The 70,903-nt window shown below is 38.7% G+C and overlaps 5 protein-coding genes and 1 long non-coding RNA gene across 12 annotated transcripts in view; 4 read left to right on the forward strand and 2 right to left on the reverse strand.

Moving 5' to 3' along the window:
- LOC130988847 (uncharacterized) overlaps nt 1–2,364 on the reverse strand; it is a 2,414-nt gene extending 50 nt beyond the window's left edge. Inside the window, exons 1-2 of the mRNA XM_057912798.1 lie at nt 2,058–2,364; nt 1–1,625 (exon numbers count right to left, since the gene is read on the reverse strand). The exon at nt 1–1,625 is cut by the window's left edge and continues 50 nt beyond it. Coding sequence (XP_057768781.1) covers nt 53–1,294 — 1,242 coding nt within the window. The 5' untranslated portion in view covers nt 1,295–1,625; nt 2,058–2,364 and the 3' untranslated portion in view covers nt 1–52. The remainder of the gene's footprint in view (nt 1,626–2,057) is intronic.
- Nucleotides 2,365–24,866: 22,502 nt separating this feature from the next.
- LOC130988848 (uncharacterized) lies at nt 24,867–28,448 on the forward strand. The gene is made up of 3 exons (XM_057912799.1): nt 24,867–25,504; nt 25,631–26,333; nt 27,213–28,448. The coding sequence occupies exons 1-3, from the start codon at nt 25,137–25,139 to the stop codon at nt 28,269–28,271; spliced, it is 2,130 nt and encodes a 709-aa protein (XP_057768782.1). The 5' UTR covers nt 24,867–25,136; the 3' UTR covers nt 28,272–28,448.
- Nucleotides 28,449–33,894: 5,446 nt separating this feature from the next.
- LOC130988849 (uncharacterized) lies at nt 33,895–35,816 on the forward strand. Its single transcript, XM_057912800.1, has 2 exons — nt 33,895–34,471; nt 35,324–35,816. The coding sequence occupies exons 1-2, from the start codon at nt 34,120–34,122 to the stop codon at nt 35,650–35,652; spliced, it is 681 nt and encodes a 226-aa protein (XP_057768783.1). The 5' UTR covers nt 33,895–34,119; the 3' UTR covers nt 35,653–35,816.
- Nucleotides 35,817–36,112: 296 nt separating this feature from the next.
- On the reverse strand, nt 36,113–40,365 carry LOC130988850 (protein EMSY-LIKE 1-like). 4 transcript variants are annotated; one of them, XM_057912804.1, is made up of 9 exons: nt 40,095–40,365; nt 39,109–39,311; nt 38,642–38,998; nt 38,370–38,558; nt 37,557–37,625; nt 36,964–37,164; nt 36,819–36,887; nt 36,677–36,734; nt 36,113–36,516 (listed from the first exon to the last, which is right to left on the reverse strand). In XM_057912804.1, exons 1-9 carry the CDS (start codon nt 40,120–40,122, stop codon nt 36,419–36,421), a joined length of 1,272 nt encoding a protein of 423 aa, XP_057768787.1. In that variant the 5' UTR covers nt 40,123–40,365; the 3' UTR covers nt 36,113–36,418. The 4 variants fall into 4 exon arrangements, with proteins under 4 accessions (XP_057768787.1, XP_057768788.1, XP_057768785.1 ...); XM_057912805.1 differs by having other exon boundaries at nt 39,109–39,284; nt 40,095–40,361; XM_057912802.1 differs by having other exon boundaries at nt 36,113–36,734.
- A 5,191-nt stretch (nt 40,366–45,556) lies between these two features.
- LOC130988851 (cytosolic enolase 3-like) lies at nt 45,557–48,172 on the forward strand. 4 transcript variants are annotated; one of them, XM_057912807.1, is made up of 6 exons: nt 45,557–46,037; nt 46,556–46,730; nt 46,934–47,005; nt 47,081–47,197; nt 47,726–47,773; nt 47,925–48,172. In XM_057912807.1, the coding sequence occupies exons 2-6, from the start codon at nt 46,593–46,595 to the stop codon at nt 48,018–48,020; spliced, it is 471 nt and encodes a 156-aa protein (XP_057768790.1). In that variant the 5' UTR covers nt 45,557–46,037; nt 46,556–46,592; the 3' UTR covers nt 48,021–48,172. The 4 variants fall into 4 exon arrangements, with proteins under 4 accessions (XP_057768790.1, XP_057768791.1, XP_057768792.1 ...); XM_057912809.1 differs by having other exon boundaries at nt 45,564–46,037; nt 46,845–47,005; nt 47,693–47,773; XM_057912806.1 differs by having other exon boundaries at nt 45,566–46,037; nt 47,693–47,773.
- Nucleotides 48,173–50,658: 2,486 nt separating this feature from the next.
- On the forward strand, nt 50,659–54,012 carry LOC130988852 (uncharacterized). Its single transcript, XR_009090221.1, has 3 exons — nt 50,659–51,023; nt 53,086–53,150; nt 53,737–54,012. It is a non-coding gene; the product is annotated as an uncharacterized LOC130988852 (long non-coding RNA).
- Nucleotides 54,013–70,903: the final 16,891 nt, after the last annotated feature.

A 70,903-nucleotide genomic window follows, 5' to 3' on the forward strand; every position in this document is an offset into this window, starting at 1 on the left:
TGGGCCCTCAATATATTTTTGCGCGCAAAATATTGAAAATAAAAATATTTCATTACTTATAAAAATGACTTCGTCTAGCGTTTTTACTCGCAAAATCATCTACAACATCGTCCAAATCTATGTTATCTAAAATCTCTTTTTTTATACATAATATTGCCAAGTCATTCAATCTCTCTTGGCACATTGACGATCTCAAATATGTTTTCAACAACTTTAACTTTGAGAAGCTCCTCTCAGCTGACGCAACAGTAACCGGCATTGTCAACATGATTCTATAAGCAATTGCAGCATTTGGATAACAATCTGCACTTTTCACAAATTCAAGAATTTCAATAGCAGATATTGTCTCATTTGGCAAAGTCACTTGTAATATTTTTAATTCCGTAAATAGATCATCTAACTTAACATCAGATAGATTATCATGGGTAAGAGCAGAGTTCAGATTAACACAACAATTTCTCAATTCATCATTATCCAATGACTTTAGAACTTTCGAATCAAATAAAAAACCAAATATATGTTCAAATGATTTCAATTGTTCAAATCTAGATTTTAAAGAACCAATTGCCATGTCCACAATAACTACAAAATATTCAATTCTAAATGACTCCTCCGGTGATAATGAAACCTCAACATTTTCTCCTTCATCAAATTGTTTTTTTCTAGTAATACGACGTTTTGTTGGAAATATTGGCTCTATGTTCATATTAGATGCAATGCTTTTAGCAATATCCAAACTTGAATTAAAACCATCATTTCTATATTTTTCAAAATATGCAATTAAACCTTCTAACTGATTCATGACAGAGTTAATGCACATAGATTTTGATTGCAATTTTTTACTCACCATGTTTACAATAGATAAGATTTCATACCAAATAACCATACCAAGTAGAAATTCAAAATTTTCAATTGATGTAGCTAAACTTTCAGCTTCACTTTTTGACTTTGCATCATCACAAATATCACATAAATTTAATAAAGCATCCCTCAGTTCAACACATTGAAATCTAATTGCTTTAACACTATTAATACGACTTTCCCAACGTGTATTTGACAAAGATTTTACAGTCAACCCTTCAATATTACCGAGTAAAACTTTCCACCTTTTAGTAGAACTTGAAAACAATGTATATATACGTTGTACTATTCCAAAGAAAGAAACTGCTTTCACACAAGAATGTGCCATATCACTTAAAGTTAGATTAAGACTATGGCAAGCACATGGCATGTATAACGCTCTTGGATTAATATCAAGCAACCTTTTTTGAACTCCTTGGTGTTTTCCTTTCATATTAGAACCATTATCATAACCTTGTCCCCTAACATCTTCAATATTAAGATCAAGTGATTTTAGCACATTTTGTAATTCATTAAAAAGTCATAAACCAGATGTATCATCCACCTTAATAAACTCTAAAAAATACTCTTCTATTTTCACTTTGCTATATGACATATCAACACATCGAATTATCAAAGTCATTTGCTCTTGGTGACTAAAATCTGGTGTACAATCAAGAATTACTGAAAAATATTTTGCTTCCTGAATGATAGAATAATAGCACCTGGAGGCTGGAGAAATTGGAGCTTGAGAGTTTGTAATAGGTAGCCCCAAACTTGATAGTCTGCAAATTATAAAAATACAATTAGAAAAAGGCATCCTTATATCTATCGAATCAATACCAAATTAGCATTAAAAAATTAATTTGCAGACTACATCCTATAATCCTAAATTAGTTTAGGAATACATGGTTATTGCTTATGATAGTCTGGCTATTGCGGCTATATCATAAATTCCTCCTAATGCCAATTGCCAAACTAGCATTAAAATAATAGAATAATTTGGCTTGAATTAGATAATGCCAATTAACTAACTTATTCGTCCTAATGCCTCCTAATGCCAGTCTGCCTTTTTTCGTGATGTATCATGTAGTTTGCCAGAATTTTTCCATGATGACTATATCCTAATATTTGCCGAAGCGGCGAAGTCGAAGATATTAAAAAATGAAAATCAACATTAAAAATTTAAAAGGATCAGAACAATCGAACAAACTTACCAATTACCAGAATCCAGATTCCAGAAGACAAATAGACAATGAGGGTACAACAACAATCTTCGCCGCTACGAACCCAAACGAAGACAATCTGTAAATTACAGTGTGAATTTTTTTGCTCAAGAACAAGAAGGACAATAATCAAAGAGTAAATTGGTGAGAAGAATTAATTTACCTCATTCTATTTATACAACTATATATGTGACTGATTCTGATTCAACGGTAAAAATTGAGAAATTGAAGAGATTAATACCTTCCCCATGAAATAAAATCGGCATCTGCAACGGCTTGAAGCAGAAGACGAAGCGTTTTTTTTTTTTTTTTTTTTTTTTTCCGAGAATTACGCTTGGAAGTCGAAGATATCTGACGATTGGTATTTACAGATAACAGATTTTGGGCCTAATTAACAAGCTAAATATTTTTGTTTAATTATGGGCCTATAATAACTAATGAAATATAATAAAAAATTTGGGCCCTCAGATTTTTGGGGCCCTGGGCCGTCGCCCAGGCCCGCCCGCCCCCAGGGCCGGCCCTGGTGGCATGTGGCGATTCCCCCATAAATGGGGTGGTGAGATTTCTGGAATTGAGCGAATCAGAGAGAGATTGAATGAGAGTTGAGAGTGAGAGTGAGAGAGAGAGTGAGAGTGAGAGACAAGTGAGAAAAAATAGCTAATTTTTTAAGTTTTTAATGTTAGGAGTAAATTTGTATTTTTGCACAAAAAATGGCTAAATTTTAAGTTTTTTATATGAATGGATAATTTTTATTTTTAATAAATCAAAATGGCATTTTTATATATTGACTCTTAAATTTATATTAAACTTCATAGTTCAAAATCTAAAAAAGTTGTAATTAGATTTCAATATTTGAAAACATAAATAAAAGTATATAAGTTTTTTGAAATAAATAGGATTTTCGATTGTGAATTTACAACTGAACTGAAACAGTAAATTCACAAATGAACTTAATCAGTAAATTCACAACTGAACTGAACTCAAACCCTAAACCCTAAACTCTAGTTGTGAATTATTACGATTGTGAATTCACAACTGAACTGAACTGAAACACTAAACCCTAGTTGTGAATTATTACAATTGTGAATTCACAACTGAACTGAACTGAAACCCTAAACCTAAACCCTAGTTGTGAATTCACAACTGAACTGAAACAGTAAATTCACAAATGAACTTAATCAGTAAATTCACAAATGAACTTAATCAGTAAATTCACAATTGAACTGAACTAAAACCCTAAACCCTAAATCCTAAACCTAAACCCTAGTTGTGAATTATTATGATTGTGAATTCACAACTGAACTGAAACAGTAAATTCACCACTGAACTGAACTGAAACCGTAAATGACTCAACCTATAACACCTCTAGTTTGACCCAGTGTCATCTCTCAAGGAAAGTCTTAAAGGGCTTCTAATTGTATCGCAGGAAAAACAGTAAAGAAAGCAGTAAAGAGTTTGAATTTTAAAACTGAAACTTAAACTTGAATTTAAACTTAACCTAGGCAAGAATTTAAACAACTCAAATTAAACCTAACTTAAGAAATTAAATACTTGTAATTTAAAAACCAACTAATCTAGGCGTGAAACTAAAGTGCATAATTTAAATTGCATGATTGAAAAGAAAGCATAAACATAAACGCAAAGCATAAACATGATTAAACAAAATAACTTGAATTGAAATACAAAATACCGTAAATGTCTTGAACTTGTAATTGTGTCACTCAATCACAATCCAAGAATAAACTAAAAACTGAATTGAAATCTAACTTAAAACAATGACTTTGAAAACTATGAAAAACTATGAAAGCAAGTAAATCCTAAGCTTCGGCTGCCAAAGGAAGATCTCAAAGGCGTCCAAAAATTAGGGCAAGGGATTGATTTTTACAATGAAAAGTATGGCCCTATTTATAGACTTCAAATATCTCTAGATCACCATGGAAGTTGCCATGCAAAGTAAAACTCTAAAGGCAATAGGATCGTGCAAAATAAGGCAACTCTCCAGCTGTGACGCGCTCTACAAGTCATCTCCACCCTAGCGGAAATCGCGGCTCTCGCCAGCGGAATGGCTTCCGTTCTGGCTATCGCCAGCGGAATGGTGATTTCTCTGCTATCGCCAGAGGAACGGTGATTTCTCTGGCTTCACGATCCCGCTGTAATGGACTTTTGCGATCCCGCTGCTCTGACTTATAACTCCTCTGGTGATGACTTGGCTACACTGGCTTCTTGATTTCGCTGACTCCAGAGAAATGGTGATTTCTCTGGCGTTTGATTCATCTGCACTTATGATTCCAGCAGCGAAGTGATTTCTCTGGCGCTTCCGATTTCTCTGGTGATTCCGTGCTCACTTTGATTCCTCTGGCTTCCCATTTCGCTGCTCTGGCAAGCGAGGCTTTGCTTCTCTTACATGCCAGAGTATGCACAAAAACACGATTCTTAGCCCAAACTCTCCAACATTTGCACTCTTCATCTTGAAAATCTAAATCTCCTGCAAGGCATAAAATACACCATAAAACGCACCAATTTCCAGAAGATTTAACTTAAAATATGCATATGCAAACCCCTAAAATTAGAACAATTAGGCATAAATCAGTAAACCCTAGTTGTGAATTATTACGGTTGTGAATGCACAATTGAATTGAAACAGTAAATTCACAACTGAACTGAACAGAAACCGTAAACTCTAGTTGTGAACCGTAAACCCTAAACCCTAAAATTTAATTCACAATCAGAATTTTTTGGTTGTGAATTAACAACCAGTCGAATTCACAATTAAAATTTAATTCACAACTAGAATTTATTTTGGTTGTGAATTCAAGTAGTTGTGAATTTGAAGTTTTTAAAGTTTGAATTCACGGCTAAAACTGGAATTTATTTTGATTGTGAATTCGAGTTTTAGTTGTGAATTCATAGATTTGATTGTGAATTCAACAATATTAAGTTGTGAATTTATCGAGCTGGTTGTGAATTTAAGAACATTAAGTTGTGAATTCATCGAGCTGGTTGTGAATTCATAGATCTAGTTCTGAATTTAAAAACATAAAGTTGTGAATTTATAAATCTAGCTGTGAAATTTAGAAAATTAAACCTACTAACCTAAAATCTACCACAAATGAATTCTTGATTAAGTGAAACATTAATTAATCAATTAATATGTAGGCTTTTGCATACTAACCAAAAACATCAAACCAACAAAATCTCCAGGCATCAAACCAAGAATATTAATTTGACTAATCTCTTTTCACACGCCAAATCTTCTACAAGTAGCCAACAAAATTCACAAACAAAAGTTCAAGAAGATTTGCAATATTCGCAAACAAAATTGCAGATCTGCTTTTACAAGGAGAGAGAGACCGAGATAAGGAAAGAGATTATAGATCTACAACACAGTACACAGATTCAAGCATCATTGAATTCATCGGGGCTGCAGAACTCGGCATCGGAGGAGAATCGAAGACGCCGCGTCTGGCAGCACAGATTGAGTAGAGGCAGAGAGCAGCGGCGCCGTGTTTGCGCAGCGGGGATGTTGCCCAGATCTCACAGCGATTTTATTCGCGCTGCATTGTTTGGCTGGAATGTGAGCAGAGGCGGCGCCGCTTTAAGGGAATGAAACCCTAGGCGGCGTGACTTTCGTCGGCGGCGGCTTGCCTCTGCGATGGAGATGTCTGCAGAGACGGCGGCGGTGATTCGCCGGAGATGGTGCGGCAAGCGGCTGATTTCCGACGCCGAGAGAGAGAGATGGAGCAGATCTCGACTCGTCGATCCCTGAGCGGAGGAGCTTGTGGTGGTGCGGATTTCCGACGCCGAGAGAGATGGTGGAGGCGGCGGCGGCAGCGGCGACGACGGAGGATGCTACGAGGGAGAGGTGGTGGCGGTAGTGAGATAGAGAGAGACTGACGTGAAGAGAGAGAGGAGAGAGGCAGTGAGATAGAGAGAGAATGACGTGAAGAGAGAGAGGAGAGAGGGATAGAAGTGAGTGGATATTTTTTATTATTTTAAAGTGAGAGTTATTTCTGTCTTTTCAATCAAAAAGTGGATAGTTTTTATTATTTTTATCTTAGTGGACAATTTTTATCTTTACAATATGAAAGTGGATAGTTTTATATATTAACTCTTAAATAAATATGTTATTCAATTTAATTTGGTCATATAAAATAAATTAATTAATACTAAGATACATGAAACAAATAAGTTCTTCAATTTAATTTGGTCATGTAAAATCATTTTAAATAAACCATAATTTCCGCCTTGATCTTGTATTAATCTAAATAAAAGGCTTAATTTTCATTCATACAATAGTTCATCATCATTCCCACATGGATATTTTATTGAACTTAATCCTGGAAAGATTTAGATAAAGAAATACTTATCATATGTATTAGGTATTTTATAATTGCAGTAGTTTTCCATATTAAATTTCATAATTCAAAATGTAAAAAAAAAAAAAAAATTGTTACTATTAAAATTCAGCATTTGCAAACCTAAAATTATAGACATTTTTTTTAAATAAATAGGCTCTTTAATTGAATTTGATCATATAAAAAATGATACTTATATGTATTTGAAATAAATATAGGTTTTTCAATTTAATTGGTCATATAAATCAATTGAAATAAATCGTCAGTTTTTATTATGAGTTTTTATCACAAATTGAAAGATGAATAAATTTATAAAAAATTTAACACTTGGTAATCTAATTTTTTTATAATTGTAGGTAGTCTTAATTAAAGTTAGTTTAGTATTATACTCCCTCCGTCCATGAAAGTCCTAGGAGGGAGTGACACGAGTTTTAAGAAAAAATATTATTGAGTGTATTGAGAGTTGATAAAAGATAGTTGAGTGTATTGGGAGTGGTGAAAAGATGTTATAATTAATATTGGGAGTTGTGAAAAGTGAAAAGTGAAAAGTAAGGGGATTATAAGTGGTGGGATATAGTCCAAAAATAGGTAGGAAGTTCTTTTGTGGACGTCCCAAAAAGGAAAGATAGAAAGTTTTTTCGTGGACGGAGGGAGTATTATATTGTATTATATTATATTATATATGACCTTATAATTGATTAATTGCATTTAAATAGAATGAATCTATAATCATGACAAATATCATATTTAGTTTTGGCCTAAATTAATTGATTATTATATTGTTACAAATTAAAAAATTATCTATATCTACTATATAAATAAAGCTACTATTTTTAAAAAATATTAATGAGAATATGCACTCATATAGTCATATTGGGTAGTGAATCTTAATTTTCGGCCATCTATCTATAAAACACAAATTATGGTCATTTTTTCATAATTTTGATCCAAAATACATTTGTCCGCGCGCGCCCTTTCTCTCCCTTGGTCACTGCCCCACTGCCACTTCGCCCCGCGGCCGCGCCTTCTTTCCCTCGCCCGTTCTCGCTCACGCCGCGTTGCCCCCGCCGTCAGAAAGTCAGTGGCCGCGCACTTTTCTCTTGACACAAATGCGCATAATTGTGTGTACCTAATGAATACTCCCTTCATCCCACTGTATCTGAGACTCTTTCTATTTTGAGTGTCCCACTGTAAGTGAGACTCTTTCCTTTTTGAGTAAAATTTTTTCCTTCAAACACCTTTTTACTTTTTCACCTATACACAAAATACACTTTTCTTAATTTCCGTGCCAAAAAAAAGGTCTCACTTACAGTGGGACGGAGGGAGTAACACAATTGACACATATTTCTCCATTTGTACCAACTGTACCATCATTCAATCTTCAATCACATTTGGCACAAATGAACATAATTGTGCCAAGTGTACTTAATGAATGAAACAATTGGCGCAAACTTACTCATTTGTACCAACTGTACCATCATAACCTGCACGCCCCAACTCGGACTTGAAGCCCGACCCGTGCGCAAATCTGATTCCGGTCCACCCTAATTATGGGCAAAACAATCATAATTATACGTAAAAATGACCAAAATTTGTGTTTTCCAACTTCCTTCAAATTTCACCAAATATTCTAAAATAATAATCTAATACTCCCTCTGTCCCTGAAATAAGTTCCTCTTTTTCCTTTTTGGGACGTCCCCCAAATAAGTTCCTCTTTCTTTCTTTCCATTTTTGGACAACTATCCCACCACTAATAATACTTTATTTATTCATACTTTTCACTTTTTCACCACTTACAATACTAATTATAACACTTTTCACCTTTTCACCACTCCCAATACTAATTATAACATATTTTTATCCACTATCAATACACTTTACCACTTTTTCTTAAAACCTGTGTCGTCATGAAAGATGAACTTATTTTGGGGACGGATGGAGTATTATTTTATAATAAAATCGGGGTGCTACACATATTGAGCAATGAAACTCAATTTTCAGCCACCCATTTGAAAAATACTCCCTCCATCCCGCTTCAAATGACCCAAAAAAATTGGGCACGAAAATTAAGAAATGCGTGATAAAGGTGTGAAGTATGACTATCTCACAAGTTGACTCAATATTAATTGTGATTAATTTATAAATTTTCGTTTGTAGAATATTAAAGCTTTTATTTTGTTAGTGTAGCACTCTAATAAATATTGTATAAAATTAAATATTTTAAAATTAATTATGTGTCATATTTATATAATTTTAATTATAGCTATAACCGTGCATTGCACGGTGCACAAATTTAGTATAACATAAAACACTATTTTAGAGGGATTACAATCTATTCAGATTACAATAACAACTAATAAATCCAAATCAATTAAGACTTCACAAATAAATCCAACGAAAAATTCATGTATTAATTAAGTAAAAGGGTTGATAGACTACCGTAAATGCACGAAATATACAAAAATTCAGTTGTTAATTTATTTTTTATTTATCAAAAATACATACACTTTTAATTTGTAAGAATTTGATTTTAATTAGAATTCCAGCCATCTATACTATATTAAAAAGGGAGTTTTCAATTTAAAATCAATTTCAAATTGATTTAGATGGTGATTTTGTAAATATTTTAAAAAAGAATGGCATTATCCAAATTGTAACCATACTCCTTGCAACATGGAGAGAGAATATCACGTCACTAAGTTTTTTTTTCTTTTCATTCTATCTTAATTATATTTTTCTTCTTTTTTTTCTTTATTTCAAAAAATACACAAATTCACTAATGACCAAAGTTTAATATATCTATCAAATTAAAGATCACGATAATAATTTTAATTTGATAGGTGATATGAAAAAAATAAATATAGTTATCATTTGAAAGATAGAGGTTTGTTATTAAATTGCATTTGAATAATCATTTTTCTAATTTGTGTTAACGATTTATTTGAACTAATTTCTTATTTTATTTTTCTTTACTCAGTAAAAAAATTACTTTTCTTTACTTGGACTCATTTGATCTTTTTCATGTGTATACATATATTAGAGTGACTAAATATAAATATTTTAGTTATTTCTTTCTCAAATTTCCAACAATTCTACTCATTTTATCAAAATATACATGTATTTGTAATATTATATTCATTTTATTCAGAAAAAAAAATCTTATTTAGTGTATTTCTATATTTTCGTGATATGGTTATATGGTTATAAGCTATACAATAAATAGATAAATTTATAATTTTTTAAAATCTATTTAGAAAGAAATCAAATTACAATGAGTAAATTAAGGGTTATAAATTGAACTATTCAAAATTGTTGGGAACCTTGTGGAATATCCTAACCCTTGTTTTGATGATACCAAAATTCATAGGACTTAATTGTAATAGACTAGAATTGCTTTGAACTCAAGTGTTAGAGTTCGGTTCTAGTTTAGCTTGCGGTGTCGAAGACTGAAGAACGAAGGACTGAAGACTGAAGACTGCAGATACCAACTGAAGTATCAGTTGAAGAATCAGTTGAAGACTGATTACTTAATGCGCGCAATGGACTGATACTAAAGTCAAGTATCAGTTGAACATTCCTCCTAGGACTGATCTTCCAACGTTCAGAGGAAGCCACGTACTCACAAAGTACAGCCGCATTAAATGCAGAGATCTCAGGATATCCTTATCTCTGCAGAGGTCATTCCTATCTGGTGGTTACTTTTCAGAGACGTCACATCTCCTGTCCATCAAGAGAGCCGTTTCCACCCAGACAAGGAACCTCGAAGATTGAAGCCTCAGCCCAAATTCGAATTGCTCTCCAACGGAAGAAATCTTGATGACGTTCTACGCCAACGGATCTATTCAAGAGTTCTCCTACAAATAGCGCTCGAGGATCACTTCAACCTTCACCGATTCAACGACATAAGCTAAAGCTCTGCCGAAATTGCTACTCAGCCTAAAGCTTAATCTCCCCAAAGCTTGAATCGAATAAGAGAATTCCAAAGCCTAAAATCGGTCACTGCTGATTACACACATTCTCTTAGACCTTAGGCAAACCTCTGTTTACCCAGAAGCCAAAGGTCAAACTCGCTTCAAAGAACTTGTTCTTTGTAGTGAAGTTGGCACTCGTTCAAACCTCCCCTCCAAAAGAGTGTTTGAGTGATTCGGAGTTCAGGAAGGTACTCTGACTCTGAGTGAGAAGTCTTAGCACGGGTTGTGCTGAGCAGAGAAATCCGACGCGAGTGAAGCGTGGGTCCTGAAGAAGGGTTTTCTTCAGTGGTACGGTTGTGTGCACCCGGCAAGCACACGGTTTGGTTTGCAGTGCACCTGTTAAGCACTTGCGGAGTGGATTGTTGGTCTGATCAACCAACCGTGGATGTAGGAAAGGGTTTTTCCGAACCACGTAAAAGTCTCTGTGTTGTTTACAGCTTTCAGTTTTACATTCTTACTTGTGTTATTTCAATTGATAAACTGAACACTGATTAACTGCAAAGAGTAACCTAATAACCAACAACGTGCTCCACCAAGGCTATTGCGAAACTAAGTTTAATTTCCGCTGCGTATGATATCAATCTGACTGATCTATCTTTTGATAGTCAGGAAGAGTGTTATCATCTCTGTCTTAGCAAACACGACTGAAGCCCTTACGTGCATCAGTTAAGTTCCAACAACTTAACTGATAACTCTTTACTGAAGAGCTTTCAGTATCAGTCGTCAATCCTGTTTGGTCAAAACTGTTTTCAGTAAAACAGGAGTCTGTGTTTGCATGCAAAGTTTCGTTTTGATCTCTGACTGAGATCCCTCTGATTGAGGATTTGAAAAATAGCCCATAGGTATATTCCCCCTCCCATACACCTATTCGAGACCCTCTGGACCTAACAATTGGTATCAGAGCAGGTTGTTCGCAAGAACTATCTGTATCTGATTAGGTTCTAATTGAACTAGATCCTAATGAGGGCATTTTGTTTTTGATCAAAATCTTTTCTCAAGATTCCTCTTGAGATTTCTTGCTCAGTGATTCTTTTCCTGTTTCCTGTGTGTTTCTCCCTGTTTTCTCTTCAATGTACAGGAACAAGAAAGACTCCTCCAGCGACTATGTTCATACATACTTTCGAGGAATCAACGGACTTGAGATCGGGACACTGGATTCTGACAACGAAGATAGACTCATTTTTCCAGAGGAAAATCAGAGTCCAACCTACTCCAGTCGAAAGGAACGAGCAGATATGATCAAATACGATTAGAGTATCAACACCTAAGTACGAGATTTGAAAATCTCCTTAGGGAGCACAAACAGATCATCAGAGAAATTGATCTTGTGCAAGATGCTCGAAGGATCGTCATGCGCCACTTCATTTCAGATGAAGATGAAGCTGATAAAAGAGACATTCAAGAGCGCGGACTGATCAACAGACTGAAACTACTTCAGTCTCAGAAACAAGAACTTCTGCCACGTCTCGAGGAAACAGAGACTGAATTCAAAAGGGCGTCAGAAGTTTTTGAAGGAGTGATTCATGAAGAATCACTTCAGTACATAAGAAAGATGAAACGTGAAAGGAACGTGCAGCAACAGCCGACGGACTCGAAATCAAAGGAGAACCAGTCATAAACTCCAGGGGGAACTTGCACTTCAGACAACGACTAATTTTGTAATAGCCACTGTGTAAGCTTCTCTCAACAATCTTACTTGTATCTAGGGCTGGGAATCGGGTCGGGATCGGGTACCCTACCCGAAAAAATCGGGTACCCGATCCCGAAAATGCCAGAAAAACGCCACCCGACCCCGAACCCGAAAATTAATCGAGTACCCTAATACCCGACTCGGGTACCCGAGTCGGGTATTCGGGTACCCGAAATTACCCGGTCAAAATTAGGTTTTTGAGGTCAAAATGTGAAATCGGGTATTTCGGGTATTAGGGTACCCGAATTACCCGATTTGTGCTTAATCGGGTATTAGGGTACCCGAAAATACCCGTAAAATACCCGATTTTTAAAAAAAAAAACGAAAATATAACCCCTATTTTCATGTTTTGCCCTATATAATCTTGTACATTTTCAATTCCCTGTTTTAACAAATAATATATAACATCAAATCCAAAATCAACAACCACAAATCTCAACTCCGAAGTCTAAAATTTTAAATGGAACGAACGTCTAGTACCCAAGTCTAATACACAAAGTCAAAGTCTAGTACACAAACTCACAAAGTCTCAAACAAATGTCAAAGACAAAGTCTAGTACACAACTAGATCACAAAATGATGCCCACAGCTACGAGCCTACGACTACGATGCACGAGTTCCACTTAGCTCCGTTTGACTCTGTGGCGGCCTCGAATCACCATGAGTATAGCTATGGAGCACTGTAAGAATTAAGAAATTGAAATTGAAGTAAAAATAAACCAAACAAAGTAATGTAATAAATAATAATATGTAGAAGTGGAATAATTAGAATATGTAATTACCCGATCATCATCCATATCATCATTCATATCAATAGCGTCTTCCTCAACACGATTACTATTGCGAGAAGATGCCATAACAATGTAGCAAACTACAAAATAAGTAAACACACTCATTTAGTCATTTAGAAACTGAATTCATAAAGAAAATTGTCATAATAGCTCAAACTAATTTAGAAACAATCAATCAAGCCAACTGAAATCAATCAAACCAATAATAGATATGATGAAATCAATCAAACCAATCAATACCAAATGAAATCTAAAGCCAACTGTACCAAATACCAATCAAACCAAGCAAAACATTCAAATTGAATTCTGAACTGAATCAATCAATGAATCAATATTACAATAAAATACATTTTCTTGATTATCCTCGTGGCTTAAAAATTAGTTTTGGAACTCAAAATCAGTTCTCATTTCTCACTCAAATCAATATTATATGCGCAAACAATTGATTAACCAACATATCCATTTCTCATTTCTCACTCAAATCAGTTCTCATTTCTCATAACCAACCAAGATCCAACATATCCATTTCCACCACTTACACACACTTTCCCTTTCTCTATATTTTTGTTTTCCATCTCACCACAACATAGATATGGATTAATTTCTTAATTATAATTAACAAATTACTTGTCAATTTATAGTTTGCAATGGGCATAAGTATTTCAATTCTGCTGGCAATAAATTGATGCATAACAGATGTGATTTAGCTAATTTATATCAAACATTCAAACTCAACTGAATCAAACATTCTGAACTCAACTGAAATCTAAAGCCAACTGAATTCATAACACATTGAGTCATTTAAAAAAAAAGGAAGAATAAGAAGATTCAGAAGAAGAAGAAGAAGAATCGTACCTGCGGAGTGGGGACGGCTGGCGGCGTCTGCTGGGAGCTCGGACCTGCTCGGAGGCGGCGCGGTTGCTGGGATGATGGCGGCAGCTGCGACCTGCGTCCTGCGCGGCTGGCGGCGTCTGCTCGGACCTGGCTGGGGACGGCTCGCGACCTGGCTGGGGGCGACGGAGGCCGGCGCCGGCGCGCCGCGTGAGGAGGCTGGGGGAGGCGGGCAGAGGGAGGGCAAGGAAAGTTTGGAACTTGGAGGTTTCAAGTTTGGAACAGAGGGAGGCGGGCAGCAAGAAGGAAGAAGGAACGAAGTGACCTAGGGCTGGGTGGGAAAGTGTTTTGAAATTAATTTAATTAATTAAATAATTTAATATATAATTATTAATTAATTAAAAAAATCGGGTATTTTCGGGTATACTCGATACCCGATCGGGTATACCCGATACCCGATATTTTAGTACCCAAAATACCCGATACCGACCCCGAACCCAAAATTTTCGGGTATAGGGTACCCGATACCCGATTTTTTCGGGTCGGGTAATCGGGTACCCTATACCCGAACCCTATCTTCCCACCCCTACTTGTATCTATGACTGCTTCTCTTTATCCTTTTCGGTTGTAATGTGATAAGTCCGACGTGTCATTTTTTTCTTTCTCAATTCTTTTTAATTGACACGTATAAACTTTGTTCAAAACGGATGACACACGATCACACGATCCCGCCATTTTTACTATCAAGCGGAGTGATCCACGTGCCACGTTTCCATTTGCACGGATTTCAAAAGTTTATTGAAACCGCCTCGTGCATGATCTTTCACATTCTCTTCAAAAACGTTTCATCTTCGACTAAAGATTTACTCAATCTCAGAGAAATCTTTTGAGCAAAATTCTTTGAGTGTGTTTTCCCTGCAAGACTAACAGTGAAAATCCACAGTTCAACCTCTGTGAGAACCAATTTACAGATTTTTGCAGAAATCTTCAACACTCAAAATTCCACATGGGAAAATCAGCATCTCAACAAGTTGTGTGTTACGAATCTTTTGTAACAATGGAGGCACTCCAGAATCATGCTGATTTCAACAAGATCAATAAAATCTTGGAACGACATGGATGGATGAAGTTCATTCAATGCTCACCGGAGTTTATTCTCGACGAGTCGATCATCAGAGAATTCTACGACAACATCAAGACTGATGAGTCGACTGGTGATCTCAAAACTGAAATCTCTGTGTTCACAAATGGAGATTTCTCAGACTCCACAAAGATACTCATCAACATCTCCCAAGTTGCAAGAGAAATGTTCAAACTCCCAACTGACGGACCAGCCTCATTCTTTGCCGATGATGAAGCCACAAATCTCATGAGAGAAGCGCTGATGAGTGATGCACCTGCCGACCACAACATCATAAATGTTCTGAGCTTATCAAGACTACATCCTCATCTCAGACCCATCGCCAAAATGATCAAGAAATGCTGGTTTGGCACTCTTGGATCCCCTGGTCATCTCTCAAGACCACACAAATTGGTGCTGATCGCCCTGCTTCAGAGAGGCCCATTCAACTGGGAGAAGGGCTATCTTCAGATCCTTGCTGAAGAAAAGAAGGAATCTCATTCCACCAAGCATCTACGTCAACGAACCAGAGTTTCGGCACTTATTCTCTACAGTGCAAAGGAGACTCAATGCTTCTGGAAGAACACCACTCGAGTGTCTTCCACCATCTATCTGTTCGAAGGATAGAAAAGTTCAGCCAAAGGGAATGTCAGTGTGTCAACTGAAATCCCTCTCCTCACTACAGAGCCACGCTACAAGACTCGAGGCTCGATCAAAAGAAAGTTTGACAGCTTGTCATCTCTAGTCAAGATCTCACTTGACACACCTCAAAGGTCACTCAATGAGGATCATGAAGAAGCTGCACAGAAAGATTCAGAAGAAGTGCTAATTCCAAGCACTGAAACGACTCAGCAACAGTCTCCCACTGTTCCTCCACAAGATGAAGGAAATCAACAGCCAGAAGAGACACAAGCAACCGACACCAGAGAAACTGATTCAGAAGAACTTCCTCTCAGAGGATTCTTTCATTTCTGTCTGGAAGGGTTCGACAAGAAGGCCAAGTTTGATGAACCTTCTGACATCAATGCCGCATCCTCATCCTCATCCAATGTCAATCAAAATGTCCTTCTCAAAAACTTTGTGACACAACTGTCTGAACATTGTGTCACAACCCTCTTTCCCTCAATCCTTGCGACCCTGAATCCTGAAGAGTTCCAGGATCTCGTCAGCTACTTCTTCTTCATCTTCGTCAAAACCCTGCCCAAGTCTCAATACAAGGAAATTGATGAAGTTCTCACTGAGGAAGAAATGGAAGTCTTGGAGAACAACATCTTTGAGAAATTCAAAGTCACTAATCTTTGGGATGCTATCCACGACTGGGAACCCAACTTCAAACTGTACCTAATTTCCAGAGATCTTCTCAAAGAAGTTGATGCTGAAGACACTAAAGACCACCATGAGTCTCCACCGCGTCAGACTGCTTCAGTCGACGAAAAGGGTAAAAAAACACCAGCTGAAGAGCAAAAACCTGCAAGACCTCTCACTGATGAAGGATTTCAAATTTTGGACGAGAGGCTGCTCATTCAAGAAGAAGCAACTTATGAGCTGAAAGTCAAAATAGCTATTCTTGAATCAACAGTCACGCATCTTCAACAGCAACTGAAAATACAGAACAAGTACAACGGTGTTCCTGAGTCTGATGACAAAGACAACAAGAAGAAGACAAGAAGGGAAAAGGGAAGATGATTGAAGAACCAAAAGAAAGTCCTCCAAGGAAACCAAGCAAACAGCTCCGCATCAACTAAGGACTAAGGAAGATCAAGGAATGTCATCTAATCAGAAACTCTTTATCTTGTACATGATATTCTTAGATTCTCATAGTTCATTCTTCCTTGTTTTGTTTTTCTGCACACTTTTGGAATATTGTCTTTTACTGATATCTAGCTGATTTACGATTACTCTGTCATTGTTCTCTTTGCCTAATTTGCTTGAGTTAAATTATGGATTATCCAATTTAGGGGGAACTCTGCTTAAGCTTTATCAGTACTTGACTGTTTTCCTGACTGATTGTTGGGAACTTGTTTTTATTCGCTTTTATCTTTGTCTTTTAAAGAAAATAGGGCTTATGTGGCATCATGATTAACTGGCGACTTTGTGCTTAGTATTGAACCTTCAACTTCTGAACACCTCTTTTTGGGCATATCGTTTCAAATCATAGCATGCATTGTACGCCGCCTATTTTCAGCAAGAGATCGTGCCAAATATTCCATATCAGTTTAAATCTCTTTTTTTAAGGTACTTTTCTGACGGGCATTTATTACGGACGTTAAAAATTCATTAAACCTGACTTGGCGCGCAGATTTCAAAACGCCCACGTCTTTTCGATTGCCCTAGGAAACTGTTCATCCTCCACGATCACACTCTCTCTATTACGGCCAGTCCTCCATCTTCCATTACTTCTGCATTCTCTCTAACTTCCAAAATCCACAGCACCCTACTGTGAGATTACTCTTTGCAAATTTTTTCTTCACAGACTTCAGATTCGAAATGGCCAAGACCAACATGAAGAAGAACAACAACAAGAAGGAGGCTCCGATCGAGAAAGAAGTCAGATATGAACAGTCTGTACACAAGGAATCTATCAAGAAGAAGCTTGAATATGCAAAGGTCTCGACAATTCTCCACCGACACGGATGGACCAAATTCGTCACCAGCGAACCTAAATATCTACTCGATGATGCTGTCCGAGAATTCTACAAGAACCTTCGTTTCAACAACTCTGAAGAGCTCATTTCAAAAGTCAGTGTCATCACCTCGACAAATTGTGTTGTAGAGACTCTCAACGTCTCTCAGATTGTCAGAAAATTGTTCGAACTCCCGAACAGTGGAACTTCCTTCTCCAGACTGACTGATGAGAAAGCGAACAAGATTCTCAAGTCTGCTCTAAAGGATGAATCGGAATCGACAGAAAGTCAAGTTACTCTTTCCCATCTTCATCCAGAGTATGCCATGCTGGGCAAGATAATCCAGAAATGCTGGATAGGGGCCACCGGAACTCCGGACAAAGCTTCTCAACCTCAGAAGAATGTTATGGCTGCTCTTCTGAAGAATGAGTCCTACAACTGGGAAGAAGCTTATCTGAAGCTTGTCTACAACGAAGCTCACAACAGGAGGCCGGCGACAATGGTTCGACAAGGGAACAGGGTCTCCCAGATTATCATCGAAGGAACAAAGGAGCACAGATTTGTGCGATGGTCAAAGATGATTGACTTCATAGACAGTCTTCGCCTCTTCAAACCGGCAAGAAGAGAACCCAAACCTCCTCTGAAGACGAAGGTAATTGATATCTCATCTCTACAATCATCTGACTCTGATGCCCCTGATTCACCTCCATCAAATCCTCCTGCTAGCACGAATGTGCCCCGCCGATTCCGTTCCATCCTCCCTCAAAAACCCTCCAAAAGACCAAATGAGATGCCTTGGAAATCTTCTCCAAAATCCAAAGGCAAAGCAGTCTTGGAAGCTGTCCCAGAACCAGCTCTCATCTTTCTTTCAAAAGGGACTCAGGAAGCAGTTGAACTTCAGTCTGAAGCTCAACGAAATGCTACAAGTCACCTCCGTCGTTTACTTGGTGATTTCGATACGTCATTAGAAGTCTACCGGAACCTTCATAGACTTCTCATGTATACCTTCCTGAAGACGGCACCCTGTCCACAAATCAACAGTCTTCACAGCTTTGAAGCCGAAGACTCATTCGAGATGGAAGAGGCATCCCTGATCAGCCTCTTTCAAATTGAAAAATTTTGGGATGTAATTCATGGCTTTGACAGTTTTGCCATGAATTATCTGTGTTCTTCCAAACAGTTCAGACATCTCATCTCACTCAACAACGATGCTGGAACTTCGAAGGCATCTGAAGAGCCTTTCATCTCCGAACAAGTAACTTATGTACTCAGCTCTCCAGTTTGCGACACTGCTCCACCGGCGGAATTTGTTGCTGATCCTGCCGCCTTTGAGCAACCGATGACTAATCCAATCAGTCAGTTGAACTTGCCATCAACAATCTCTGTTGAAGTTGACCAGGCTAGTGTCACTGAAATTAATGCACCATTGCCAGAAGCAGAACAGAAATCAGCTGACAATGCTGATCTCCCAGCCTCTGAAGGACGAGTCGAGGACATCGCCAAGTCTCCTCAGCCTTCATCATTACCCCTCTTGAATACTGATGAGCCTACTCCTCTTGAAGGCGTCACCATTAGTCAATAGCAGTCGATTTCTCAGCCTCCTGCTGAAGAAAGAGCGGAATGCTCTGCTCCACCGAGCACAGCAGAGGCATCCACCTCAAAAGCTCCATCTATCGATCAGGAAATACCAATAGAACAAGTTGAGCTTCCTCGCCCAACGGGACCAGTTCTATTTGATTTAGATGCAGAAACTGACGAGCTTCTTACCATCTGGAAACACAATCGGCCGCACAAGAATCTATTACGGATTTCTGACGATGTAGAAGATCCGACTGCTGTACTGCTTGAGCATATCTCCGATCAACAGCTTGAAATCGACTCACTCCATCATGAGCTCGAACGATAGAATATTTATGGAGAAAAGTTTGTGAAGAAACTCAAAGAAGTCCAGGAACAGGCAACGACAGACATGATTTATCATGCCGAGTTGATCCATAAGCTTCAACAACAGTTGGGGGCAGAAGAAGTTGCTCTTCTCAAATTCAAGACGGAAATGCTTGATCTTGACAAAGGTATTCCCAAAATCAAGAAGGATCACAATAACTTGTGCAATCTTTTTCTTGAATCAGAGATTCAAACGAAGACGCAACTTCTTGAGCTCTCAGAGAAGATCAGGAAAATGCATCTTGAATTCCTGAAGACGTTCATGCCTGAAACTGCAGTCAGACACCTCGTTCCAGAAACAGTGAAACCTATCTTGGAATGACTTGCGAAAATGGAACTGCAAATCCAACAACCTCAAGAGTCCCCTGACTCTGCCCTCCTTCAGAATATGTTTAGTGATCTTCAAGAGCTGAAAAGACGACTTCCTCCCGATTATGCCAAAAAGGGGGAAGAGGAAATGATCCCTTCATACTTTAACAGGGCTGAAGAGATTATCTCAAAGGTTGCTCCTACCATTTCCTCAGTCGAACTCAACAGGAAGAGAGGCAGAGAAAGCTCCTCAAATGAGCCAAAGCTGAAGAAGACGAAACTCGATTTCGTATCAACTCTAAAGGAAGGTCAAAAGCTCGAAAACTACTTCAGTAAAGGACTGATAGTATCATATTTGGAAAAGTTTGAGCAACCAGACAAATGGATATCGTCTGAGTTGAACGACTGGTGGGAGAAAACTAAGGAATGCTACACCAAATGGATGATTTTTGCAAACATCCAAGGTGACAGGGATTACAGGAATGATGCCTCGAAGTATTTCCTGTTGCAGCTGCAAGAACGAGATTTGGTCTTACAAATGCAAGATGCTAAAAGAAAATTCGGAAAAAGCATTCCTAACCCTCAGAAGAAATTGTGACTCCACCAAAGATTAAGAATGGAGTCAACAGAGACAGAATCAAGACAGAATTCAGAGACATATGCAAGATTTGGAATTTGCATCCAGACTCCAGTGAAGCCAGAAAGATCTGGGAAGCAGTCTTCAAGCTATACAATTAGAAACCGTGAGTCTCTTGGTTGTCTTCTGTATTGTTCTTTTCCGATTCCAAATTGTAATTTAGACTGATGGCTTATCAGTCTTTTATTAATGAAAAGAACTTCTTTTTGATCTCAACCTGAAGACAATGACTCTTTGTCCAGGCTCTGATTATGTTTTTCCGTCTTCTCCTTGTTCTATTTTTAGAACTGTTTCGTTCTTAACTCTAAGTACAAGTGTTTAGGTTCTATTGTTAAGAGGGAACTGTTTTCACCCCAGGTTTAGAACTTGTACTGTGAGTTCAGTCTTTATGTTGTCTAGAACTGCTGTGTGGTTTTGGCATCATCAAAAATGGGGAAATTGTTGGGAACCTTGTGGAATATCCTAACCCTTGTTTTGATGATACCAAAATTCATAGGACTTAATTGTAATAGACTAGAATTGCTTTGAACTCAAGTGTTAGAGTTCGGTTCTAGTTTAGCTTGCGGTGTCGAAGACTGAAGATTGAAGACTGAAGAACGAAAGACTGAAGACTGAAGACTGCAGATACCAACTGAAGTATCAGTTGAAGAATCAGTTGAAGACTGATTACTTAATGCGCGCAATGGACTGATACTAAAGTCAAGTATCAGTTGAACATTCCTCCTAGGACTGATCTTCCAACGTTCAGAGGAAGCCACGTACTCACAAAGTACAGCCGCATTAAATGCAGAGATCTCAGGATATCCTTATCTCTGCAGAGGTCATTCCTATCTGGTGGTTACTTTTCAGAGACGTCACATCTCTTGTCCATCAAGAGAGCCGTTTCCACCCAGACAAGGAACCTCGAAGATTGAAGCCTCAGTCCAAATTTGAATTGCTCTCCAATGGAAGAAATCTTGATGACGTTCTACGCCAACGGATCTATTCAAGAGTTCTCCTACAAATAGCGCTCGAGGATCACTTCAACCTTCACCGATTCAACGACATAAGCTAAAGCTCTACCGAAATTGCTACTCAGCCTAAAGCTTAATCTCCCCAAAGCTTGAATCGAAGAAGAGAATTCCAAAGCCTAAAATCAGTCACTGCTGATTACACACATTCTCTTAGACCTTAGGCAAACCTCTGTTTACCCAGAAACCAAAGGTCAAACTCGCTTCAAAGAACTTGTTCTTTGTAGTGAAGTTGACACTCGTTCAAACCTCCCCTCCAAAAGAGTGTTTGAGTGATTCGGAGTTCAGGAAGGTACTCTGACTCTGAGTGAGAAGTCTTAGCACGGGTTGTACTGAGCAGAGAAATCCGACGTGAGTGAAGCGTGGGTCCTGAAGAAGGGTTTTCTTCAGTGGTACGGTTGTGTGCACCCGGCAAGCACACGGTTTGGTTCGCAGTGCACCTGTTAAGCACTTGCGGAGTGGATTGTTGGTCTGATCAACCAACCGTGGATGTAGGAAAGGGTTTTTTCGAACCACGTAAAAGTCTCTGTGTTGTTTACAGCTTTCAGTTTTACATTCTTACTTGTGTTATTTCAATTGATAAACTGAACACTGATTAACTGCAAAGAGTAACCTAATAACCAACAACGTGCTCCACCAAGGCTATTGCGAAACTAAGTTTAATTTCCGCTGCGTATGGTATCATTTTGACTGATCTATCTTTTGATAGTCAGAAAGAGTGTTATCATCTCTGTCTTAGCAAACACGACTGAAGCCCTTACGTGCATCAGTTAAGTTCCAACAACTTAACTGATAACTCTTTACTAAAGAGCTTTCAGTATCAGTCGTCAATCCTGTTTGATCAAAACTGTTTTCAGTAAAATAGGAGTCTGTGTTTGCATGCAAAGCTTCGTTTTGATCTCTGACTGAGATCCCTCTGATTGAGGATTTGAAAAATAGCCCATAGGTGTATTCCCCCCCCCATACACCTATTCGAGACCCTCTGGACCTAACAAAAATAAAATTTAAATATATTTTATGTATTTTAAATATTAAAACCCTAATGAAAACAACATTAAATTAGCTAGGACCAACATTACAACATTAGAATTATCCACCAACCCAATAACACATTGTTCTTTAGGATTATTGCCCCAATTTTCTCACTATAATCCTTAATTTTAAAAAATAATAAAAATAATTATAATTGTATTATAAAAATAATAAAATCATGTTCTTAAAATTTTGTTGGGGAATATACTGATTGAGTTATCTATATATTATATAAAAGAGCAGTTCAACGGCTATTTTTTACTGCCAAAATTTGAAAAAGAAAATCAGTAATTTTTTTTTTAATTCACGTTCCTACATTGTCGGCCAACTCAATGCTACAAAGAAAGAAGCCCCCAAGCATATCTTAATATACCCGTTTTTCATGCTACTCTTTTTTTTATACCTTTTTTCTATTTCTTTTTTGTTATTTTCATTTCTTCTTCTTTTTCTAAAATTTATATATTTTAATTAATAATAAAATCTTCAATATACATATCGAATTAAAGATAATGACAAAAATTTTAATTTAATATATATCTATATAATATACTCCATAAAAGAGGAGTTTTTTTTTCCTCCAATTTCTCCTTCTTCTCTTTTTTCTCTCTCTTCTCCCACTAATCTTTTCACTATTTTTTTTATGTATTTTAATTCTTTTCTAAACATTGTTATATTTAATTCATGAAAAAAAAAATATTCAATATGCATTTTAAATTTAATATAGTATCAAAATCATGAAAAATGAATTTAAAAAAAATAAGATATGAAAAAGATTAAAATGTACTCCCTCCGTCCCGTTATTTATGGCACGTTTCTTTTCGGCACGGAGATTAAGGAGAAGAAAATTAAGGGATTAATTGTGTGTTTAACAATTTGTTCATCACCAATTGTTCGGTAATAGAGATTTGCCCAGTAGCATCTCCAATTCACTGAAATGTCATCTCCAAAACCAGAAACAAAAAATCGAAACACAATAATCTGCCCAGCTATTGAAACAAACTCAACAACAAAAGAGATCTGCCCTGTTATTGAAGACAAGAGAAAAAGAAAAAAAAAATCGAAACCCAGATTATCTACCCTTTGAACAAAGAGATCTACACAAAATAAAACCCAGATATTGAAAATCCTATGAACCTCCCTTCACTGCAACTAATGAAAACAAAGAAAAATCATCAACATCTATAGCAAATCCTATTAATCTCTCAAAATAAAAACCTCAACAATGACGGGTCTGTGGACGGCGGATAGATCTGGCGCCGTATCGGTGGAGGCGGTGGAGGGGAGGCTGATTGACGGTGAAAGAAGGCTAGAGTGGAGGCGGAGAAAGCGGAACGGCGAAACGGCGGAGGTGGTGCTACGGTTGAGGGGGGCACATTGACGGCAGATTCCGCATCGCTGCTACCGCGATTCCGACTTCCCCGCCCTCTTTTCCCGCTGCTCCGACGTCGTTTCCAAGTCGGAGAATCTCCTCGGCGATGTCTCCGCGTTGCTGAGCCTCGTGTGCGATCAGCCGGTGGAGGCGGATGTGGGGAGGATTGTGAGGGAGATTGTGGAGAAGAGGCGAGAGAGATGAATCGGCCGATTTGTTTGAAGGAGTAAAAATGAATTACTTTAGGGCTAGGCCCAAGTTTGAATTAGTTTAGGTAATTAAGAGGGTAATTAACACCTTAATTGACCCCTTATTTTTTCCAAAATAGGAAACGTGCCATCAATAGCGGGACAACCCAAAAAGGAAAACGTGCCATTATTAACGGGACGGAGGGAGTATAATATTTTATTTTCTCTCTCTTTATTAAAATTTTACAACTTTTTATTTATATTTGTGTATGAAAATATTTATTTATTTATTATCACGTGTAATACTCTATAATTATAATAATGCATAATGCTAATTTTTATTATCGATTTTTTTTAAAATTTATTTAATAACTTTAATTTTCATTACGCTTTATACAAAGTTAAAAATTTATATATTCAAATTCAAGATTTCATTGAGTAATTGACATGAATTATTTTATTTTATTTTTAAAATGTATTTTATATTTATTTATATTATAATTTTATTTAATATTTATATTTATTTATTTAAATTATTATTTAATTTTGATGTTCGTCGTGCATCGTACGAATGGCCGTACTAGTTAGGATTATTTATTAGTATTTCTAATATTAGGTCGGGATGGAAGTTATATAATTTATCTTTGAAAAGATTGTACATATAAATTAATTTTAATAAATTTATAATTTATTATAAATTTTAAATGGAAACTATAAGAATATACAATTATAATTATTTTAATATTATTTTAAAAAAGTAATAGGGTGCAAATTGCAATGATAAATTGGGGCTGTGTTTAAAATTATCCATGCACAAAACTGAAGATGGAAAGGCCCAATCAGAAAACCCTAAAGGTAGCTAATTATTAACAAAAACCAAATCCAATCGGAAAAGATTAAATGGAAAAAGAAAAAAGAAAGAAAGAAGGCATTGAGCCGAAAGAAGCAACGGCGCAATAGCGATGAGCCGACATTATAAAACCCAAGAAAGAAGCCCAGGACGAGAAACACTATAAATATTTTAGGAAATGATAGAGAAGAAAAAGTTTGGTGTGTGTGTTTGGAATACAACCCTAGAGCTTTGATGAAATTTGATTTAAAAAATGATGGAATAAATCTAGGCGAAACTATTAAAACCAAATTGAAACTGTACGCACCGCACCGTACCCTACCACACCCACCCAACCCCACCTTCTCTCATGACCAAACCGGACGGCCTCGCGCCGGAGACCAACGACGACTTTTCCCCCACCGCCTGGGGAACTTGGGAGGAGCTCCTCCTCGCCTTCGCCGTCAACCGCCACGGAACCGCCGCCTGGGATTCCATAGCTTCGGAACTTCAGAAGAGGACATCGGACCCTAACCTCTGCCTCACCGCGCATAACTGCAGGTCCAAGTATCTCGACCTCAAGCGCCGCTTCGTCATCAGGAATGGCGATTTGGAAGGGGAGGACGGCCGCGACGAGAAATCCAACGTCGAGGAATCCGCGCCGTTGCTGGAGGAGCTCAGGAAATTGCGCGTGGCGGAGCTCCGGCGAGAAGTGCAACGTTACGATCTCAACATCGAGTACTCCTTTACGATTTCCGTATTAACGATTGAATTGTTGGGAGATCTGAACGTCGCGGAATTTTTGATTCAATGAGGCGAGGCGAGGCTATTTTCCTGTTTCCTGATCTGGTGAGTTTTGTGCAGGTCGCTGGAGTTGAAGATGAAGAGAATGGAAGAGGAACGGGAAAAAAGCCAGAGGAGAGAGGAGAGCGGGGCGGATCTAGAGAATAACGTCGAGGAGAAGAGAGATTGTGAACCAGAGGCCGCGCCGGCTGCCGTAGGAGAAGCAGCCGTCGTCGGAGAATTGGAAAAGGATCAGTTGTCGGTGAACGAATCGAACTCGACAGATCCGGGAGCGGAGAAGTTGAGAGCCAGCGAGGCGGGTTCGGAACCGGCCGGAGCGGGAGGGGAGGAGGTGAGGAACGATCGAACTGGACACACGAGCGATGGACCGGCTGAGTTGAAACCGGAACCGGATCACAAATCGGTGCGGGAGGATTCCTGCAACGGGAGCTCGAACAGTATAGAGAAGCCAGACCGGAAGGCGAAAGCCGAACCGGTGGCCGGGTCGACCGAGTTGGCCGAGTCGGAGGCCGAGTCCGATGGAGGAGGCGCGGAGGCGATGAAGGAGAACTCGGATGTGCAGAGCTCGGCAAGCAGATCGAGGAAGGAGGAGGGAAGTGATAAGGTGCGGCGCGGGAGCACGAGTGGCGATGAGCGTGAACACGAGGATCAATCTCGTGCCGTGAAAGAATTGTCCGCCGAATCGCAGCCGTTGGTTGACTTTCTACAGGCTATTCGCGCGCCGAAGATCGGCTCCATCTTCGAGCGGCGGCTCCGGAGCCAGGTGAATACTAATTTTTTCATTATTCATTTTTAATTTCCCTCCTTGGATTTATTAGTCGCTTAGGTTTTTTCGATGATTTTAAGAATTGGGTAAGAACTACAATTTGACGGTTTTTTTTAAAAAAATATTGTTAATTTTCTTTTTCATGAAGAGATTACAAGAATATATTCTAAAATATACAATCATATTCATTTGAATTTATTCAAATATAAACAAATAAATCGAGACATTCGTATTTGAATAGAATTAGATCCTCGGTTTTCTATTATCTTCTTTTTAAGGCTTGATTTAGTAACTTCTCTGATTGACCAGTCAATTCTCCTAGCCGTCATTTATTATTATTATTATTATTATTATTATTATTATTATTATTATTATTATCATCATCGTTGTTGTTGTTGCCTAATCGGTCATTAATTTATTTATCTCGATTCCATAATTTTATTTTTCGTTTCATCAAAAATAAATAAAGAATGGTAAAAAAGGAATCCCACTCACCACAACCCCTAAAAATACGGCGGGGACGGAAAATACTTTTTTTTTTTTTTTCACAATTATTTGTCATAAGTGGAATGATGACGATATTTTTGAAATTTTAAATTTTTGTTAAAAAGATATGAAGTTTGATAATAATCTATACTGTCTGGTTGTGTTTTGCTGTCGGACAGCTTAATAACGTGCAAAATTTTGACTGCCTAATTTTGTTTTGTTGAGAAAATACATGTATTAATTAAATACACACCCTAGATGAACTATGGATACTGTTTAGGATTGGAATATTATTTTTGGGTTATTTTCGATTATGAATAACATCTAGTCTAGATGGAATTGGGGTTGTTGGAATGGGTTGATTAATGAGTTGTTTGGTGGGTTTGACAGGAAACGTCGAAATATCAGAAGCTGATTCTCCAGCACATGGATCTTGAGACGGTGGAAAGCAGATTGAAGGAAGGGTGGTACACAGGGTCCGGCAGCAAGTTCTACCGCGATCTCTTGCTGCTCGTCAACAATGCCCTCGTGTTCTTCAGCAAGAACTCGTCAGAGGCGAGCGCGGCCGTGGAGATCCGGCGTCTCATCTCCAAGGAGATCTCTCATAAGCATGCCAAGTCGGATTCTTCGTCTGGGAAGCAGATCTCCTTGCAGTCTCTCTCAATGCCCAAGAAAGAAGACGCTGAGCCTTCACCTTCACCCTCGTTGATGTTGAAGCCCAGAATATCTGGTTCCTTGATCGTCTGTCGGAAACGCAGCTCCATTGCTAAGGCCACCGCCTCATCTTCAGGGACGGATAAGAAGAAAGAACCCGAGGACAAGGACACCAAACAGCAGCCATCTGGTGATGCCGACGAGCCTAAAATCACCAAGAAACGAACCAGAGATCGATTTCCCGCTGCTTCCTCGGCCAACTCCAAGAAAATCGGCAAGAATCAAGCCACCAAAACTTCCCCAGCTGAATCAGTGAAACAGCAGCAGCAGGGGAAAGGAGGTTCGTCTTCTTCGCAGGCGGAGGCCAAGGGCGACAACAAGAAGAGCCAGTCGGCATCCGACTCCAAGAAACGCGGCGCTGCTAACTTCTTGAGTAGAATGAAGCAAGGATCGTCGTCAAACAACGGCGTGTTGCTTGATGCGTTGAAGAACACGCCGTTGACTAGCGAGAGCACCACCGGAAAGGGAGGACCGGATCAGAAGAAAAGCGAGACTGCAAAGAAGAAAGAGCCGGCAGCCAGTAGAAGAGGTACGGAGACGAGGCAAACAAAGGAGAAAGAGAAGGAGAAGGAGAAGGAGAAGGGCAGCCCGGGAAAGAGGAATGTGGGACGGCCGCCCAAGAGAGGGGTGGCGCCGCCACCCCCGGCGCTCGGGAAACGCGGTAGGGATAGAGATAAAGGTGACATCGAACCGGCAGCTTCCAAACAGCCAAAGAAAAGGTCGAGGAAGTTATAGTAATGGGGGGAGGAAAGGAAGGGATAGGCACATTTGTACGTAGCGTAAGGAATTCTTGTTTTTCCTTTTTACAGATTTGCTCTTATTTTTGGCTTTTCCCCCCCACCCTTTGGCTTTTGCAGCAAGTGTGTTTGTATTTAGTCTAATGGAAAACTAGGGCAAAGTTAGATGGTTTCACTGACTTCTTTCCAAGGCAAACGTGATAGACTAATTCAAATGCGCAATTTACATCACAAACTCAATCACCATATTTCTGGATTTTACTTAGATACTTCCCTATACTAGACATTTGAACCCCAGCACCGTGGGAGCTTCCCGTTTGACTTGCCCCGGCCTGGCTGTACTGACGGCATGAACAACAGCCTGAGCTTCCTGTGTTATTGTAGACAGCTAAGGAATAACCGCACCAGAATGTGCCTTCCACATGTTTCCTGCACAGAGAAGTACTCCCTCCGTCCCAAACGAAATGTCCTGTTTTCCTTTTTGGGCTGTCCCAAACGAAATGTCCTGTTTCCTTTTTTGGCAATACACTCTCTTTCTATACTTAATATTTAAATAATTTCCGTCAACCCACTTTATCTACTTTATACACATTTCTTAATCTCCGTGTCGAAAAGAAATAGGACATTTCGTTTGGGACGGGGGGAGTACTACAATTAAAAGAACAACAACAACAAGGACACAAGCTTGTACCAATGCTGGCTCGCGGATACTTAGAAAATAATTCTGCACCGGCCAGGGTCGAGCTACTTTGGGTCAAAGCAACACAGTCGAATTTACCATCCTTGAAACCATCCAACAATGCACGTTCAAAGGATGTCAAGAGAGTTATGTTGGGTTTGGGGGTATGTTTAGAAGGATTCCAGCGCATCTCAAAATTTCCGGTATAGGTAATCCAATCCCCCCATCCGTTACACGGACAAAGAAATACTTATCAAGGAAATCTTTATCCAAAGAATTCAACTTTTTCAAAAAGTCTATATGGCAATTAGGCTTAGAGGCGAAATGATAATGGATCCCAGTCTTCTTCAAGATTTGAGTTTTATGAAACAACTCCGCACTGGCCTGGAAGTTGTTAGCAGCACAGAGAATGTGGAAAGCCAACGCACGATGCGTGGCTACTGGGGAAATTTGAAAGAAAGGAATGCCGAAGAGGGCACTAACGTTTAAAAGGAAACGAGATGGAGGCAAACACAAGCCGACATCTATATGACCGAGCCATAGGGGAATGGTATTTAATCGTTATCTATCAGGTCTTTCTACTCCTTTCACTTGAAGCATAAATTTTAAACTATCTGCAGGAAACTTAAATATTCGTTTTATTTATGCCAAATCGACGATAGTCAACCGAGAAACAGGTAAATAATCACACGACATAACGTCTTTACAATTAATTTTTATTAAAATTCATATCATCCTTTATTATGACTATTTTTTGTGGACGAATGCACTATTTACCAATCGAAATTTTGTATTAAAGAAAATTCATAACGCCCTCATCAAATATGAGTGAGGCATTTATTTTTTAAGATTAATTTTGACAAATAAAAATATTAAGTTTAATTTTTTTATTTATTTTGATGGATTAGAACTTTAAATATATCAAGATGTTTGATTATTTTACTCATTTAAGTTAATTTTACTTAATTTATACTTTTCGTCCCGTAAGAGAGTATCACATATGAGATGACACGAGTGTCAATAAAAGATTGATAGATAATATATTAAGTGGAAATGAGCGATCATGGTTAAAAGAGAAAATGAGATCATGTTCCAAAATGAAAGTGATACTTTCTTATGAGACGAACGAAAATGAAAATATGATACTTTCTTATGGGATGAAGGGAATATCTATATACTAATAGAAAAAGAGTCTAAGGCATCCTAAGGCACAACTTGTGGATTGTCTATTTTACCCCTATTACATATTTTATTTTAAAGTTATTTTACATATTATATATTTATAAGAATATATTAATTCATTAGATATTACACTTAATCTATGTGATATATATCTATAGTTGTTGATAAGGCTTATAGATAAATATATCTATTCAATAAATTATCTAATAAAAGTAATGAATTAATAGATTTTCTAAAATAATGGATTATCAAATAAAATAACATTAATTACACGTACAACGTACGTTCTTTCTGCTAGTCTCATTGAAAAAGTGAGATTAAAGAAAGCCTAATTTTAAGAATAAAATTAGAAAAAGTTTAATTTTAAAAATAAAATATTTTATCATGCATTTTATCAATGATTAAAAGAGAGAGAGAGAGAGCCCGAAGATTCTCAACAAATGACAATGTTCATTGTGAACAACACGATCTTTAGTTAATCTAGCAAAATTTTTTCTAAGTTTCAAATTAAGCTAATCTAGCAAAGTGATGGACTACTAGACCTCCAAGTCTCCAACATCACATTAACCTCACGTTTAATAAATTAATCTTGAAGTTTAAATTGGCATTCAAATTTGGAATTGTGGGTATCACAAGTAATGTTGGTATCTGACTGGAACACCAACCCCGTCATGAAAATGTGGTTTGGTTTCTCCATACATAATCAACACATCAGCATAGCTAGCGAGTGGTAATATTTTGAATGATGTACTCTGTTCGTTCTATTATTTGTGACTCGTATTTTTTTTCGGACCATCCCACATAACATGACTCATTTTTCTTTTTGGCAAAAATGAAGGACTGAATAACTTCACTAGCTAATTTAACATCTCTCCCGCGTGCCGTCCCTCTCTCATCTCTTTCAAATCCTAGTTCTCCTCTCACTTTCTGCCACTCTGTGAAAATTGAACACCTTGCACTCGTCTCTCTTCTTCGCATCGCCTTCTCGCCATGATGAAGATTTTCATTCTCTTGATTCGCCACCGCCGACAGTGTATTTTCCATTTTCTATGTCCGAGCGAGAAGCGGAGGAGATCGAAGATATCGCTAGAGGCTTCTCCCTGTTGTCCAGACCACCTCAATCTATCGTCGCCGTGATGTAGACCAGGAATCTGCAGTATGTATCCCTTCCTCTTACGCTTATTTCTAACTAAGATTCTTAACTTCCGTGCGAGGAAAACTGGGACGAGATGGATTTGATGGACTGGAATATGATTGCAAGGTGTGGCGCGAGGGATCAGAGAATCTCAGGGAGATGTGGAAGATTTCTTCCTACTTTATAAGTGTTGATTAATTATAATTTAAAATACTTAAATGGCTATATGTTGGAATAAATGGCTTAATTAGTCCATAATTACTTTGTAATTAATGGAATTAAATGGCATATTTGGAATCTACATTTTGAGTAGATTAATTTGGTATATTTACTTGTTCAAATCTATTAAGAATTGAATGAGTAATTAAATGCCAAAAGATAGCCATTGAAAATGGAAATGTGGAGTGTCATCCCACATTGGAAAAATAAAGGAAGTTGAAAGTTATTTATAAAGTGCTCTCCACCATAAAGGAACAATCAAGTGTGCTTCTCTATGGTGGACCTTATGGTGCACCCAAGTGAGTTTTGACTTAGCCTTTTAAGGCTAAAACTCAAATTCCTACGAGACCTTTCGAGGCCGAGCACGTGCACGTCGCACTTGTCGCAATGGGCGCTTTGTAGGCGCACTTCGCTCGTTCGCGTCGTCGCGAGGAGCTTTGAGGAGCCTTTAGTTTTGACAAATGAAACGGTGGCTCGGTGACGTGGCACCACGTGGCGGATAAGGAATCTGGGTGGATGAGGTTGCTGACGTGGCAGCGGTTGGATCAGACTGGTGAGGTGGGGGTGGTTGGCTCGCACCCCTTTGGCAGCGGTTGGATCAGACTGGTGAGGTGAGGGTGGTTGGCTCGCACCCCTTTGACCGAACCAATGCGATGGTCCGGACCATTGCTTGATTCGAACAGACACCCCCTGGCAGACACCTCTTCATAGCACTCTTCCTTCTCCTATAAATACAGCCCTGCAGAATGAGATTAGACACACCAAAAATTAATTCAGATAATTATTTTACTCATTCTCTCTTCTAGTTCATACTCAAGTCCCGAGTATTCAGTAGTTCGCTGGAAGTTCGAGTTCCTAGTACAAGGTCTCGTACTCATTAAAACCGTTGTATCTTGGGGACATTTGCCATCGAACCGTGTGTACTGTGCGGGGCAATTTTGTCTTACGGAGAAAGAGTCCAACTCTTGCCTCGGTTCCTACATTCTCGTCGTTATTCTATCCACATTTCTACATCCGTCAATAACACTCTAAACATGTGGCCCTATCTACCTTTATCCCTAATCTTAATCTCTTAAATATCTGCATCCAAAAATTTCAGACCATAAATAATGGGCACAAAATCTCTTATACACTCGGGTCGTATCTAGGGCTGAGCATAAACCGAACCGGACCGAAAAAACCGACCGAACCGACCATTTTTGGTTCGGTTCGGTTTTGAGATTTCTGGTTCGGTTTTCGGTTCAGTTTTTAGAGTAAAAAACCGATCAGATATCGGTTCGGTTTCGGTTTTGGGATTTTGGTTCGGTTATGAACCGAACCGAACCGATACCTTAGATATATTATTTATTCTATATTTTATATTACAAGTAAACTAAAAACCCTACTCTCAAATCCCAATTTCGAAACTTCCCCCCCCCATTTCGAAAGTACTGCGCCGCACACCTTGACCTTCTTCATTTCGAAACCCTAGCAGTCTCCTCCCTCCCTCCCCAGTCCCAGCCGGCGCCTCTCTGACCGGCGACCACCCCCACCGCCTCCATTCTCCTCCATTCCTAATTTTCGATTTTCGCTGCTTCTCCTCCAAGGCGAGCAGACCAGCACGGCAGCACGAGCAGAGCCGCCAGCCGTCGGCCGCCTCCCGCGTCTGACGTCTCCAGCACGAGCCAGACCCGCCGTGCAGACCGGCTTCTCCTCCGTCGGACTGCCGCTGAAGCCTGACGCAGACCTCCCCTCGCCAAAACCGTGCGCTGCTTCTACTGCTTGTAGTGAATTTGGGCAGATGTTTATATGTTTTTTTCGAATTTTACAGGTTGTTTTTTAAAGAATTTTGGCAGATTTATTGTTTTTTTAAAAAATTATCGGTCGGTTCGGTAACCGACCGAAACCGATCGGTTTCGGCCGGTTCGGTTATGGTCGGTTTTTAGGCTTCAGGCGGTTTGGTTCGGTTCGTCTACTACCAATGTCGGTTCGGTTTCGGTTTCTCCAAAATGGTTCGGTTCGGTTCGGTTTTGAACCGATGCTCAGCCCTAGTCGTATCCAACCTGAATCCTGATCCGGATCTAATTTAATTGGATTATTCTGCCCGAATATCAAATGTTAGTGTCATTTTAATATAATGTTATTACATTTACATGTAGTGTTAGTATCATTTTTGAAATAGTGTCATTTATAAAATAAAATAATGTTAGTGTCATTTCAAAATCGTATTAGTGTTAGTATAATTTAAAAAAAAAAATGAATCAGAATAGTCCAATTAAATCAGAAACTGAATCGAATACACTCAGATGAAGGGTACACTCAATGTAGAAGAGACCACTTCAATAATGGAACGGAGGACGTAAAATCAAAACATGAACATGAAATGTAAATTTAGAATATACTCCAAGACTTGCATTCATTCATGTCGACTAATATTACCTACATATTTCTTCCTCAAGAAGTTGAATAATTTGAGTGAAAATAATAAAACAATTCCCAACTACCTCCATCTTCAACAATCAAAGCTTCACTTTCTCCTTGATCTCAAAAAAGAAAAAGAGAAAAAGCTTCACTTTCTCTCTCCCTCTCTCTCTCATACACACATACACTCTCACTCATAATTTCAACTAATCAACTGAGCAAACAAGAAAGATGAGCAGCAGAGAAAGTCGCACAATCGAGTCAGCCGGCGGCGTGAGCCTAGATGCCCGCGTCTACCCGGCGGCGGATTCGGATTCGGAGCATCGAAACGACGGATTGGTTGCGGTTTTGGTGCACCCCTACTCGGTGCTGGGCGGATTCCAGGGGCTGATGAAGGGCATGGCCGCCGGGCTAGCCAATAGGGGCGTCACAGCTGTCACCTTCAACATGCGCGGCGTCGGCAACTCCACCGGCCGCGCCTCCCTCACGGGCTTCGCCGAGGTCGACGACGTCGTCTCCGTCTGCCAGTGGGCCTCCCACAATCTCTCTGCCCGCCGCATTCTCCTCGTCGGATCTTCAGCTGGTATGCCTCTTTTCTCCATTTCGCGAGTCTAGGGTTTTGGAAGAGGCGTCAATGACTGTTAATTTAGCTTACTTACTGATTCCCTTTCAAAATTAATTCCGTTATTTGATCAAATCTGGTATGAACGCCTCTTGATTGGCTTGATTTCTGTCTATGTTTAATCATTTTGATAACTTTGATGAAATACACGAATACTGTGTGTGTGAGTGTGAAAAACACAGAACCAGCTGTTTATACTAAACTGAGGCAGTGTTTTGAAATTTGACGCACATTGATCACATCTCCACACACTTGCACATAGTTTGATTGGAATTCATTGCAACAAATGACTGTTCACTTTTGGTAAATTCTTTGTTACTTTACCAGTCCATTTTGGATAAAGTTGGAGGTTGATGAAATCTTGGCATAGTATCAGCGTTGGTTTTCAGATGGTCAATCAAGTGTGCCATTTTGTGGGTGAATAACACAAATAAAAATCCTAAGCTATGCTAGTCATTCTCGAAATTCCTAATTGATTTTTGGATTTTGAATCTTCTGGAGTTTGTTGACTGTTTCGATTGAGCATGCAATTCTTGAACTGAACTTGGAATGGTATTGCAAGAAAGAGATGCATCTTATCACCAGCCTTGATTTGCTTAGTGTTGCACAATGGATATATATTCATTTTTTTCTCTCATCTTTTGATTTCTTATAGATGGCATGCACATTTTTGAACAAGCAATGCACGTAGACACAGCATAAATCACACCAATCCCTGTTGAACTTAGGATAGCAAAGAAGTTCCAAATCTGAAGTGACAGTGCTTTGGATTATAACTTGTTGTTTTCATGCGCCACTGTCTGTTTCCTGCAGGTGCTCCGATTGCTGGTTCTGCTGTTGACAAGGTTGAGGAGGTTATCGGCTACGTGAGCTTGGGCTACCCGTTCGGATGGACTGCTTCTATTCTTTTTGGGAGGCATCATAAAGCTATATTACAATCTCCAAAACCCAAACTCTTTGTAATGGGCACCAAGGATGGTTTCACGAGCGTTAAGCAGCTCGAGAACAAGCTGAAGAATGCAGCCGGCAGTAATCAAACGCATTTGATTGAGGGAGTCAGCCATTTTCAAATGGAAGGGCCAGCTTATGATGAGCAGATGGTGAATCTCATCTTACAATTCATTTCATCATTGCCGGAGTGAAGCCATTTTGCAATGTATTCATTCATTCTTAGTTTCAGCATATGTGTGATCTCTAATTTCGTCTGCGGATTGTATGCGTTTTGCTAGTTGTAATGTTATGCGTTAACATTGTATCTAGGGATGCTTGTCGTGTGTCCAGAAAAATGAGAAATTTATTAGATTTATATTTGTAGTTTTAATTATTTTTTATACTAGTAAAAAGATATGTACAAGCACATAGAATAATAAATTTAGATAATATTTATAAATTTTATAACAATTTTAAAGAATTTTACAAATAAAATGACTCTTTATCGATTATCAAATAAAAATAAAATAAAACCTAGATACACATTAAATTACTAAATTAAGGTAAAAGACAAATAGGTAACAAATTTTTTAAGAATACAAACATGAAACTTCTATTCTTGTGATACCTAATCATCAAAACGAACAATGAAATAGAACTGGTTGCACAAAATGAACCATGAAGCAAAACATAAATTAATTGCAACAGACATTTCTGAATCACAATTTCTTGATGTACAGGAAATAATCTATCTTACTACACATCCAAATCAAAGAAAGGTATAGAAATTGATCTGTTTACATGAAAACTAAAACAATTGCTAACATACCCTAAAATTTTCTTTCCCCCATGAGGCAAACTAATCACAGCACCCAGTTACATTAATCACATGAATCTAAAGAGGCTAACAACACAAGGCAGTTTAGGGTTAAACTATGGACATCCATTAGAATCTTTTGTAGGAATTCTGCATCACTTTCAACCTCTAGCCAATTCATAACTCCCAGCCCTTCCAGCAATCTCGAGCTCGTTGCCGCGGCCACGATAATCAGTAGTCTGCTGTTGCTGCTCGTCGTCTGATGCCAAAATGGAAATGCAATGAAGAATTTATATGGGTAAGAATGAATGTAAACAAGGCTCTTATTTTCATTTTCTCCTCAGAGGTTATATTGTAGTCTGACAAAAAGCAAAAACGCATAGTAATGGAACAAAAAACGACAATTAAAATGATCTTACCACTATCACAGGCATCCACAAGTTTTTGAATTACTTGAACCAACGTTTGTTCATGCTCCTGCATCACCAATTTCATAACAGGAGCGTTAGTGCGAAAGAAAATTGACACAGTAAATATTTCTTCAATCAAATAAACATTAACCTTGAGCATTTTCTTAGCCTTGTCAATCTCTGATGCATCAGGATGACTTGCTTCAAGCACCTTCTCCACCTGCCATAACAACGGCAAACAGTTCTGTAAACTTGCAAAGGCCGACAAGATTCCAAAAAGGTAATCATATCAATACCTTCTTAATTAATGTATCAGTATGCAATATCTCGATTTCCTCAGAATCCTCCTTCACAGCCCCATTTCGTGAAGGCCGCATTTCATTGGCATACTGGTTCATTAAGGTTGTTCTCCCTCTGCCAGGGTTGGGCCCACCTGTGTCTCCTAGTCGAGATACTACAGGATCCTCGCCCACCCACCGAATATCCTCAGGGGGAACCTGTATTAAGGTTGATTTAACGAGGTAGGTCCAAATCAGTAAAAATAGAACAGTTAAGGTTTCAGAGGTGCTTTTACGTCCTAAGTTTGGCCTTCAACAACCTAATCTTATCCGACCTTAAAGTTTGTGTTTCCAGAAATCCAGGAAAAAAGACGGGGATTCCGGCTAAGTTGAATATCGGTCGGCATTTAAAATATAACAAAAAAGTACCTCAAGCAAAATGAGAATTTTTTATTTTCCCACTCTATGATCCAAATAACATGCTATAAAGCACACGTGGAAAGATTTCAGAAGTAAAAGCAAAGAAAAGATATTGTCTTGACATCACTATCATCACATTTATGTGTACTGAGTAGGCCATATTTGAGCTACCAGAAGCAAAAGACAGTTACCTCTTTTATGTTAACCCATTCCACAGTCTCACTCGGTAGATTGCTATCATAAACCAGAGAATGACGGCCCTGAAAATACCAGGAAGACCAGTAGAAGTTAGAATTAATTTGTCAGAAAATTGATATATCTTATCATAAGCTTTATGATCTCTTTAGAGGTTAAAGGAATGGCCCAAACTCATAAAATGGGAAACAACTGCTTTCTTAAATACCATAAACACGAACAAACGATATAAAAGCGCAATAAAGCATAATATAAAGGAAGGCCATAGAAAGTTTTGGAGGAAAAAGTTACATATAAGTCACCAGAAAACACTAATCTTGACACACTATTTTCTATTCAGCAGTAGCTAGGGTGAATCATAATCATATGCCAATAAAGGAAAGCAAGCACTCATGTCAACGAAGCCTCTCAAATATAGAAATTGGTTTTCTTTTGCCATATAGCATATTATTCCAACAAAGGTAGGCGATCGCATTTAAGAGGTAAAAGATGTTCCAAAAATTATGGTGATGAAAAAGAGAAGGAATGAACTCAATTTACACCCTTGACATTAGAAAGTTACGAGGGCTAAGTGCACTATGTTTCCTTTTCTATTCTCAACCATCTTTGGTAAAAATATATTTTAAGGATCTTGCCAAACTTTATGTTTCTCGTTTGCCTTTGTACTTTTCATCCATGACATGGAGGGTACAGTAGGAATTTGCCGGGATGTGTTTCCAGCCATCGAAAATCCCTATGCACACAAAAAAGACAAAGATGTTCTCCAATATAATAGGCCAAGAAAAGGTACAAAAAGGAACTGAACATACATCTACAGGATTATATTCAGATATGACAGCCTCATAGAAGTTGCTGTCTGCAGGCCATCTTATCATCACCCGCCTACCAATCAAGGACTCATGGATGCTTTCAGAAGGATCATCCATAGGAGCCCCAGAAGAAACATGATCACCAAACTGATATTGCATGGGTTTTCCTGAAGTGAAAGCTGGCTGACCCTAGGGAACAACAAATATATAAATTAATTGAGAGTGTTAATTGAATACAACCTCACTAAACCTTATTATAAATGCTAACATACAACATTCGGCCTTCTCCCACCAATCCCTGAAGAAGGTCCTCGTTTCACAACTGAATTTAATGGCAGGGTGCTACCAGCCACTGGCTGAGAAAGTAAAGCCTGAGAATGTGCATTGAACGGATTTCCTGATAGGGAAGTTTTTTGCCTTTTACGAGAAGCTGAAACTGTGGGACTTGGTAACTGATTGTTTATATGCTGGGGGACATTGGGGGCTACATTTCGGTTACCACCTGCCTCCCTCCACTCCCTGATTCTGCGAATGAGGTCATCACCATTGACCTGACTAAGTAGTTCTCGGTGCTCATCGTCTGATACCCTCAGTTCCTTCCTCAATTCTGTTATAAGGCCCTCTTTCTCCTGAGCAACAACCATATCAAGAAACAGCCAAATCTAATCAGATGAGATGCTGTCTCTCCAAACAAAACAAATAAGCAACTCAATACACATAAACATCTAGCAAAATATACCCATGTAAGAGCATCAGATTGTGCTTTGAAAGCTCGTAGAACAGCACCATATGCAATCTGTTCCAGATTATGTATTTCGTATTCCATATCAATTTGAATCCTTTGAAATGGGGCTGATGGTAGAAATGATCTTCCGTTCCCTGCCACACGACCTCCTACTGTGCCTCTATTATACACTATTTGAGGATTATCATCATCAGTGCCTGTATTAGTTTCAACTGACTTGATTAACTTATAAGTACTCCACAAATTGTGCAAATAATCAACCAAAACTCTTTTATCTTGAAAATACTTTACCAAACAAAGTTCTAGCCAACAAACAGTTCACTAAGAGTCCCGACAATGAAAGAATTATATTAATAAGCTATTCGAGTAGTTAAATTGACCGATTATGATCATAACACTCGTGGGTGCAATCTGCATAATCGAAAGAGAAAAACTATTCAACGAAACAAATCAGTGCTGCCAGCAATTATGAAAGTTGTCCTACTCATGCTGTAAAAAACGAATAGTAGAAAACTAATTATGATGATCACTGTTCGAAACACTGATTTATGTTTTCTCTCGTCACAAACTCGACCCCCACACGATAAAGGGGGCAGGGGAAGTCAAAATTCTGAAACAAGAAATCTCAATTCATGGAAACTGAAATGCAGAAATGAACCACGACCCGGAAAACTTAACTTTATTTCGAGGTTAAGAAACGGAATTCTGCAACATTCTTAAAGCCCTAAACCTAAAACATTCAACCCCAATTTCACGACCCCACTTCTAAAACCACAAACTTCCTAGATTATTTCCATTGATTCCTTTCCAAAACCTATGAATTCAACAAAAAACACCTAAATTGTACCTAAGATCTAAAATTCTTCAATAAACATCCACGTCTATATCCTCGACGAGAAATAATTCGACCGAGAAAACGGAAAAGCAGCACATGCTCCCACGAGCACGAAGTAATTGAAAATGCCAGAATTACAACTCACCGCTGCTGTCTATGAGTCCATATTCCATAGAAATGCCAAGTCAATCCAACTGGAACGATTTCCCAGAATGGCTCGAGAGATTTTCCGCGCCTCTGATGCCTTGGGAGAATGATGAACGTCTCCAGAGAGAGATTCTACGAGCTCAGGGAAGAAGATTTTTAGAGAGAGAAAATGCGGCAGATTTTGTCGATCGTAAACCTCTCTCACGAGAGGGAATGAGAACGGGAATTGAAGGGGATTGGTGGGGGGTGGGGTGGTGGTGGGGATGGGGATGGGGGTCGTAGGGGGGTTGAACTTGGGCTTTAAACGGTTAACAAAGTTAATTGGGCCTAATTTCATGGCCCACTATTTCTAGCTTAAATCAAACATATGGGCTGGAAAAGCTTATTCCAAAATGAAAATTTTGGTATACTTCCCCTTTGAATTCAATAGGTCATAGCATTTCTTTATTTAGATAGGTTTAATATAATAAATATATTCACATAATTTATTATTTATATCAAATATTATTGTAGCCTCATATAATCATTTCTCTTTTCACTTAAAAAAAATAGGGTTAAAGTACATATTCACCCCTGAAGTCGACACCCCTAGAGCATTGGGCTCCCCAGACTCGGTCGTGGCGCGTTGACCTCCCTGAACTCTCGGAAAAAGGGTGCATTTGCGAGAGTCGTGGCGCACCCTTTTTCTGAGAGTTCAGGGAGGTCAACGCGCCACGACCGAGTCTGGGGAGCCCAATGCTCTAGGGGTGTCGACTTCAGGGGTGAATATGTACTTTAACCCAAAAAAATATTTTCATTTATCTTTCCTACTTTTTAACAAATATACTCTAAAAATTGTTTTCTGTCAATTATTTTATTATAAACTATTTATATTCTTAACAGATGTGCTCAGGTTTTATGGATAATTGACTGGGGACGGAGAGAGTAATATTTTCAAATGGGCTGGTCTTGGGTGCGACCGTCGCACAGTGTGCGACGGGTCCGCCCCGACCCGCGCCCGACCCGGCCCGCATTCCAGACCCGAAATCCTAAATTCTAAATTATTACATTTGTTTATAATAATTATTACTTTTAGTAAGCATGAAATATACATTTGTGCGAACAAATGTATACTTATATAAATATAGGTATTTTCCTTCATTTAATATACAGTATTATATTTTCTAAACCCTAAATTCTATAAACTAAACCCTAAACCCTGTAAACTAAACCCTAAGCGTGAATACTAAACCCTAATAGGTGAAAACTAAACCCTAAGCCTGAACACTAAACCCTAATAGGAGTATTTACTTTTAATAAGCATAAGATATACATTTGGTCGCACAAATGTATACTTATATTAATATAAATGTTTACCTTCATTCAATATAAAACATTATACATATCAATATACATTTATATGAACAAATGTATATATTATGTTTATTAAAAGTAACAATTGTTATAAACAAATGTAATAATTAGGAGTATGGGTCAAACCCATGCGGGTCAGGGTTCCGGGTCAGGAGGGCGGGTTTGGATCCGGGTTGACCCGTCGCACACCTGTGCGACGGTCGCACCCAAGAATTAGTGTTTTCAAATTATTGGGGATATTCAGCATAACTTCAAAGTTTCTAAGAGGGTCTACGCGAAAGTTTGAAATAAATTTATTTGGATTGAAAATATAATGAAATCATTATCAGGAATATAAATATCTTATATATTGATAAAATAAAATATAGTAATAATTAATAAAGGATGTCACATTTGGAAACATTGCTAAATGTACTTGTGATAGCACAATATTTTACAAGTTAAAACCTAAGCCAAAAAAGTACAAGAGATGGCTTGTACACCCTCCGTCCCACAAATCTTGACATGTATTCTTTTTGGGTCGTCCCACGAATTTTGACATATTTCCAGATAAGGTAATAATTATTATCTTCTCTCTCTTACTTTATCACTTTTATACTTTATTAACTATAATAATCTACAACTCATTAATTCTCGTACCGAAATCAAACATGTCAAAATTCGTGGGATGGATGGAGTAATAGGTAAGTATTGTGTGATGACACGCGAAATAATATGTTGTACAACGAATGAAATTCTAAAGTTTCAAACAAGTGTTCCAAATTAGCTCCAATCCTCGAAGAAACAAATTGCACTAGAAAAATTATGTACGACAAATTCAAGCTTTGACTTAAACATAAACACCACCAAAAAGGTGGTTTCGGTGAAGAGTAATTCAAAAGGTCGGGTCGGGCTGGCCCAATCTAAGCCCATTGGGCTTTCGTCTGGTTCGACAAATCATTGGATCGGAAAAATGATATCCAACCAAAGTCCAAATCACATTTTATAAACTAAAATTTTAAGTCGGGCCGACCTCATCGAACTTTTACTAGGTTTGGGTGGACTCGACCTGGCCCGTCCAACCTTCTTTTTAATAAATTAATAACTAAATAAATAAATTTAAAGATCGTGTCACGAGTCGAACCCAAAATCATTGATCTTAGAGTATTCACATTGGTTGAATGAGCCTTGAATCGGTCATGCTCCAGGACCACTTATAAGTCAAGTGTTGCATTGACTTGACTCATACTGCTGACTCTATATAATTAATTTTGATTTTTTATTTTTTATTTAATTTAAATGACAAATTTAAATAACACAATTCTTAATATTAAAATTACATTAATTTAAATTACGAAAATTTTATAACATAAAAAAAAAATCAAACATTCCCGCCTCTTTGTCTCGCTAGGATCGCCGCCACCTATTTTGCATGGATTTCTTGTTACTTGGGTGTCATCCTTGACGTATCCATGAATAAAATTTTATCATCATGAATCTCTCGCTTGAGTCGATTCTTGGCGAGATTTGTGCGTGTCTCGCCCATGAATTCCACGTACTCAGTAGGAGGGATTGAACCTTCTGACGCTTTGCCCTGTGCCTTTGCCACCTTGAGAGAAAGTTGAGGGAGAAATTGAGAAAGAATGTAGTGAAGAATGATTATTTGTGAAAAATAGTGTAAGAATAGATAGGTATTTGTAGAAGGAAAAAGAGAGAAAAAAAAGTGAAAGACCCGTTGAAAAGGAAAAGAAAAAAAATCAGTTGAAAGAGCCGTTGAAAATTCAAACTTTAACATTTTTATAATTATGACGTGTGTAAACACGCGCTCGAAATAAGGACTATAGAATTAATTAAGTTCATCTTATCGAATCACACGAGACTGTATCGGTCGATTTATCTACTGATCAGATGATTCGAGTCAACCCATCGAATAAGCCGATGTTAATGCTCTTAAGCATATACTTACTCGTCTAACTTGTTTTGCCAGCTCTTGGAGAGAGATGTTGCCCACATATATATAAGAGGCCCAACTCTCCATTTCCATATGTTACAAATCTCCCACTAAATCTCACTACGCATACAACTCTCTCTCTCTCTCTCCCTCTCTCTCTCTATATATATATATACACACACACACAGATGAAGATAACACTCAAATCATCCCTCTCTCTATTTCTGGCCTTGCTCCTATTTTGGTTTGTTTTCTCTCCTTCATTTCATCAAGCTGCAGATGAAGATATGATGACAACTTCTCGATTTGTCATGAAAAAGTCAAGAAAATCAACGTATCCTTTGTCTTCATCAGCTTCTCCAAAACACGAGCAGTCGAAGAAAGCCACGGAGCAAAGTTTGAGGGCCAGACCGCCCAGCGTTCCCAATCCCACTCAAAACTGACAAAATTTCTGGCCTCATGAAACTCATATGATATGTGGGAAATAGTTATATAAACAAGTCTTGTATGAATTTGCTTAAAGTTGTACTAGTTCTTAGTTCTCTAGTTGTGGATGGTGATGGTGAAGGAATAAATAATTACTACTAGTTTTGAGCTTGTTTCTAGTGTGTGGCTATTTAGTTAAGAGCATTACTTTATGAAGATCATGGCTAACTGCTCCATGTGATGTGAGGGCAAAAGGCAAGCATCCTATTTCGTGCATATCATAATTATTTCATAAAAGATATTCAACTTAGTTTGTGTCACACTATTTCCACACGTGAACACTGATGAGACAGTTTATGTAACATTATCACATCATCACCAAATTCAAACAACTATTTTCTAAATTTCATTTGAATAAGTACCGCTAATACTGTGAGGATTGAAAACATTGAAACGATTTTTGTCGCTTCAATTAATATCCCCAAATAAACATGAAATAAACAACGCTTAATCGAAGAAAAGGGAATTGAGAAAGTTTTGCACGCATGCCTTCACTATCATAACTTATCTTCATTTTTGTTTCTTTGCTACCAAACATTGTAGCATGGTCGATCATGGGATTTCTAATTTATTATTAATTTAATCTACATATATTATATGGTCCAAGTCGCTTGAAGAAAAAAATAATTAGTTTGCCGTATGTTAGTGGACAGTTATATTAATTAGTGTGAATTTTCTAATAATGCAAAATATATATACACAAAAAGGAGTTCTCTAATAAAAATAAAAATGATTAATTATGAGAAATGATAAGCAAATTTTATAAATGCACCGTAACATAACTCTCATTCCAAAATCTGTCGTGTCAACCGGTACTAAGATCTGTCGGGGCAAGGACTGATATGATTGGTGTGAATGGAACCATTAGCTAGCACCATTCTTGCCAGCCACCCCAAGATTTATCCCGCATATGCGAGGAATGAATGGTATGAAAAAAAATCAATTCGTTCCATATGTGTCAAGTGTGAAGGCTAAGACATATTGGGGTGTTCAGAAGACAACAATATCCAACCTTCTACACTTCATCACCGTCGCCCATGCACAACACTTTCCTCCAGTGCAAGAAAGTGAAGGAAATGATGAAAAACAAGGATTTAGTTTAGGGGTTTAGTTAGATTTCGTGTTAATTTACTCATATGAATTTGTAATTATATTGTATTGAGAGAGAGAGAGAGAGAGAGAGAGAGAGAGAGAGAGAGAGAGAGAGCTAATCGTAAAAAAATACTTATTTTGTTTATAAGAAAAACAAATAATACTTACATATATATAAAAATATTCATTTTTGCTTCGTTCTGAAATGTAAAAATATCTATGACAATTTTGGAACTAGAATTTTGAATATGTACATATATAAAAATTTCAACTCACTACAAAAGAAGGGTGCTGATTTTATACATAGCTCATTTTTTCTCACCATAGCCACTACAACAAAATCAGCCTATGGGGATGCTTATATGAGGACTATTTCAGGTTAAAGAGTCCTATTTTGTATTTAATGGGACTCTTTTTCAAAACTGTCTTACCCAATCTACTAATTACTATGAATTATACCTATTTTTTGCGCTGCTTAAAGTTTAAGCCTTAAACTACATAAGTTAAATTGAAAAGAATTCCACAAGATGGTCTATAATAATTTTGAATATTTTAAATAAAAAGTTAAATTTTCTTAATTCATAAATTGGAAAAGCAAAAAAAAAAAGAACAGATGTTCCTTGTCTTCGTCGTTTTTCCCCAAATGCCAACGAAAGCCCTCGTGGAGAATTCCCCAAATCTACAGTGAGAAAGCTTCCATCTTCGACGAGAATCTGCTATCCAATCCAAACCTCTGCGATTCGGCGCTGTCGCCGATGAGAAGCCGCAATTTTGTGCTGCCGATTTTGGTGTTAAATGGTTTATTTTTACTTCTCTTCATCTCATTCTTGTTTCTTTCTCTGCATTTTATACCATTTTCAAGTATGATTTTTTAGTGCTCTATTGCGAATGTTCCTTAAAAAATGAAGGATTATTGTCGATCTTACTGTTATGCATATGTAGTTCTTATATCTGGAGCTAGGTTTCTCTTCACATTTAGGGCAGACGAGAAGGAATTCGGTACGCTCACAGATCATTTCAACAAAAAGCATAGGAGCGAAATTGGCAATGAATCTGAAACTGAATCAGAAGGAAGCACAGGTACAGATGCTGATGTGTTTGCACTCACCTATAAACGAACTAGAAATATGATTGCGAAATTAATTTGCGACGCGTCACTCCCTTTCAAATTCGCCGAGAGTGATTCGTTTGAAAATTTTCTGAAAGCCTGCAATCCCTTGGCCAAAAAAAATTCCGCAAGCTGAAATTATTCATGAAATGATAACTCTCGTTAGAGAATCTTTTCTGGTGTTGATTAAGGATTTTGTTAAAATGTCGGTATTGAACTGAATCTTCATTTACCATTTGTATCTTGCACTAACTCTTTACCAGAATGTTTGGAATGAAATTTGAGACTTGTTTTATATGCCTTGTTCATCTGAATTATTTATGTTTTCAATATAAGAAATACCACACTGTTTTGCATCTATTCATGTACATTTTGATCTGTACTCATTAGTCACCATCTTCTTTACATGGGTAAAGATATGTAGTGTCTTACTAATTACCACATTCTGAAGTAAGGGTCTTGTAAATTTATGATTTTCTTTTATATGCAGGTATGAAGCTGTTGAGTTGTGAGATGGAGACAAGGGAATGTATCTTGGTAATGGTGTATGTAGTGCTGGCAAGAATGTTAATGAGAAAATATCTGAAGCTTTAATTGGTATGGATCCAACTCTCCAAGTTCAAATTGATCAAGCCATGATAGACTTGGACAAGACAAATAAAAAGGTTGCTCCATTTCAGTGTTCAGTTATCTAATTTTGTCTAATATTCTTATTTATGTTTGAATGGAGAGGCTCTGAATCATGTGAGATCATCTTTATATTCTCACTTTTATTGCAGTTTCATGCCATTTCTAAGACATGCTAATTTGTATTTAAGCTAAACGGGGCTCTCTCTCTCTCTCTCTCTTTTTCCCCCCTATTTGATAGGGTGAACTTGGGGCAAATGCAATTCTAGCAGTCTCAATGGCTGCTTGCAGAGCAGGGGTAGCTGAAAAAGAGGTATAATTCCTGACTCATATAGTAACTTAATGTTACACAACATAAATCTTGTTTTGATTCAAAAAATCTATGCAGGTCCCATTATACAAACACATTGCCGATTTAGCTAGCAAAACAAGTTATCACCTTCTTGTTCCAGCTTTCACTCTCACAGGTGGCGGAAACCATGCTGGGAACAATCTTGCCATTCAGGTAATATAAATCTGTCGTTGAGTTTATTCATGTCATCAGATATTTACATACTTATTTGAACTAATCTTTTATCTAAAAACACCCAGCTTATTATAAAGATGGCTTAGCCCGTATTGGTAATTATTCCAATGTGGATTGTTTAATGGATTAAATGTGTCATGTCCCAATACTCCCTTCTTTGTTAAATGGACTCTGTTGATGCAAGAGTCGTGATATGTTCAAGATTGATTAGTTATTAATTTGTTATTATAGTTACAACTAGAATCCAAAGCATGGATGTGCGCATGTATCTGATTATGCCACAATTTATAGTGATAAAAAATTTAAAAGGTCACTTAATTAATCCCTTTGCTATAACCTATCTTTAATATATGAGACGATAGGAGAGTGATATTCTATGTTTTGAACTTTATTCTATTAAAAGACATTCTATCCAATATATTTATGAGCCTTTAACGCCTTGTGTGACTGAAATTTTTTGCTAAATGTGATCAGGAAATCATGATCCTTCGTGTTGGGGCAAAAAAGTTTGAGAAGGCATTGCAGATAGGAGCTGAGACATATCATCATCTAAAGGTGAATCCTCCCAGAAACAAAGATGTCTACAATTAAAGTTGTATGACAATCATAATTAGTGTTTAATTTTATCCTAACTCCAAAGACATGTTAATGATTCTCCATCCTCATTGTGATATCAATCTAACTGTGAAATGATATTTTATTGAAGGTCGAGTTGAGGTTGGGGGAGTGCATTATGAGGCTGGAGAAGCAGTTGGCCGAGGAGAGGGTTGCTCGGTTGGAGATAGAGTTGAAGACATGTTAAAGATTCTTCATGCTTGTTTTAAATTTTTGTACACACAAGAGTGGTGGAGGAGTTGTGTTTCATAAATTCTTAAATTTTGTTGTTTTGCAACGAACTCGGATGGAAAATATTCATGAATTTAGCAATATTTATATGATTACAATTAATCTTTATATATGTATGATTAGACAACATTTGTAATTATATAGACTGTAACATTAATCTAATTTAAACTAGAATTTGTAAAACAATACATAATATATAGGCTATAGATGACACTAAGTTATTGGGACACTTCTAAGCGTCACAAAAATGAGTTTTCAGGCATCCTCTAATAGGACTTTCTTGAGCATCCTATTATGGTGAGTGTCCTTTTACACATATAGTGACTAGCGCAAATAGGACTCTCCTAAGGAAAGTCCTATTATACCATATAATAGGACTCTCATGAAAGTCCTAATAGGTGAATTTTGTTGTAGTGAGCCCATTATCAAATAATAATTATAATAATGTTACTAGAATTACTTATTTACCTTATAGCCCCAAATTTAAAATTCTAATAATTAATAAAGTAAAAACTTAATCAGTATAACACCAAAAGATTGAAGATACAAAAATTTGGCAGCAACGAACAAGAGATGAGAATTCTTCAATGCGTAAGTAGGTGTATTGATCACTAATTTCTTAGCAACAAATACTGCAACTAACACAGGCAATTGTAGCAAGTAAAAAGTAATCGAGTATCGTATCCACAGGGACTGAAAAATCGAAATCACTCTAGCTATCTCCTAAACAAACTAAAATAGTAGACAGGCAAACAAAAATAAAGATTGATTTACTAAAACGCAAATAACAAATAAAAACACTTAGGAAATTCAAATAATAAAAGACTCTGACCCTAGGGATGTACTTTTACTAATTAACTACATGCATTTAACCTATTGATTCAATTACCAATTTAATCCAACCCTGATGAGAGATCACAGAACTATTCACAAGCTTCTCTAACGAACACCTATGAAAGTAGATTAATTTACCCCTCTTCACATTCAAGACTCAAAGGAATAAATTAACTCCCAAGCGTACACAAAGAATAGCTCCCTATAGTTTTACCTATCCCATTCAAGTGTCAAAGCTACTTCTATAACATGCATTCCTGAATCGGCTGAACAATTATCGCATTCAAGACTCAAACTGAACAGCTAGACATGTAAATTATTGGCCAAATAATTCACAAGAAATTAAGCACCAGGAATCATGAATCACAAGTTGGAAGACAAATTGATATCAATAAATCATACACACATAATTAATCAGCTATGTACAAACCCTAGGTTCAGATAAAAGAACTAGCTGGACATCATAAAATAAAATAAAAGCATAAATAAAAAGAAATCAATTAAAATAAATGAAATAGATAAAACCCGGAAGAAATTCTGGATGAACAGCTTGAATCTTGAATCTTGCAGGAAAAGAAATCTAATCTATGAAAGCATTAAAATCCTAAGTCTAAAACTGAAAAATATGAAAAAAGGTAAAGAGATGTGAAAAGATGTGTCTAATAGGTCAGGGAAATGACCTATATATAGGCACAGGAGATAAATACAGTGTAGAGCTCGAAAATACTGATAAAATCCGAAAATCCCGCAAAATCCCGAAAATTCGGAAATTCCTGTCGGGCACTATTCACTGCTGTGCGCGATTTTCTTGTTTCGGCCATATCTTCCTCGTTCGAACTCGGATTTGCGAACCGTTTGCGCCTACGAACTCGTATCGAGACGAACTACAACTTTCATTAAGATAAACAGTCCAAATTCGAACTCCATATTTCTGTAAAATTCATCAAAGTACGAGAAAGTAACATATTTCACAAGATAAAACAATTTAAGCACAAAACAATCATCCAACACTCAATTTCCTATAAAATTAACATCATAAGAACACTAAAAACCATGGAAACATGAGTGTTATCAACTCCCCCAAACTTAAGCCATTGTTCGTCCTCGAATAATGAGAAGAACACAATCAATATCACGAATGGGTAAGAAATCTAGCTCATCGATGCCTCCGAAAAAATAAGAATGATAGAATTCTCAAATCCTCAATAATTAAGCACAAAAATCACCAATAAACACAACTTATAGCAAAATCAACCTTGACATTCCAAACAATTGAATCTCACAAGGTATGTGTATCACTCAACTCTCAATTTGATGAAATATATAGGACGTGTATTGTAATGCCCCGACTTTTTATTAAGGATTATAGACTTTTAATTATTGATTTAAGGATTTCTTATGGTAATTAGGGTTCAGCATCCATTAATAAAATACGGACTTATGTGAATTTGATGATTACAAACGTGATAATTTATTTTTATTTTTATTTCAACGGATGATGCACTCAAAATATATTTTGAGTCCATTAAGAGAATGATGGAGCTCAAAGATTTATTTTGAGTTTTCAAATCGAAAAAAAAAATTTATGTATTTATTTATTTTTACCGAGAAATTTAGGAATGATGAGTTATAAAAATTTTTCCATCAATATTTTTCTCAAATTATTTTCCTATGATGTATTTATAAATTGAGAGAGTGCACTAATGTTAGTGCTATTTATTCTAATTTTGATCACAAGAGTTTTATGCTCTAGCATTTTATTAATTGATGATTAGTCTTACATATATTTTTTTTCTTACACATGGGTTATTACTACACCACATTTTTATATTTACTTAATGTAACACCCCATTATCCTCCACTAATATTTTCTTTTCCCTACCACTAATCTTTTTCCCTACCATCACTAATATTTTCTTTTCCCTACCACTAATCTTTTTCCCTACCACTACTCCTACCTCTCCACCACACTACTCCTTTTCCCCCACCACTACATTCTTTCTCCCACTCTCACAACTTTTCTCCCACCATTATCACACTCCATAGAAGCCTTTGAAGCCCCAAGAGAAGTAGCAAAGCAAGGGAGAGTGTGGGAAAACTATAGAGTGAAGGTTGTGCTTCGAGGGTGAGTTTTTCTTTGCTTTTTCTCAACTGAAAATGCTTTATGGCCATGGATTTTTACACATTTGTGTGCTATATTATGTGAGGATATGTTTTATGATTTTGGATGATTATTTTGGTAGAGTTTATTGGGTGAAAAACCGTGCATGAGGTAAGGCAGCGAATCTGCCATAAGCACACTGCTCGGCAGTGTTTTGCAAGGCGATTCCAGCCATCCAAACGGTTCCCAAAAATTCCCAAATTAATTGTGTATCATCTTTCATATGTTTTCTATACTTTGGTAAAAGTTCGGAAGGTTTGGAGCTCTTATGATTTATTTATGAATTTGTAAACATCACTGCCCATCTGGAATACATTTTTGGTAAACAATCTTTGGGAGGCCATAAGTAACGTTTCAATCGGTGAAAACCTTTGAAACTTGAATATGTCACTCTAGACTCCCGTATCTTTCTTTTGACATCGGTCTCACCATTTGTGAGTAAGGGAAACAACCGGTATAAATTCTTGAAATCTAGTTCTTATTCCTTGTACCATCCAGTAGATTTTACAAACCTACGACTTTGAAGTGGCAAAGGCTGACTTAAATCTTTGATTCTCAAGCCTATCTTTCTACTGAATATTCACTGACATGTTGGGAACTTACTTGTTCAGTTTTAGAATTTTTGGTGAAGCCTAAAGTGGTTTTTCCGATTTATGTTCTAAATCTGCCAAACTTGAACTCTTTTTGTGCACTGAACTTTAGACAGTCATATCTTCTAAACCATGAATGTTCTTGGAGTAAATCCAACTGTAGAGTGTTATGATCTCTCCCTAGTTTCCAGATTGACCCTTGGGGTTCCCAGTGGAGTTTTGTAAAGGGAGATATGAATTTTTAAAGAAAGCCCACTGACTTGGTTGTAATCTGGAAATCTGAAATTTTCAGATTTTTGCTTGTTAAATACCCATCTTTGAGAGGGCATATCTTGCTCGTTTGAATTTTTTTTCATTCGATTCAAATTGGAGAATGTCTAGTTTCCAGAATGTCTTTTGGAGCCTCATTTGGAGATCCGAGGCAGATTTGAGGTCTGTTGCAAAACAACCTCTTAAGAGCTCAAGTTGTTGAATTATTTTCTATGTATCAAAGTTTATTTTAAAGGATGTTTCATGAAAGATTTAGTATATGTGCGTAACGAGTTTGGGACTATTTATTTTAAATGAGGTCCGTTCTTTTATTTAAATTATGATGGACTTTTAATGAATATTTTTGGGATTAAACTCTTATTTCTTGATTTATATAAATTATTTTTTTAAGGACTTATAAATATGAATTTCGTAGGCCTACTGACCTACTGTGATCGACGGTTTGTCGATGTCTAATAGCTTTGAAAATTTTATATCAACTCCCTACATGAGTCTTGAGTACCCTGGTAAAATTTCAAGCCATTCCAACTTCGTTTGATACTTCTTTAAAATGCAAAACCTAAACTGCACATTACTACCGAGAATTTCAGAGAACAGAGGAAAGAGTCATTCATTTCAGTAGCTTCCTGTGTGATCTAGATTTCCACATTTTTATGGTATTAACCATATTGTGTTAGCTAGATATCCACCAAAGTTGAGCCCAGTTTGACAACGTTTACTATTTTTCAAAAATCCAAGTTTTCGATTGTTCAAAACTGCCGAACATGGTAGATCGTGGTAAAAACGTCATATCTCTCAAACCACTTGGAGTTTTTGACTCTACTTTTTTTTTATATGAAACTAGACTCGAAGATCTTTCTTTCGGTATGAGTCTCGAGTCCAGGAGATGTCGGAGTCAGAACAGATTAAATTTTTAAGTTGAGTCAGTGTAAAAACAGAGCATGTTTTGATGATGTTTGATTGTGATTCTTATGTGCCTTATGTGTTTGTGTTGCCTATGTGTTTGAATGAGATTAGACGAGGTATGATTGATTTTTGACTGTCTTTAATGTAACGAATTATGGATGCTAGAACCCTAAAACATTAAAAGATACCCTAGGCACGTAGAATTAGACTTTGTCTTATGACAATTTCTTCACGAACTTATCGACTCTTCATCAATGAAGGTCCGGGCGACAGAAAGTGAAGCCGAAGAAGAAACGACTCCACGCCAGCTTTAAGAACAATTGAGGTGGGCATTATTTTATTATTACGTATATAGAGATCCCCTGCGTGACGTAGGCCTCATATGCGAATATATATGCATGATATGTTTTGACTATTTATTCAGTTCTTATGAAATGCTTATATGTTTAATGCCCTTTATGAAAATGAAAATGTTATGAAAATGAAATGTTTATGAAATGATTGACTGCCAAAATGTTTATGTTTTTATATGTATCCTATCTGTGTTGGTTCGCCAACTTTAAAGGAAATCCAATTGGGATCCTATGCTAGACAAAGGTCGCTAGCTAGGGTTAACGTGTACACTCATGGAGACCGCGAGTCGCTTGCGACCGGTCTTGGCGTCCGTGGTAAGGAGGCCTCCTTCCCGGCGCGTGACAGAAAGGACAGATATGGATCATATAGACTGAAAATGGGATGCGCATCCACCTTTATGAAAATGAATGAAATGTTTTAGTAAGCGCAGGTCATTCAAGAAAACCCCTGTGTGTTACTGTTGGCAGTTCAATTTATATATGTATGCATGTTGTATTTTCGGCTTATGTCACTGAGTATTTTTATACTCAGCCCTGCATGTATTTCTAAATGTGCAGGTTGAGCAGGCGATGGAATGGATCGGTGTTGAGCGGATTTCCCTTTTGATGTTTATGTAATGAAACCTTGAGTATGCATCTCCATATGCATAACTCACACGTTTTTTCGCTGCAAACACTCTGACTTATTTATCATTTCTACTTGAACTTATTACTACTTCATTTTAATTAACTTTCAGTTGGGGTCTAATCGTTATGGCAGACTCATTTGTGAATTACCCAAGTGGTTATATATATATACCACTAGTTTGTTATTAATGTTGGTTACTTAGTAAATCCCCTTTAATTTCCGTTTCTTATTGTTCACCCCAAGTCATAACCCCGGTTAACCCGTCATTGGGATAGTGGGCTGTGACAGAGTGGTATCAGAGCAGTTCGTTTGCTCTGGCACTAGAAACCTTATTCTAAAAAGCCAAGTCTAGTTTGATTCACTAGACATACGTGGGTTAATACGACACCGCTCAACACTCCATTGCATCGTGCTCAATCAAGGAAAAAGGTAACTGCAGTTACAACGTTTTAAAGATGTTATTGTTCTAAACTGTTTCATGAAGATGTTTATGTAAAGAGCATGCTATGATGAAATGTTGAATGTTTTGCCTTTCATGGCATATCATTGCAGTTATGATGATATAATAAGAAGAATGATAGAGAATTGACACATGCTTTCCCCAGAAAACATAGATTGCTATAAGTTGCATGATCACGATTCTAAAAGAACATAGACTGCTGGATTAGTAGGATATCTCTACAATCTAGATTCTTGAAGTGATGATTTAGAAGAATGATAGAGAACTTAGAGCATTTCAGCTTCCACAAGAAAACAATGGTTCTTTTGAATTACAAAGAGGAATGAAAAGACATGTACGCGTTGAAGGAAAAGCACGGAATGATGATACAAGATGAATTCAAGGCAAACATTGCATCAAGGGTTTAAGCATAAGTCTCTACGTTCGAATGTTTACACACGATGGAACATCGAATCGACTTATGTTACACGATAGATTATAAAAATGGCGTGATTTGATTGTCTGCGGGTTATATATATATTTGTGACATACATGGGAAATGGGATCCGAGTCCACTAGAATAGAAGACCTTAAAATAAGTTTAGTTGTCTTAATGAAACTTATGTTTTGTTATGCATAGTATGTTCATAACCTTGTACATTTAAGAGTTTTACGTCTACTTACGTATAAGAAGACTCACACTTTTCCTTATCTATTAAAGAGGGTTACGTCCAGGCATATTCCGATAGTTAGGAAAGCTCCGCGTTTGACCCAGCAGAGACTACCCGGGCATATCGGGATTTTAGTATAGCTTTTGACGACGACATAAGAATTGTTATAGCTCAGTATACACGCCTTTGGACTGTTGCCCATGTCTTTGGGACTACAAGTTATATAAGAAAATATGGTTCGACTGTCTGTATGTAGACCTTGGGGAATAAGAGTCTAGTTCAATAGGACTAGAACCTTAAGTTTGAGCTTTAAGCTGCCACTACGAACTCAAGTTTCGTTATGTATAGTATGTCCACGACTTCTCAAGTTCGGGACAATGTTTCCCGTGTGACTGGGAAGTGATGATGTTGGACCTGGCCAGTCCACATGATCCAAATCTCAGTAGACGTCTTTTGGGTTGAAAACCTATATGTTTCAACTTTCGGTTGAAAAGCCAGACGGGTTCTTACTCGAGGTCATTTTGTTCGACCTTGTAGTTAATCATTTCATACCCTCTGGTCATTCTTTTGAATCTCTTGAACAATTTCTACAACACCTTGCTTTGATGTTGTGTTGATTTTGAGCCTTGCAACTCGTGAGTTGTCATAGTAGATTCCCTTTATCGATAAGACTAAGAAGTATTAGTCTACTGACCTAGTATACCACCCAAACTATAGCTTTGTATAGTTGTCTCTCATTGTGTTTAAATTAGTTGAGATTAGTCTTTGTCCTATGAATATTATCGGCCACTCATTATGATAGAAATTCAGAATCCAAATTGAGACCGTAATATAGAGTTTGCGTACATGAACGACTTTCTGTGTTGCATTCCAATTGACTGAATTTGCAGATTTTGGTTGAAGGCCAAAAGAAAAGCGATGACTCAAGAAGAGCTGTCAGACTTGTCTTAGAAGATTTTCAGACGGGGGTATATGACAATTATATTTCTAATAGCCGTTATAAGAGGAAAGGAAAAGAAGTGTTTAATCCAAAGCAAAACAAGATGGGATATGACCAAGTATGACCATATTTTCTGCAGCATGTCCGTTAGGCCCCACAGTAGGTGGACATAGAAGAAAAAATGATAGACAAGTTTCACTCCGGCCTAAGGTACTCGACAATTATACTGAGTTTATGAACTCTGAATTGTTCAGCCAAGCTCTGGACGCCGAGGTAGTAGGCCCGAGATTTGCTCGACCCAAACTCAACTCAGGAAGCAAATGATCAAGGACGAAGGCAAGACTACTATGATAGTCGAAATGGCAAGAGGCCTTGGTAGGAAACATAGTGCCCAAAGGCAAGGACAAGGACATCAAACAAACATAGGACCTGCTAAGGATAAGTAGGGCCAGCCTGGGGTACCTCCATGGCCGAAGTTTTCCAAGTCATATTATGATATATGTTTGGATTATAGTAATACATATTTTAAATATGGTCAGAAGGGCCATTTTGCTAAAGATTTCCAAGCGAGGCCACAAGGAGGGATGTGAAGATCGAATCAACCGGGTCAAGCACAGCCATTTAGGGTCATTCTAGGCGAACAACTACTCTATCCACCACAACCCCCTTAAGTTAGAACCTATGCCCCGCACAAGAATAAATAAGGAAGCAAACAAGGAAACCTAATAAGTATGGGCACGCTACTCAACACACCTGTTATACTTCTGTTCGATACGGGTGCCTCGCATTCTTTCTCTGCAAGTGCATGTGCAAATACCCTAAAACTCATACCTGAAAAGGGCTAATCTGGACATGAGAAATTCTTTACCCATAGGAGGGGCGACGATAGAAACACATGCTTACTCAAACCAAGAGGTAAACATAGGATCATTTAAGGTCATAGTAAACAACTTGCAGTTTATACAATATAGGACATTGATGTAATCCTAGGGATTGACTGGTTAGCTAAGAACTACGCCACAGTTTTATGCAAGGAGCGGAAGATTGCTTTTAACTTTTCGGGGATGGATGCTTTGAGATAAACCTGGGGAACAGGATACCAATTATTTCAGCCTTACAAGCGAGGAAGATGATGAACAAGATAGACTGCCAAGCTTTCCTGGTATACCTGATCGGAGGAGTTGAGACCAAAGGGATAATTGAAGACGTAGAGATTGTACGAGAATTCTGAGATATTTTTCAGAAAATTTACCAGGGCTGCCACTCGATAGACAAGTAGAATTTACCATCGATTTTGAACCAGGATCAGCACCGGTATCCAAGGCACCTTATAGGATGGCTCCAAGGGAATTGGAGGAGCTAAAGATCCAATTACAGGAATTATTGGACCTAGGTTTTATCAAACCTAGTGTATCCCATGGAAAGCGCCTGTGTTATTTGTCAAGAAGAAGGAAGGCACCTTGAGGATTATTTATTCGACCAACTCAAAGGCGTGAGTGTAATCTTTAAGATCGATTTGAAGTTTGGGTATCATCAGTTAAAAGTTAGACATGAAGATATACCCAAAACGGCTTTCCGAATAAGATATGATCACTACGAATTCGTAGTTGTGCCGTTCGGATTAATAAACGCGCCAGTGGTGTTCATGGACCTCATGAACAGAGCATTCTATCCTTACTTGGATAAGTCCATCTTGGTATTCAAAGACGATATCCTTATCTACTCCAAGATTAAGAAGAATATAAGAAACATTGAGAATCGCGTTGCAAACACTAAGGGGTGAATGTCTTTATATCAAATTCATTAAATGTGAGATTTGGCTTAAGGTCAGAAGGTATTAAGGTTGAAGCAGTACAAGGATGGAGGTCACCAACAACTCCAAATGAGATAAGAAGTTTCTTAGGATTAGCTGGCTACTATCGAAGATTCATTGAAGGATTTTCAAAAATAGCAAGACCAATGACGCAGTTACTTGGGAAAGGAATCAAGTATACTTGGACTGATGAGTGCGAGAGAAGTTTTCAGCAGCTCAAGGACATGTTAACTACTGCACCAGTGCTAGCAGTTCTAGAACCAGACAGGGAATATGTGATCTACACGGATGCGTCGAAAAATGGACTAGGTTGTGTGTTAATGCAAGAGGGAAAGGTGATAGCATATGCATCGCGACAACTTAGACCACATGAACTGAATTATCCAACCCATGATTTAGAATTAGCTGCAGTGGTGCATGCACTGAAAATATGGAGACATCACCTATACGGAGTTAGGTGTGAGATATTCACCGATCATAAAAGCTTGAAATATTTTTTTTCAAGCAAAGGGATCTGAACATGAGACAAAGAATATGGCTCGAACTAGTAAAGGATTATGATTGTGGTATTAACTACCACCCAGGCAAGGCCAATGTAGTAGCCGATGCATTGAGTCCTAAAGTCTCGTCTAAGTTAGGATACTTTCTCACGAGGGAAGATGAACTCATTAAAAACTTTGACAAGATGAGGATAGAAGTGATTAAACCACCTAATACAATAGCGAGTGTTATTGCGACAATACCCAGTTTGAGAAAAATGGTGGTAGAAGCAAAAAGGAAGGACGAAAAGATGGAGAAGCTACGAGGAAGAATAAGGATAAGAAGTTTCAAGAATTACAACGACGAATCAGATAATACTATCTTCTTTGAAGGGAAGATATGCATGTCCATGACAATGAACTTAAGAATAAGATAAAGCCATGGCACCCATATACTGTCACCAGGAAGTACTAAGATGTATTAAGATCTAGAAAAATTCTAGTTAGGAGGAATGAAACGAGATGTAACCTCATTTGTTGAAATATGTCTTGCGTGCTAGCAAGTGAAGGTTTTACAACATATCACATTGTTACTTTGAGTCTTCGAGCTCATAAAGTCAAGCTTAATGTCGTGTTTGGGACAAACTGAGCCCTTAACGAACCAATGAATTTCGTTGTCGAGATGGATTTTTTCGAATCCATCATACTTAAGCAAAGGTTGTCACGAAAGGGGGCAGTCAATGCCCACATGACTCGAGATTCCTTCGATGAATGAATAAAAGTTTATAACGGCGTTTTAGGCTGACTGCCTACATGCTCGAAATGGTTGGTCTCCTTACAAACTGTTTAAGTTGCCTTAAGAATGCTCTAGAGATATTAGTCATTATAGTTCCGCTTAAACGACATAGAAATTATTAATAAGGTATGTTGAGGACGACCGAGCTAAACCGGGGTGAAAGCTGAGAACATGTTTTTGCCACTCATTGTGAGACATATAATACCAGTTATCAATCGACTATCGATAGATTGGCAAATGAGGCGTTATACCTAAGGAAATATAGATCACCACTTTGTTGGGATGAAATGGCGAGATGATTGAGATCGTCCGTCAAATCAGAAAAAGGAATCAAGGAGGCCCAGGTGATAAACACTCATTTTGCATGGTTTTTATGGTTTATATTTTGTAGTTTAAGTCAATTTTACACCCGTTTTATTATTGTTTGGAGTTCATTTGCTATTATTTCGAGATTTCACGGTTGGGTGTAGTTTTGATTGTTTGGATGCAGAATTGAGTGATATTGGAGTGTAAGGAACATGTTGGAGAAAAAAGTTTTGAGAGTTTCGAGCCCAAAAATCGAGAAAAGACGAAGATTCTGGAGTCGGGACGGAAAAGGAGCAACTCGGCGGTCAAAGGGCATTGACCGCCGAATTTTGATGATTTAAAGAGGGAAAACGGCGACCCAGACGGCGACCGCCGGCCAGGTCGCCGAAATCTCTGTTGGACATTTACTCTTCGGATGGAAAAACGGCGATCGCCGTTTTCAAGGGTTAAATGGCCAAAAATCGGCGACCAAAACGGCGACCGCCGAACGGGTCGCCGATTTGTCCGCGTGTTTTGTTTTCTTCCGCGTTTTTACGTTTTTTCGAATTCTTTTCGGTTTAGAACTTGGTTTTTCACCCTAAGACTATAAATAGGTCCTCTTTAGACCTATCTAGGGTTCCCAGCTTTAGTTTTTCAGTTCTCAACTTTCATATTTCAGTTTCATAGCTTTAGAACTTTTTAGCTTTCCAGTTTTCAAGGCTTGGATCAGGATTGAAGATTCAAGTCGCTACAATCGTTTTATTACGGGTTTTATATAATTTGTTTTTACAATTGCTTTCAATTTAATTACGTTTATGTTTGATTTTATTATGTCTGGCTAGTCTTTTAATCTGAACCTAGGGTTTGTATATAGCTGATTGATTATGTGTTTTTGATTTATTGATATCAATTTGCCCTCCAACTTATGATTCATGATTCCTGGTGCTTAATCTCTTGTGAATTATCTGATCAATGATTTACATGTCTAGCTGTTCAATTTGAGTCTTGAATGTGATAATTGTTCAGCCGATTCAGGAATGCATGATATAGTGTTAGCCTTGAGTCTTGAATGCGATAGGTGAAGCTATAGGAAGCTATTCTTTATGTGCTATTGGGAGTTAATGTATTCCTTGGAGTCTTGAATGCGAAAAGGGATTAATTAATCTACATTCATAGGTGGTCGTTAGAGACGCTTGTGATTAACATAGTGATCTTTCATCAGGGTTGGATTAAAATTGGTAATTGAATCAATAGGTTGAGTGCATATAGTTGATTAGTGAAAATACATCCCTAGGGTCAGACTTTTCTTGTATTTGAGTTAATCGTCATAGTTTTTATGCTCTTTAGTTTTAATTAGTTAATTTAGTTCAATAGTCACCTTCAATTTCGTTTTACTTGCATACTGTGAAAGTTTGTGTAGGAAATAGATAAAGTGATTTCGTGTTACAATCCCTGTGGATACGATATCCGATTACTGCTTATACTACGATTACACCGTGTTAGTTGCGGTATTTTTGTTGATAATAAAATAGTGATCAACTTTTTGGCGCCGTTGCCGGGGATTGTTTAGATTTTACTTTAATATTTCCAATAGGACTTAATAATACTGCAAGATTTATTTGTTTTTATTTTTATTTTCTGGCTTTTATAAGTTGTGTTTCTGTAGGTTGCATATGAACACACGATCTCACGAGACTCCTCTCTTTGAGTTCGACCCTGATATCGACAAGACCTTGCGCAATCTTAAGAAGCAACAGAATCAAGTTGATGATAATACGATGGCTACTCCAGAGCAAATCCAAATTCGAGCTCTGCAAGAGCAGTTGAAGAAGCTGCTTGACGCACAGGAGACGAGAGAGGCTCCGAAACAACCAGCCATCAATGAAGCGTTCATACCACAGTATGTATACCAGGAGCCCCCACGTGTGAACGTTACCAACTTTGAGCTGAAAACGGGTCTGATCACGATGGTTCAACAGAGCCAATATGGTGGACAGGCGATCGAAGACCCTAATGCGCACCTGGCGCATTTCCTGGAGCTGTGTAGCACGGTGAAGATGAATGGTGTCCCTGATGACATTATCCGTCTTCGTCTTTTTCCCTTTTCACTGCGGGATAAGGCGAAGTCGTGGTATCATACGCTGCAGCTGGGAAATAATGTTGTGTGGGAGGACTTAGCTCATGCGTTCCTACGCAAGTTTCATCCGCCTGGCCTTACGTTGAAATTGAAGATGGACATCGTGCAGTTTCAACAGTACGATGGAGAAAAGCTAGCGGAGACTTGGGAGAGGTACCAGGAGAAGCTCAGAAAGTGCCCAGGCCATGGTTTTGATGAAGGTACGCTAGTGATCATGTTCTACAATGCCTGCGGGGAGCGTACAAGGATGCATATGGATACAGCTGCAGGTGGCTCTCTACTCCAGAAAAGCAGCTCTGACGCATGGAGCATTATTGATAGTATGGCTTCTACGAGCTACCAATGGCCATCTGAGCGTATGCAATTGAAGAAGGCTGCAGCTGCGTCTAGTTCTGATCCGATGGCAGCAATGGTGACTCAACAGGCAGTGATAGCTACACAGCTAGCAGAGCTGACTTCAAAAATTGGTGAGCTGAATGTTGGACGTCATGAGCAAGCTGTGATAGATCCGTCATGCATGGAAGATGTCAACTATGTGAATGGCAGAGGCTATGGGAATTTTCAGCGAGGACAGCCAGGGATGTATAACAGAGGTCAGCCATATCAGCAGGGTCAGCAGCAGTTTCATCCAGGAGCACGCCCGCATCCGAATCTTTCTTACGGCAATCCGAACAATGCTTTGCAGCCTCCACCTGGATTTTCTGTTTCTAATGGAGGAGTCATCAATGAGCCAAAGAAGGATTCGATGGAGGACATGATGAAGCAGATGCTCACAAAGATGACTGGAATGGAGGTGAATGTTGGAAATAAAATCTCTAACATGGAGAATAACTTCTCAGCACTTTCTAAGCAGGTACAGATGTTAGAGAATCAAGTTGGTCAGATGGCTAACCAAGCAGCTGCACAGCACAAGCCGGGCCAATTTCCTAGCAACACTGAGATTAATCCTAAAAATCAGTGTAATGCGATTCATCTAAGGAGCGGAACTCAATATCAAAATCATTCAGAGCTGCAGGATGAAAAAGGAAAAGGTGTAGAGATGGATGAGGAGGATGATGTGGAGACAATTGTTTGTGATCCGCCGCCTACTTCTAAGGCGTCGAGTTCTTCTGCTATCAAGGAGCCCAATCCTACTCCTACATTTCCCAGGCCAGAGTACAAGCCTGTAGCGCCTTTCCCGAATCGCCTGGGAAAGCCAAAGATGGATGCAAAGTTAGCCAAGTTTATGGAGGTATTCTCAAAGCTGCACATTAATATTCCTTTACTTGATGCTTTGAGAGATATGCCAGGATATGCCAAGTTCCTCAAGGATGCAGTCTCCAACAAGAAGAAGTTGGGGAAATATGAGACGATCAACCTTTCCGAGGAATGCAGTGCTGTGCTACAAAGAAAGCTACCATTGAAGCAGAAGGATCCTGGCAGCTTTACCATAGCTTGTGTGATTGGAGGGCAGAATTTCTCCCGTGTTCTTTGTGATTTAGGGGCAAGCATCAATTTGATGCCTCTCTCTATTTTCAAACGGTTGGAGATTGGAGAAATCAAGCCTACATCTATTGCCTTGCAGATGGCAGATCGTTCCCTTACTTATCCCAAGGGAGTGGTGGAGGATGTTCTAGTGCAGGTGGAGCAGTTTATCTTTCCTGCAGATTTCGTAGTGTTGGACATGCCGGAGGACAAGAATACTCCATTGATCTTGGGGCGTCCGTTTCTAGCTACAGGCCGAGCGTTGATAGATGTTCAGGAGGGAGATCTGACTTTCCGTGTCAATGATGAGAAGATGACATTGTCTATCTACGATGCGATGAAGAAGCCAGCTGAGCCACAAGTGGAGGATTGCAATCTAATAGATACTGTGGTGGATTTTCCTGCAGCTGTAGAGGATCCTTTGGAGGAGTGCATCACACAGTCCTTATATCCTTATTCCGATCTTGATGAGGCGTGTGATGAGATTTTAGATTATATTGCAGAGCTGGAGGCCGTAGAGAGCCATCCCATCGATCCTGTACCTTACATGGATATTCACAAACCTGTTGATGGGGGAAGCAAGTCAAAGGAAAAGGGAGCTGATTTTCCTGCGCCAGCTGCAGCTACAGCTGCACCCAAACTTGAGCTGAAGCCACTTCCTGAGCACTTGAGGTACCAATTTTTGGGTGAGAATGAAACGTTTCCTGTTATTGTGTCTGCTTATTTATCTCCGTTGGAGTTGGAGAAGTTGATGCGAGTGTTGAGGAAATACAAGTCTGCTATAGGATGGTCTATTTCTGACATCAAAGGAATTAGTCCTTCTATTTGCATGCATCGTATTTTACTAGAGCAGGAATACAAGCCTAAGGTGCAGCCGCAGCGACATTTGAATCCGGCTATGCAAGAGGTTGTGAGAAAAGAGGTGCTCAAATGGTTGGATGCCGGCATTATTTATGCCATCTCTGATAGTGAGTGGGTGAGCCCAACTCAAGTTGTCTCCAAGAAGGGAGGCATGACTGTGGTCAAGGAAGAGAAAGATGAGCTTATAGCGACGAGGCTGGTCACAGGATGGCGCGTGTGCATTGATTATCGAGCTTTGAATGCAGCCACACGTAAGGATCACTTCCCTTTGCCATTTATTGATCAGATGCTTGACCGCTTGGCAGGATATGAGTACTATTGTTTCTTGGATGGGTACTCGGGCTACAATCAAATTATGATAGCCCCGGAGGATCAGCATAAGACCGCTTTCACTTGTCCCTATGGCGTTTTTGCTTTTAGGAGGATATCTTTTGGTCTCTGCAATGCTCCTGCCACTTTTCAACGCTGCATGATGGCGATTTTCCATGGATTGATTGAAAATATCATGGAGGTATTTATGGACGATTTTTCTGTCTTTGGTTCCTCCTTTGATAATTGTTTGGACAATCTTGCTCAAGTGTTGCAGCGTTGTGAGGAGACGGCACTAGTGCTCAATTGGGAAAAATGCCACTTCATGGTTCGAGAAGGCATTGTTTTGGGGCATAAGGTTTCTGCCCAAGGTTTGGAGGTGGATCGTGCTAAGATCGTGGCTATAGAGAAGTTGCCGCCTCCTACGTCTGTGAAGTCGGTGCGGAGTTTTCTGGGGCATGCAGGATTTTATAGGCGCTTCATCAAAGACTTCTCCAAGCTGTCCAAGCCGCTTTGTGCTTTGCTAGAGAAGGATGTGAAGTTTGTCTTCACCGATGAGTGCCTCGTCTCCTTTGAGAAGTTGAAAGCTGCACTGACCACTACGCCAGTTTTGATCACGCCAGATTGGAGTGCCCCTTTTGAGTTGATGTGCGATGCTAGCGATTGGGCCGTGGGAGCTGTGTTGGGGCAGAAGAGAGATAAGCTGTTCAAGGTAATTTACTACACTAGTAAAACTTTGGATTCTGCGCAGATGAACTACACTACCACGGAGAAGGAGCTGCTAGCTGTGGTGTATGCTTTTGATAAGTTCCGTCCTTATTTGATTGGAACTCATTCAATTGTCTACACTGATCATGCCGCCATCCGCTACTTGTTCACTAAGAAGGACTCCAAGCCCCGCTTGATTCGTTGGATCTTATTGCTGCAAGAGTTTGATATGGAGATCCGAGATCGCAAGGGATGTGAGAATGTGGTAGCTGACCACTTATCTCGATTGGAGAATCCGATTGAGGGGGATGATCCGAAGATGGCCATCAATGAGTCGTTTCCCGATGAGCAGATCTGGGCGGTACTGTTTAAGGATCCATGGTATGCCGATTATGTTAACTACGTGGTTATTGGAGTTCTTCCTGAGGGGATGTCGCACTATCAAAAGAAGAAGTTCCTCCATGATGTCAAGTTCTATTATTGGGAGGATCCTTACTTATACCGGAGGTGCGCCGATGGCTTTATTCGGCGATGTGTTAGGGAGCATGAATGGCTAAAGATCATTGAGGAGTGCCATAGCTCGCCTACTGGAGGCCACTTTGCTGCCAACCGCACTGCCATGAAGGTAAATCATAGTGGATTCTATTGGCCTTCAATTTTTGCAGATTGCCATGCTTTCGTGAAGTCTTGTGATCGATGCCAACGCATGGGCAACATTACCAAGCGGGATGAGATGCCACAGAACATCATTGTTGAGGTAGAGCTATTTGATGTTTGGGGAATTGACTTCATGGGTCCTTTCCCTCCTTCATGTGGTTTTTCCTATATATTGCTTGCGGTTGAGTATGTGTCTAGATGGGTGGAGGCGATCCCGACTGTCACTAATGATTCAAAGGTAGTCATTAAATTCTTGCAAAAGAATATTTTGACTCGATTCGGAGCACCGAGAGCGTTGCTTAGTGATGGGGGTTCGCACTTCAACAACAAGCTGCTAGCAAGTGTATTGGCGAAGTATGGAGTAAAGCACAAGGTGACGACTCCATATCATCCTCAAGCTAATGGGCAGGCAGAGTTGGCAAACCGAGAAATCAAGCAGATCTTGGAGAAGAGCGTCGCCAACAAGAAAGATTGGGCCAAGCACTTGGATGATGCTCTTTGGGCATATCGCACAGCCTACAAGACTCCAATTGGTATGTCTCCTTATCAACTAGTTTTTGGCAAATCTTGTCATTTACCTGTTGAGATAGAACACAAGGCATATTGGGCGACGAGGAGAATCAACTTGGAGTTCAAGGAGGCCGGTCATACGAGGAGAGATATGTTGACGGAGTTGGATGAGTGGAGGAACGAAGCGTATGAGAGTTCCCGTATCTACAAGGAAAGGGCGAAGAAGTTCCATGATTTGAGCATTCGCACAAAGGAATTCAAGCCGGGACATGAGGTACTCTTGTATGATTCTAAGCTTCGACTTTTTCCTGGCAAGCTGCAGTCTAGATGGAGAGGTCCATATGTGGTTCATAAGAGCAATTGGAATGGGACTTATGAGTTGCTTGCATCGAATGGGTCCACTTTCACTGTTAATGGACATCGCCTCAAACCGTACTTCAAAGCTGAGTTGGACCACGACGTGGAAGTGGTCAATTTCATTGATCCGTGATTATGAGGTATCGTCAAGCTATAGACGTTAATTTTAGCACTTGTTGGGAGGTAACCCAATGTTTATTGCTTTGTTAGTTTTTGCTTGTTTTTCTTTGTTTTTGTTTGTCGTTTCTTTCGTCTCGTTTTTACTTAGTTTCTTTTTGTTAGTTTATGTTCATTTTTTTTACATTTTTCCTAGTGTTTTTCGTTTTTGCAGTTAAAAAAAAAAAAAATGGAAAAATCGAAAAACAGCGACCAGCTCGGAAATCGGCGACCCAGCTCGGAAATCGGCGACTGGAACGGCGATCGCCGGCCAGGTCGCCGATTTTCCTGGATGAAAATTGCACTTGATGTTGAAAATCGGCGGTCGCCGATTTTGTTCACAAAAACGCAAAAAAACGGCGACCTAAACGGCGATCGCCGTTTTGGTCGCCGATCGGCCCAGGTCAGTTTTTATATGCGCTTTTTCATCCTTTCTCCCACTTTTCACCTAGAACACACACTCAGCACACATAGTACTCCTTTTTCGAAATTTCTTCTTTAAATTACTCCCAAACGGCTTCGAATCTTCCAAATTCCTTCCATACATACACAACCCACCTCATTACCTTCCATTCTATCCGATTAATTCGGGCTTTCATCCACTACATTGGGAGATCCACGAATTTGGGGTTGTTGTTCAAGAACATTGTAATTTTCGAAAATCTCCCTTAAATCTTCAAGGTATGAGCTTCTAACTCTTAATCTAGTGTTATTCCTATGCTACTACTATTTTTCTTTGGTTAGATTGTGAAATATTTGATGGGTTAGTAGAGCTAGGGTTTATGCTAGAAAATTTTTATGAGCTTAATTGTTTAGGGAGTTTGAATCATATGCTTTGTGTTGGTGTTTGAGCTTATTGTTAGATACTTGTTGGTGTTGATGAGTGGTGGAATCCACAAGAGCATGCTAGTTCTAGAATTGTTAAGTCTCAATGGAATTTTATCTTTGCTTTGCTTTTGCTTGGTCTTTGGTTGATGATTATAGGTGATGTTAATTGTAGCATTGATAAAATCCATGAGGCTTTGTATATGTGAAGAGATTAAGCATGTTGTGGGGGATTATGATAGACATAAGAAGTTGAATTTGTCAAGAAAGATGGAAAGGGGGTGCTAGTTAGTTTGTTTTGAAATATTGAGGATAATTACATGGTTTCTAACTAGCAATTAACCCAGGTACCATGGCCCCTAAGAAGCGTAGAACCGCCGGCGCCTCAAGCTCACGCCAACCGGACGACTATACACGGGAAGACCCCGAGTTTCATGGGGTCGTCCTGATATCCGACGATGACAGAGTCCGGTTCAAGAGGCTTGCCAGGAAAGGGATAGAAATCACTAGGTATGCCGACCACGACCTGCTCCGGGAGATGGGCATTTATGACGACGTCCGAGATTTGTTCTACCATGCAGGGTGGGTCCACATCTTTAACGGTGGATGGCCCACTTATGATCGAGTAACACTGGAAATTCTGAGCTCGTTGGATCAGTCGGCCTTCAGGGAAAGCAGACCGAGAACCATCTCCTTTCAGCTCAACAACATTTGGGAGGCGGATACTTCGGTTAACGAACTCACCAATGCACTCAATTGCAGGGTAGGAGGCTACACCGTGCATACTATTGGTGCCGAGTTCAATGATGGGGCATTCTGGAGAGAAATAGCCCTACCCAGCGCTGGAGCATTTGTGTCGGGGACGTCGAATGCGGCGGATATAAGAAATCCTGTCCTCAGAATGGTCCACCGCATCTTAGCTTACACGGTGATGGCCAGAAAGGACAACACCCATGTGACAAAGCAGGAGTTGTTCATTATTTGGGGGATGCTCACACGCACCCCACTGGATTTGACGTACATTCTCCTCAAGCAGTTGTTCAAGGCATCCACCGCGACTAGAGGACTGATCACTATTGGAGGGATGCTCACACCATTTGCCCGCCGTATTTGCCCCGCCGTTGCTCAATGGGATGCATTGGCAGGAGATAGTCTACTCAACGGTCGCCGACTGGTCCACATGAGATTTCTGACGAGCGCCCAGCCCCCATTCAAGCTGGTGCAAAGTGATGGCGACCACTTTCCCCTACCGAACCGGCCTCTCACACGTGTGACCGGGCGGTTCGAGACTCAGAACTGGCTCATGAACACTGAAGCACATTTGAGAGTCATTGCAGGGGGGCGGGTTGATGCGCCGGATTTTCAGCAGGAGCAGGTGCATGAGGAGGAAGAAGAAGAGGAGCCCGCAGCAGCAGCCCAAGGAGAGCAATGGGGAGGAGGAGCCCATTTTGATGTCACCGACCTCACTGAACGAATGCAGCAGTTGCAGGCCTTCGCCGAGCAACAGGAGGCGCAGCTCACGGTGATGCGCACTGATGTCACAGCGGTTCGCCTGCAGCAGCAAGCAATGGATGCCTATCAGCGCGAGCAGTTTGCTCACTATGGCGCTTTTGAGACATACGCTCGGGAGGAGTTTAACAGGCAGGCCACCTTCGAGGCATGGCAGCGGGCTGAGATGGAAAGGCAACAACAAGAATATGCGAGGCAGATGGCTATGCAAGAGGAACTCCTACGCCAGTTTCAGGAGTTCCAGAGGAGACAAGGAGGACCGCCATCTTGACGATGTGTAAGTATGCTAACCATAACTTTTATCTATTTTTCCCGTCAAACTTATTTTCGAGCATACGCTCCTTAATAAGTTTGGGGGAGGGGGATGGAGATTAGTTATGGTTTGCATTTTTAGCCTAGCATTTTCTTGATCTTTTTGATGTTTTAGGGAGATTGTCTTCGTATTTCATTCATGGGCATGTAACTTAAATTGATATATTCTCTCAGAATTAATCCGTAGTTCCTTTGCTTTTTGAATGTTTGTTGCTCTATTTAGTTGATTGGTAAGGTGCCTGTGACGATTTCTGCGAAAAAGAAGGTAATTCTCAATTTTTCTTGATATAGTGACGTGATTTGAACCGATGTGTGTGATTAATGAGTTTATTTTGCCTTGACTTTTGACGTTGAACAAGCTAGTGAGGAATTGAGCCTTAACTGCCCATTTTTGCAGTTTGTTCTTTGTTTTTGAGTGTTGTCATGCATGTAGTGCACTTCTAGAACTTGCCATGAGTCTTGGTCGAGGTTGCTTGTTGTGTTCAAGAGTTTGAAATGATCTTAGGCCATTTTTCGTAAGCCACGTTATATCCCAAACACTGTCCTGAAAACATTATTCCCTTGTTAACCGTTTTGAGCCTTTTCAAGCTTTAATTCATTAACCGGATGATAGGGGGTGATGGAGTATATGGGGATCGTCGTGTGGCATTTACTGTGGGTTGATTGAAATAAGGGAGAAACATGATTCTAGTCATTCTTATAAGCTCTAGAAGAAAAAAAAAAGTTGAAAAAAAAAAAAGAAAGAAAGAGATTGTGATGAAAGTTGATTGAGAAAGTCGAGTGTTAAATTGAAAAATTCATGATAGTCGACTTTGTTGTTATGAGAAAAGTCAGAGCATAAAAGAATGTCTAGTTTGATTTATGATGATTATATCCCTTGAGTTGTGATGATTATGGAGATGTTGTTAGGTGGAAGATGGAATTTATTCCATACTTGAATGGTGAAGGCATAAGGTTGGTTAATCGATTTATTTTGAGTCACTTAGCCAAATTTCCCTACCTAATCCAATGTCCCTACATTAGAACCCGAATTAAAGACCTATTTGATCTTATTCTTGTCACACTTTTTGCGATGGAGATTTTGAGATGAATGGCAAGCCTATGGTAAGTAATCTGCATTGCATGAGTTTCGATGAGTGATACACGTCCTTTTTCCATCAATTGAGAGTTGAGTGAAACACTTTTATCTTGAGAGTCAATTGTTGGAATGTCAAGGTTGAATTTGCCATTGATTATGCTTGTTGGTGATTATTGTGTTCATATGTTGAGAATTTGAGGGAATTCGAAAAGTTTTATTTTTCTGAGGCATCGATGATCCAATCATCCTACCCATTCGTGTTTATTGTTTTGTTCTTCTCGTTGTTCGAGGACGAACAACCTCTTAAGTTTGGGGGAGTTGATAAACACTCATTTTGCATGGTTTTTATGGTTTATATTCTGTAGTTTAAGTCAATTTTACACCCGTTTTATTATTGTTTGGAGTTCATTTGCTATTATTTCGAGATTTCACGGTTGGGTGTAGTTTTGATTGTTTGGATGCAGAATTGAGTGATATTGGAGTGTAAGGAACATGTTGGAGAAAAGAGTTTTGAGAGTTTCGAGCCCAAAAATCGAGAAAAGACGAAGATTCTGGAGTCGGGACGGAAAAGGAGCAACTCGGCGGTCAAAGGGCGTTGACCGCCGAATTTTGATGATTTAAAGAGGGAAAACGGCGACCCAGACGGCGACCGCCGGCCAGGTCGCCGAAATCTCTGTTGGACATTTACTCTTCGGATGGAAAAACGGCGATCGCCGTTTTCAAGGGTTAAATGGCCAAAAATCGGCGACCAAAACGGCGACCGCCGAACGGGTCGCCGATTTGTCCGCGTG

This window comes from Salvia miltiorrhiza, chromosome 6, assembly GCF_028751815.1.
Source record: "Salvia miltiorrhiza cultivar Shanhuang (shh) chromosome 6, IMPLAD_Smil_shh, whole genome shotgun sequence".
In the NCBI taxonomy this organism is placed as follows: domain Eukaryota; kingdom Viridiplantae; phylum Streptophyta; class Magnoliopsida; order Lamiales; family Lamiaceae; genus Salvia; species Salvia miltiorrhiza.

Bases quoted from the DNA above. Each gene is read 5' to 3' on its own strand.
- LOC130988849 (XM_057912800.1), top strand. From the start codon at position 34,120: ATGAGCAGCAGAGAAAGTCGCACAATCGAGTCAGCCGGCGGCGTGAGC. The intron at 34,472-35,323 runs GTATGCCTCTTT...TGTTTCCTGCAG, and splicing joins CCTCGTCGGATCTTCAGCTG to GTGCTCCGATTGCTGGTTCT.
- LOC130988848 (XM_057912799.1), top strand. From the start codon at position 25,137: ATGACCAAACCGGACGGCCTCGCGCCGGAGACCAACGACGACTTTTCC. The intron at 25,505-25,630 runs GTACTCCTTTAC...AGTTTTGTGCAG, and splicing joins CGTTACGATCTCAACATCGA to GTCGCTGGAGTTGAAGATGA. The intron at 26,334-27,212 runs GTGAATACTAAT...TGGGTTTGACAG, and splicing joins AGCGGCGGCTCCGGAGCCAG to GAAACGTCGAAATATCAGAA.
- LOC130988851 (XM_057912806.1), top strand. From the start codon at position 46,593: ATGTATCTTGGTAATGGTGTATGTAGTGCTGGCAAGAATGTTAATGAG. The intron at 47,006-47,080 runs GTATAATTCCTG...AAATCTATGCAG, and splicing joins CAGGGGTAGCTGAAAAAGAG to GTCCCATTATACAAACACAT. The intron at 47,774-47,924 runs GTGAATCCTCCC...ATTTTATTGAAG, and splicing joins AGACATATCATCATCTAAAG to GTCGAGTTGAGGTTGGGGGA.
- LOC130988850 (XM_057912802.1), bottom strand. From the start codon at position 40,122: ATGGAATATGGACTCATAGACAGCAGCG. The intron at 37,626-38,369 runs GTATGTTCAGTT...TGGTATTTTCAG, and splicing joins CTGAATATAATCCTGTAGAT to GGCCGTCATTCTCTGGTTTA. The intron at 36,888-36,963 runs GTATTGATATGA...TTGTTATGGCAG, and splicing joins CTGATACATTAATTAAGAAG to GTGGAGAAGGTGCTTGAAGC.